This window comes from Triplophysa rosa, unplaced genomic scaffold, assembly GCF_024868665.1.
Source record: "Triplophysa rosa unplaced genomic scaffold, Trosa_1v2 scaffold361_ERROPOS137439, whole genome shotgun sequence".
Taxonomy (NCBI): Eukaryota; Metazoa; Chordata; class Actinopteri; order Cypriniformes; family Nemacheilidae; genus Triplophysa; species Triplophysa rosa.
This window is the reverse complement of record NW_026634366.1, coordinates 85845-137439: the sequence shown is the minus strand read 5'-3', so window position 1 is coordinate 137439 and position 51595 is coordinate 85845. Positions and strand designations below refer to the sequence as shown.

The following is a 51595-nucleotide window of genomic DNA, read 5'->3' as shown; positions in this document are numbered from 1 at the left end:
GGGGGGCGCGAGACCCGCACGCGGCCTCCCCCGGAGGGTTCTCGACAGTAAAGAAGCAGTCCTCCGTGCCGCTACTCGGCCGCCTCGGCCGTCTGCTTCGTCTGCTTCCCAGCAGCCCTGGCCCTCTTTGACGCCCTCCAGCTCTGGCGCCCCCCACTCAGGCGGCCCCCCCTGGAGGAGACAGCAAAGAGGAGACCATCGCCCCATCAGCAGCCTCGGCGAAGCGGCCCTCATGTGAAGACCTCAGGGGGATCGAGGCTACCATTGGGCCCGACCCCAGCCACATCGCTGGGAAGTAAAATAGGGACGGATCCTGCCCCGTCTCTCCATCTGTTGGCCCCCTCCGGGGGGCTAGCACCCACTTACTCTCAAAAAAGGAGAGTTTCCTCTCTCTCTGGGTTACCACAGCCGCTCCCACCCTCTGCACGACGGTGAACGGCAAACTCGACTTTGCGTCATGGCGAAGCGCAATGTCGAGTATAAACACCAGCCCTCAGCACTCTCAGTCAGATGCCAGGCAGGAAAAACAGCAGAGCCGGACCTCCCCCGGCAAGGAATCCGTACTGCTAGCCATCGAACCACCCCCCGGGGGGATGATGAAAAAGATCGTACCTTTAGTCCCCGTCTCATTTCTGGGAGCCTGTCCGGCTTCCCAGGCTGTCAGGCTGGCTAGGGAAGACGATCCGTCTCGGCTATGCGATCCAGTCGCCTCACTCCTGCCAAGTTTCAGGGCATCCGATATACCTCAGTCAGAGGCTAGGATGTTCCCGTACTTCGGGCCGAGGTCGCCACCCTTCTGGTGAAGGGAGTGATCGAGCCCATCTCTCCAGCCGAGATGTTCAACGGGTTTTACAGCCTGTACTTCATTGTCTCCAAGAAAGGCGGGGGGTTGCGCCCTATCTTGTGTCTGTGTGTTCTGAACAGGCACCTACACAATAGCTGCCTTTCAGGTTGATCACGCAGAAGCGCATCCTGACGTCCGTCAGGTGTCAGGACTGGTTCATGGCAATCTACCTGAAGGACGCGTACTTCATTTCTCGATCCTCCCTTGACATCGGCCGTTCCGACGGTTCGCGTTCGAGGGATGGGCATATCAGTACAGGGTTCTCCCCTTCGGTCTGTCCCTGTCTCCACGAGTCTTTACGAAGGTCGTGGAAGCCACCCTCCTTCCCCTCAGGGAAGGAGTTGTGCGGGTACTAAACTGTCTCGACGACTGGCTCAGTTTGGCGCACTCTCGAGATCTGTTGTGTACACACAGGGACCTGGTGCTCCGGCACCTAGATCGGTGGGGCTACAGGTCAACTGAGAAGAGCAAGCTCTCTCCGGTGCAGAGCGTCCTCTTTCTCTGTATGGAACTCGACTCTGTCTTCATGAGCGGCCCCACTCACCGCCCGCGGGGGGCGCGAGACCCGCGACGAGGAAGCCCGCACCCACGCGCCCTCCCAGAGGCAGTGCGACTGACTACAGAGCGCGCCCGATCAGTGTTGAACTGCCTGAAGCTCTCAGACAGTCAGCGGTCCCCCTGAAACAATTTCAGAGGCTCCTGGGATACATGGCATCCTCGGCGGGGGTGGTCCCCCTCGGGTCGATGCACATACGACCGCTCCAACACTGGCTATAGAGTCAAGTTCCTTGGAGAGCGGCACACCGGCAGCAGGCGTATGGTCATCACGCTTTTCTGCCGACACACCCTAACCCCCTGGTCTCCATGACCTTCTTGCGGACAGGAGTCCCCTTTGGGATGCCTCCCTGCAGGGTTGGGGTGCCGTGTGCAACGGGCAAGCAATGTCGGGGTGGTGTCTCGCCATTTAGAGAACTAGGCCTCCGCCCGTGATGGCCGGTGACAGGGGCTTCCCAACTTTGCGTAAAGCTCTGGGTCCCCCTTCCTCTCCACTGGAGGGTTATAAGTCTCGTTCCCTCCATCAGGGAACCAAGGTTACATCCGTAACCAAGACGTTCCCTTTCTGTCGGTCTCTCGACGTTGTGTCGAACCGACAGAATGGGGTATCTATGGAAAACGCCACAGCACTGAGCCGCGTCACAATCTCTGCGGAGCGACGTTGACTGGCCTGGGCGAGTCAGACGAACACGCTAGCGTGAAATTATGACCTTCCAGTGGAGAGGAAGGGGGACCCAGAGCTTTCCACAAAAAGTTGGGAAGCTCCCTAACGCCGGCCGGCACCGTACGGGCCACTGGGTAAGCATTATTCCCCCTAACTGTGACAGGGGGACTAGAGGTTGATCTGCTTCATCGCCCCCGCGGAGGGTGGTTCGATGGCTAGCAGTACGGATTCCTTGCCGGGGGAGGCCCCCCGGGGAGGAGATCGGCTCTGCCATATTTCCTGCCTGGCGACTGCACAGCTCAACGCACTGTCTGACTGAGAGTGCTGAGGGCTGGTGTTTATACTTGACATTGCGCTTTGCCATGACGCAACGTCGAGTTTGCCGTTTACCGTTGTGCAGAGGGTGAGAGCGGCTGAGGTAACCCAGAGAGAGAGGAAACTCTCCTTTTTGAGAGTAAGTGGGCGCCAGCCCCCCAGAGGGGGCCAGCAGATGGAGGGACGGGGCAGGAACCGTCCCTATCCGACCTCCCAGCGTTGTGGCTGGGGTCGGGCCCAATGGTAGCCTCGATCCCCCTGAGGTGATCCCACGACAGCCGCTGCCCGCGGCTGCTGATGGGGCGATGGTCTCCTCTTCGCTGTCTCCTCCAGGTCACTGGAGGGCGTTGAAGAGGACCAGGGCTGCTGGGAAGCAGACAGTGCACGTGACTCGACGGCCGAGGCGGCCGAGTTGCGGCACGGAGGACTGCTTTTTACTGTCGAGAACCCTCCACAGTAACACCAACCAGCCCCCCCTTGCGAGACGGGTACGTCGAGAAAGCGGACCTTCTCAGCGTTACTCATCTGCGCAAGTATCGGCCAGAGGAGTTTCTCATGGACCACAAGTGTGGACATCGTCCGACCCAGGGCCCCCGTGGTCACCTTGGTCACCCGTAGAGCGAGGTCGGTGATGGCACGGAGTTCCTGCATAAGCGCTGGGTCGGTCTTACCCTCGTGGAGCTCTCTCAACGTCCTGGCCTGGCAGGAGCCATAGCGTGGAGAGAGGAGGCAGCTTGGTCCGCCGCAATGTAAGCTCTCGACACCAGATATGCCGAGACCCCAAATGCTTTGGACGGGAGTCTAGGTCGAGCCCCCCCTCCACCTGGGGGACACTGACGCATCCTCCAGCTGTCTCAACCTCGAGGGAAGAGAGGGTGACAGAACTTTGTTTGACGTGAAACGTGCCGGAAGGGGCGTTCCAGGTCTTACAAAGTTCCTCATGCACTTCCGGTAAACACGGCACTGGGGGCGGGCGCGGCTTGGAGCCGCGCTCAAACCCGAGGCGCCATGTAGCCAACCGCGAACGCCGGGAGAGGCAGTGCGGGCACTGCAACCCAACACTCACGGCGGCCCGGGAAAGCATGGCCGACATCTCGACATCCGCTTTTTCCTGGGCTCGACCCCCCGAGGGAGGGAGCCCGAAGAATCGTCGGAGTCGGATGGCAGTACGTCACCCCCCGATGCTGCAAGAGACCTCTCATCATCACGCATCGTGTCCGAATACGTGATTGAGGAATAAGACGGCGGACCGTCTTTTTTGGGGAACGGTCAGACGAGCGAAACGAGGTGTGAACGGTCCGTGAGCCGTGGCTGGCGGATTATCGCTCACAGTAATCCTCTTCTCACCCTCGCTGCTTGCCATAGCGGACGGCAGGGCCGTAGTCCTGCCGCCACGGAACGGGGAGCAAACGAGGTGGTGGCTGAGTCCCGTGGGAACACAGCCACCTGTGACGCAACGTCTGAATCGTCACCGCCCGCAGTGCGGGCAGGACGTATCCACAACGTCTGCCCCAGCGTACTGGAAGCAGGCATTGTGTCCGTCCCCCTCCTCGATGAGTGTGTTGCACCCATGAGAACAGCGGGACAAGCCACGCTGGAGAAATTTGCTCTTTTAGAAAAGGAAATTTGCTCGAACACCTCCGGAACTGCCGAGACGCCCAGGGGAGAGTCACTGCAGGAAGGGACCGTCCGCTGTCCACGTCGTAGATTCCAGCAGAAAGAAAGATCATCCAGATCGTAGAGAAGCTCACCAGATGCGTAGGCTCTGAAGAACAAAAGGTGAATGAATGAGCACGCCGGCTTCCCTCTTATACCCGGACATCCGGGGAGGAGCCCGGCATGCAAATTTCATTCGCCAATTTTCATTGGCCTTTTCTAAATACTCAGAAGATGATAGGTTCTCAAGACAAACCCCATTCTGTCGGTTCGACACAACGTCGAGAGACCGACAGAAAGGGAACTACATATGCATGACTTTGAAAATGATAAATCAGCATTTTACTCCAGGTAATATTCTGATTGGTATAATTATTTTTCTTCTTACAGAGAGTGAACTGCGATATGCTCGTTGGAAGAAAGCTGTTCAGAGGGCAATGAACTGGGAAACCACTGAACCAGTCAACAATGGAAATGGTGTGTGTGTGTTTTCATTGCCTGAATTTACCAATGGATTAACTAATAAGAAATAAATATGATTTAAAATAATAGCGTTATTAATTCAGACTAATTAAATATGTTAATTATGTAATTGAGTAATGACATATATATATATGCCAGATTTGCAGATAATATGGAAAATAATTTAAAAATATATATTTACAAGCAGTCCCAATTGTCAACAATAGTCAAAATATATTTATTTTGTATTTGTATTAATCAATAATTGATACAAAACTTTTGCATGCACGTTTTATTTTGTAGGAACATACATTTGCTGTACTGCGATTTTAGAAAGGGTGCAAAGTCCTCCTCCTGCAGATATTTGTATGCAGTTTTGTTCCAACATGTGCTGGTACCCAGTACACATAAAAGCTAATTCACCATGATTCAACAGATTTTACCATGATCACGAAACCATGAATTTACATAAACCCTGCCCACAGGAACATGCAACAAAAGATTAAACTAAGGTTAAGGTTAAATTGCTTTAGATAAGATGAGAAGATATGTAGTGGTATTTTGTTACCATGTCAAGAAAATGCTTGACTGAGCTGTGCACTCACTTTCACTCCTGTAAGCTTTTGTTTACTGCTGTTAGTTCTGGTAATATAATAAATATACAGCTAAACCCATTTTAAAATAACTAACAGTCACTGATATGTCATAAAAATTCCTTCCAAAACTTTAATTTCCACTGTGATAGCTGTTCTTTATAATGCACGGATATTGTGTCTGTGCATATACCTCTTAAAACATAATGCTACATAACATCCTTTGATATACATGTGTGGTCCTGGTCGATCCACTCGTTTAATTATCTGACTCAGGCTTAAAAAACCCTTAGCTGTCAGTGTCCCACCTGTGGTACATCTCAACCTTTTTATTCCTTTCACTGATCATTTTCTATGCCAAAACATAAAAGAACCCTGACATCCTACATATCCTTGGAAAGCTGGAAGTCTCTAGTTTTCAAATCCTTTGTCAGTTTTGCGATAGGACAAACAAAGTAAAATGATTAATTTAAATGTCACCTGTACCACCGGTGGACCAAAAGTGTTATTAATAAGAATTCCCTTCAAAAACTAAATAAATATTGACAAACTATATATCACTAGAAAGCTCTCGGACTTAAGTTTTGTGATAGATTAAAGGTAGTGAGAGTTACTTTAGAAAATGTTAAAGACTCACAGGCGGGCTAAAGTGATGTATTGTATATCGTAATAACCCTCTATCATATTCAAAACAAAATCTTGACAATCTATATATCGTTGGAAAGCTGTATGTCTCTAGTCTTCAAATCCGTTGTCCAATTTGCAATAGGACAAAGGTAGAAAAAGTGTTAATTAAAATGTCACCTGTACCACCGGTGGGCCAAAAGTGTTATTACAGAGAAAAAAACACTAATTCTCGACAAAAACTATAAAACTTGACAAACTATATATCACTAAAAATGTAAAAGAATCCTGACAACCTATATACCATTGGAAAACTCTAAGTCTCCAGTTTTCAAATCCTTTGTCCAATTTGCGATAGGATAAACATTGCAAAAGTGTGCATTTAAATGTCACCTGTACCATCGGTGGGCCAAACGTGTTATTACAAAGAAAAAAATTCTAATATTCCCATCTAAAACTAAAGAAATATTGACAATCTATATATCATTGGGAAGCTGTAAGTCTCCATTTCCCTTTCTGTCGGTCTCTCGACGTTGTGTCGAGCTGACAGATGGGGGTTCGTCCTTGAGAACCTATCGCTTCCGACTTCTTTAGAAAAGGCCAATGAAATTGGCGAATGAAATTTGCATGCTGGATTCCGCCCCCGGATATCTGGGTATAAAAGGGAGACGGCGTGCTGCATTCATTAACCTTTTTTTCTTAGGAGCCTTCACACTGATCGACTTTGAGATTTAAACTCTACGCCGAATTACTGCTGGAATCTTACGACGTGGTGCAGCGGACTGTCCCTTCCTGCAGCGACTTCCCCTGGGCGTCTCGGCAGTTCCAGAAGTGTTTGAGTTTTTTTTCTCTAAAAGAGCAAATTTCTCCAGTGTGGCATGTCCCGATGTTCTCATGGGGGCAACACACTCATCGAGGAGGGGGACGGACACGAGGTCTGCTTCCAGTATGCTGGGGCAGCCCTTGTGGATACGTCCTGCCCACACTGTGGGCGGTTGACAATTCAGACGTTGCGTCATGGGTGGCTGTGTTCCCACGGGACTCAGCCACGACCTCGTCTGCTTCCCGATCCGTGACAGCAGTGGCTACGGCGAGCAGCGAGGGTGATATGAGGATTACTGTGAGCGCTAATCCGTCAGCCACCGGCTCGTGGACCGTTCGCACCTCGACTCGCTCGTCCGACCAATCCCCATGAGACGGTCCTCCACCGTCTTATTCCTCAACCACGTATTCGGAAACGTTGCGTGATGATGAGATGTCCGTTGCAGCATCGGAGGGTGACTTACTGGCATCTAACTCCGATGATTCCTTCGAGCTCCCTCCCTCGGGGGGTCGAGCACAGGAAGAATCGGACGTCGAAATGTCAGCCATGCTTTCCCGGGCCGCCGGCATTGGGTTGCAGTGCACCGCACTGCCTCTCCCAGTGCTCGTGGCTGGATACTTGCTACCGCGGGTTTGAGAGCGGCTCCAAGCCGCACTCGCATCAGTGCCGTGTTTTCCCGGAAGTGCATGACAAACTTAGTACGACCTGGAACGCCCTCTTTCAGCGCGTGCACGTCAACTAGTTCCATCGCCCTTTCTTCCCTCGATGGTGGGGAAGCTAGAGGATACATCGATGTCCCCAGGGGCTCGACCTAGACTCCCGTCCAAAGCATGTAGGTTTTTTCGGCATCTTAGGTGTCGAGAGCTTACTCTGCTGCGAGATGTTCAACGGGTTTTACACCCCATACTTCATGTAGTGGTTTTAGCTAACGTGATTATATTGATGAGCAAAGCTCACCAAATATGGTTCTCCACCAGATCTTTCAAGATCATATTCATGAAATTAGTTTTTTAAAACATCAATTTCAGTCAAGGAATTAGTTTAGTTTAGTTTAGTTTAGTTTAGTTTAGTGATCAAATATACATATTTTACAGTCACTGATTAGTAATATAAAGCATAACAATATTTGTATGCATTCGTCCAGCAAATGCCTCAGTGATATTATATACTTTACATTATCTCATGGCCATAAGTAACGTGACTTTACCAAACACGATTTAGAGCAAAGGTAGCGTAAATGGAGGGCAGTCTCCGAAGAGACTGGAGGAAGGGACGAAGCCGGAAGAGAAGAGAGGACAACAAGACAAGAGAGGGTTTTAAGAGCAGGCTCGATATTTAACCTCATGAGAGGGCATGCCCACCTGAGTTTGAATCGACCAATCAGAGTTGAGCAGGGAAGAGGTTCTTTGTCCACTCAACAGCTAATTTGCATCTTTATGACCTCCTGGCAACTTTACAAAATATCATTCCCAATTATAACATAATGAAAATAAAGTGTTCTATGGTCACACAATGTATATATACAAGGAGGAATTGTAAATACCAACATTTAGATATCAAAAATAGACAGGTTTGAATTGCAACAAGTCATGATTCATTCAGATGGAACGCATACAAACAAAGCCTGAATTAAACTTGTATATCTAACTGTGACAGACTATTTAAAATGGCACGAGCGCCAACACACAACCTAGATGGTTAGATATATCTACAGAAAAGGACAGTCTAATCACATAAGTTCCTATTGTCAGGGACATTTCTCTGTTTAGCCTCAGATGTTAAGTTAGAGATGAGACGGAGACTTCTCACCAACGCTTTGAAGCATAGGGGTCGTAAATATCCAACAGAGAGACAAAATGTTATCAAAACTCTAAAACCAGACCCTTGGAGCCAGGTTTTTGCTATGGTCTTTTGATGATGATAGCAAAAGAAACCAGGACAAAAGGGAGTGGGGGTTGATGGCTCTTCTTTCAATGACTCCGACCATTTGGCTTATGCTAAATTCTCTACATATTCCCCCTTTTCGGGAGCTGAAGTTCGAGTGTAAACTTCAGCTGACGATGGACAGTTGGATCATGATGGCGAGATGACTGGTGGTTCCTATTGGTCCCCAGCATCTCGACATACAGGCAGAGAATGTTCCCCAGTGGTCGGGCATTGTCTCAACTTGGGTACCTTTTTATCTTTTCCATCCTGCTTGGACATCAAGGGAGAGCAGCCCTGCACCTGTTTGCTGGTTCTTGCAACAGGTTACTTCGGGTGTTTCCTGTCTCCATCGAGATGCACTGCAGCAGTCCTGGATGAAACAGCAGGTGGGATGGCATGATTGGCTTCCATGCAAATGCCTGTAGTGCTGTGTCATGTGGAGTGGCGTTGTCTAGCTACCCTCCCCCCCACGTCTCCCGTAGCTGGGCAAAGTTATGATACACAGTCTTGTCACTCACATCATGTTCCTCTTGTGAAGCTTGCCGGGTGCAGCATGCTCTCTGGCCTTCACATTTTCTGCAGTGATTGCTGGGCAAAAGCAGGTGTCACGCTACAGAGTTTTTCATTGAAGTATTGGTGAGTGGTGTAGGGCGTGACAAGGTTGGAGTCTCTTGGAGTTGGAGTTGTGGTGGTGCCGTCTGACCTCGGGCGGTGGTAAGAGCCGTTTTCTGCTGGTGCTCGGCTACCCCCCTTTCGTTCTGGTCACGTTGTCAGTGTAGACCAGTGTTAAGGCAGTGTTTGGCAAGTCCAGCTTTCAGATGTAACTCCATTCCGCAAGGGTAGATCAGGCATGTGGTGAAGCACAGGTGCCATTTGGTGTGTACATGGCACCGTCTTGAGCGCTCATTTACATGAGTGGGCAGTTCTTTTCACAGTTCACGAACCTTGTAGGTGGTGTTCTGTGTAGCCCAGGATGCAGCTAGCTTGGGATGTAATGTCATGTGGTTCTGTGAGTGGGGCCACATAGTTGACATTAGTTCTGCATCATTGTCTTTTGTGAAGAGCAGCTCTAGCACTGGCCGTTGATGGCAGGTGCAAGGCATGGTCCATCTCCTTGGAGTGGTAACCCGCTGCCATTCTCTTCATAAAGACGTTGTTCAAAGTCTTTGGTAAATGTACTCACTTGTACAGTATGCACGCTGCAAAAGATGAAGTATTCAGTAAAAAGGGGGTGTGGCTTCCAGAGTGGGCCATACTCCACGTATTCCATTGAATATGTGTGGTTGAAGGCTTGGTCCCACTGTGTGTTGAGCTGAACAATGACCCCCTTTGGTGAATGCAGGTGCTACAGTCTCATTTATTCACCAGAGTGCAAAGCTCTGGGCTGTTCTAGTCTAGTAGAAAGTTCTCGCACTTGACAGGGCCCCCCATGGGGCTGTGAGATTCACGAGAACCAGGAAGTAGCAGTTACAGCATTGGTTATTCCATTTCAAGTTCAAAGCACGGGTGTCCTAGGCCATGGCCGTGGTTGACAGGCATGAGTCCAATGGAAACTGCGCGCACTTGACAGAAGAGGAAATGTCTGATGCTGGTGTTGTTGTGGAGAGCGTGGGAACAGTGCAAAGCTGATGTCTGAGATAACTGCCCCTAGTTCCTTTATGGTGCCTGCTATCATCATGTCACTTGGTGATGTGCCTTTGGCATGTAAGGGCAGGAAACGTTTGGGTCGTCGGCTGGTTCGACCTTGAGTCTGAGTTCTCGCGACCAGCTGAGATGCATTGCCAGGTCACAACAGTCAGGCAGGACATTTCAGATGAGTTGGCTGGCTGGAAAGCTGAAGTTCCCGTACTTGAGCCCAATTCTTTTGTAATGGTTAAAGTCTCTTAGAGGCTCAAAACAATTCAGCAGGTCTTTGCTGGTGAAGAGAGGGCGTGTGTCCATCTGTGATATGTACATGGAGTTTACATGTTTGTCGGGCTGTTGGTCAGGTTTTTGGGAACTTCTTGTTTCAGTCATACCTCAGTTGATGGCCACATGTGTGTGTCTCGGCTTGTTCTGGGTAGTCAGCCATCTGCTGAGATGCGGTCTGGGTGCCATGCTCATCTTGTGTTATGATGACTGTCTCTGTGGTCGACAAGCAGGTTGCAGAGATCTGGACGTTTTCTCAGTAGGAGGGCATTCATGAGGGTGATTCGTTTCTCATGCCACTCGTGGTTGAGACGAGTCTGATTTGGATTTTTACATCCTCCTGTTGAGGTTTCTTGTGGAATCAGCTCCTTTGATGTTCTCAGGATCTCTGCTGGCTCAGACGTATTTGCACGGTTTTGCTCGCTGGACAGGTGTCGTCCATGGTGTTGAGATGAATTCCTTGATGACTGTTGGGCCGGAACAGGTCAGTGGCTCCTAGGTTGCCAGCTGGGTTTCCACGGGGCGCCATCTTTCGTGTCCGACGAAAGTAGTCAGCTCCATGTTGTCGCAGGGCATCCTGTCTGGTGCTTGGCTGTTCCCGGCAGGCTGTAACATATGCTGAGTCTCTGCTGAAGATCTGCTGCTGTGGTGCACCCTCCAGAGTCATTTCTTTGTGATGTGCAGAGATAGGCAAGATTTAAACAGTCTTTATGGAGACAGCGCTATGTTCTCTGTAGGTCTTACGGGCTGAGTTCCGCAGATATCAGGTGATCTTGGCAGAAGAAGGCCTTAGCGCTTAAGTGATGACTCACAGTGTGATGCGGATTTCTGAGGCAGGAGAGTTTTGCGTTGAAGTCTTCTTCCCTTTCGGCCTGTTCCGTCCTCTCATGTAGGCTCGGATGCTGGCTGTAGCAGAGGTGTTGTAGCTGCTGTAATCCGCTTTGACAGTTTCTAACTGCTGGCATAGGATGCTGTGGTCCTCTAGGCTGGAGGTGATCCTAAGCAGGTGATCTGTCTTGTGTGGTCACACTGGGCAGTGTTCCTGCCTAAGAGTTAATGTTTTGCAGGTAGGAGTTTGTTGTGGCCTCCTGCAGTGTTCAGGGTGACAGCATCTAGTGGTGACAGCTGTCATTTTTCTGGCCAGCTTGCTGGGGTCTGTGGGGACACGCAGGGTATGTGTCTGCAGGTTCTTTTGAATGGTTCCTGCCCCACCCCTCTGTGTTTGCTGGCTAGTAAGGTCTGAACAGTGGGCTTTCGCCCCACCCCACCCCCCTTTCGCAGCTTTGGGCTTTTAGCTGGGGGGCTGGACAGGAGAGATTCTGTTGCATTCTCCTGTCTGTTCACCTTGTAGTCTGCAAGCTATGTTCAGTTCATTTTGGTTCCATTGCTGAGTCATGGCTTGGACTTCAGCGTGGACTGCTTGCAGATGGCCTTTAAGAGGCCTTGGCCGTGGCATTGTATTGTTGTCTGCCGGGGCCATTATGAAGAGAGCTTCTGCATGTTGGAGTTTTCCTACCAGCTCCTCTCTGGTGTCTGCTCCAACTGCTCTCTTGGCTCAGTCGGTGTTGCAAAAGACTCTTGTAGCTTTCATCTTCTCCTGTAGCTCCTGGTCCTCTTCATCCGCTGTCATTTGCAGGTCCAGCTGGTCTAGGCGGTTCTGCACGTGCTCCTGGCTGTAGTAGGACGATCTGGTCGTGGTCACTGATGATCTTGGCTGTGCACTTCAGATGAGTTTGTTGTCTCTCTGTAGTTGTAGCTCTGGTTTAGAACGTGGTCCCTTCGCCAGGATAGGTCGTCCGACCAACTGCTCTCAGCCCAATTGCTGTGTGCAGTTGTTGGTCTTAGGCAGGAGTCCATCGCAGTGCTTACCTGGACTCTAGCTAGTCTGGCAGGTGACAGGACTGGATGGTCTGGACATATTGAGACAACAAGGGAAGAGAGAAAGGCACAAAGAGCAAGATGCAAGTCCGTACAGATCTGCTTATCTAAATATGTGGGCTATGTGTTGAATGCTTAACTGAGTTGGTCAGTTAGTGACGCAAATTAAACGCTCATTATCCTAGCCGTGAAGGCGGGGGCGGATAAGTGGTCTGGGTGAACACAGGAAAAACTATGAATAATGTTGCTGAAGAGTGTTACCTACAAGGTCATTCTGTGACTTAGGCTATTTGGTTCATCAACATAATTACCAAGAATTTTTCTGATGTTCAGACAGGTTCAGTCCCTGATAGGAAGAAGAAAAACCAAAACCACATAAGTGAAGAGAGAGAGAGATTAGGATAGAGAAGGAGGGTTTCCTTGTTCGGCGGTGAACTGTCTCCAAACTAAGGTCTATGACATGGCCCGTAGGTAGGGGGCGCTATGGAGTCATAGTAAAGTAAAGTCAGTTAAATCATTAAATGAATAACTGAAATACAAAAATTAGGCGATTGAGAGTTAATCCTAAACACTTTAAAGAATGCAATCTGATTGTTTTGATCAAAGCTCAAATTCAACTAAATTGATTTAATTAAAATTGAAGTATCATCAAATACAATTCTACCTGCAAGGGAGAAATCCCGAGAAGTAATTAAAATCAAAATCAAATTAAAATTAAATCATCAAAACAATAATGGAATAATATAAATTATCATTATAGTTTGTATATAATAACAAATAATAAATATTCTGAAATAAAGTAAACGGTGAAATAGCAGAATAATGAAATCATAAAATCAAACAAAAGGAGAGACTGCCTGAGACTTCACACTAGATGGCGTTGCCCGAGCAAAGGGGGGAAGTCGGGCAGAGATGAGACAGTAGAAGTGTTAGACACTTTAAGACGAACTGACCTCTAGTGTTAGTAGACGGTAATATGTCTTCTGCCGGACTTCCAGTTCCACATTCTATGTGGAATCACATTTACATTAACGCGCATTTGCTATGGCGACAAGTGTAATTTGATCGCAGTTCTAATGGCTCGTGTCAGTTTACCTGAACATGTGTACATGGCTTTTCAACATGCACACACAATAGACACACAATACTACACTATAACGGACCAACGGGATTTCTTCGCAGTCCTGAAAGTTATTTGTGTAACTTGGTTGGAATTCTTTGCCGACCGTAACAAAAACAAACATAACACTTGATCAAGATTTTTATCACACTCCCCTTTAAATGGTCGTCATCTGCTGTTTAACTATACAATATACAGTAAAGTACATATACAGTACACAGTATCCTTTCACCTCGTCTACTCAAGAGAAAATGAGAAAGCACGCATTAGTTAGCTAGTTTAATGGTTAAACTTCGGGAAGCGGTGTGTCTTAGATGAAAACATTGTAACACGCAATGCTTCAAAATCTAATTTACACATAATTCGGCCGTACACGAACTAGGGAGGAAATTCGCTCCACTATTTCCTTCGTGCTAACAAGAGGATTTCTTGGCTCAGATTAGGGCGGTCAATCGATATTGGGACTCTCTATAAAAGTTTTCTTCGTTTTATAGGGTCACATTCAATTGCAGTTAACTTAACCATCATTAACAGTACCTTGGGCTTTTCCTAAATAGGTCACAGAGGCTTGTTTCGGTGCAGTAATTTAAGGGAGCGAGTCTTGCTCTACCTTCTTCACGCTAAAAGAGGATTTCTTCGCTCAATTTAGGGCAGTTAAATAATATCGGGACTCTCTATAAAAGATTTCTTTGTTTTATAGGGTCGCATTAAACGTCTCGATTACGGATGTAACCTCGGTTTCCTTTCTGTCGGTCTCTCGACGTTGTGTCGAACCGACAGATGGGGTTCGTCCCTGAGAACCAATCGCTTCCGACTTCTTAGAAAAGGCCAATGAAAATTGGCGAATGAAATTTGCATGCCGGACTCCGCCCCCGGATATCCGGGTATAAAAGCGAGACGGCGTGCCTCATTCATTCACCTTAGTTCTGAGGAGCCTGAGACCTCTCACGACTGCTGCAGTGGACAGCACGTGTTGTGGCAAGGAGGACACAACGTCACGTTCCCTTCATCAGGGAACCGAGGTTACATCCGTAACCGAGACGTTCCCTTTCTGTCGGTCTCTCGACGTTGTGTCGAACCGACAGATGGGGTTCCTATGGAAAATGCCATAACACTGTGCCCTGTCACAATCTCTAGCGAAGCGACGGTGACTGGCCTGGGTGTGTCAGCCGTGAGAGCTACCGCGAAACTGTAACCTACCAGTGGGTAGGTAGGGGGTCCCAGAGCTTTCTTGAAAGGTGGGAAGGCCCCTGCCTTCGGCCTCACAGGCGGCGGCCTTGTTTCTCTAAAAGCGAGAAGCCGCCCGGTACCGTAAGGCCACTGGGTAAGCGCTACTTCCTCAAGTGGGGGATGCGCTACAGAGACCACTTCCTACCGCAGGGAGGAGTCTAGTGTAGATACCAACATGGTCTCACCGATAGGGGAGAGCTCATGGGAAGAAGTGCAGACTGAAGGAGTTAACCGCGAGGTGGAGGTCCACCTAAGGAGGTCATGGGTTACCAAGGTGGGTACCAGCATGAGGATACATCAGAGGGAACCGCCCAACTGGGGGGTTGCAACGTCTGGTAGCACTAGGTCCGGTTAGAGCTATGTTGCGAATAACTCCGGAGATACCCGGCCTAAGGGGCAGGGCTGCCCTGCCCAGCCCGCCTGCCCGCAGGAGGTGCTTGCTAGTGATGGATGGAGTGCCTGTTCTCCACCCAGTGGTAGAAAGGGGGAGGTACTGTCATAGGCGTACACCCTACCGGCCGCCAGTCTTGACTGATACCTGCAAGACTCGAGCCGATACCAGTTTTACGCGGAGGCTGTAGGACCTCGCGAAGGTGATGGGTGTAGCCCAACCCGCAGCTCTGCAGATGTCTGCCAGAGAGGCACCTCGATCCAGTGCCCACGAGGAGGCTGTACTCCGTGTGGAGAGAGCTCTCACCCAGTGGGCTTAGGCGATCTTAGGACAGGTACGCCATAGTGACGGCGTCCATGATCCAGTGCACCAATCTCTGTTTGAGACAGCCCTCCCTGCTGATCTCCAAAACAGACAAAGAGCTGCTCAGAGCTTCTGCGGCTCTGCGTGCGGTCCAAGCAGAGGCGTAATGCGTGTACTGGACACAACATGGATGGGGTTGGGTCTTCCTCCCTGGTGGGCAGCGCCTGTAAGTTCACCACCTGGTGTCTCTGGGGAGTGGTGGGAACTTTGGGCACGTAGCCGGGCCGGGGTCTCAGGATAGCGTGAGAATCACCGGGCCCGAGTTCTAGGCAATCTCTGGACACGGAGAATGCTTGTAGGTCCGCTACCCTTTTGAGCGTCCTCCTGAGAGCCGTCTTCATCGTGAAGTGAGAAAGAGCGGCATCTCCGAGGGGCTCCAGGACCACATCAAGGTCTTAAGAGGGTACGGAGCATGGGTGAGGCGGTAGACTTCCCGTGCCCCTTAGGAACCAAATGATCAGGTTGTGCTGTCCTAGAGACTACCAGCAACTGGGTCGTGATGAGTGGCAACAGCGGCTACATACACGTTCAGTGTGGAAGGGGAGAGATTATTCTCGAGTCTCTGGAAGGACCGCACCCACTTGATCAAGCAACTCCGCGGGTCTTCTCTTCGAGAAGAGCACCAGGATGAGAAGAGGCACCACTATAGGCGTATAGTCGCCTTGTGGCCAGGGCCCTAGCCTGAGTAGTGGTCTTAACCGCCGCAGGGGTCCAGGGGCCAGACATGGAGGTTCCAGAGGTCTAGCCCTTGATGTCATAATGTGCCCTTCCCCTGGGAAAGCAGGTCCTTTGTCAGGGGAATCAGCCAGGGGGGAGCTGTCGTCAAGAGCATTAGCTCTGAGAACAAAGTCCGGTTGGGCCAGTATGGCGCAACTAGTACGCTTGATGCTCCTCTTCCCTGACCTTGCACAGGGTCTGTGCAATGAGGCTCACTGGGGGAAAGACGTAATTCCGCCTGACCCATGGCCAGCTGTTCCCTAGAGCATCCGTGCCAAGGCAGGGAGTACCTTAGCGGGCAATGGGTGGTGTCCAGGGAGGCGAAGGGGACTACCTGAGCCTGCCCGGACTGTACCCAATGAGCTGGCTGCGTGGGGGTGGAGTTGCCACTCTCTGCGAGGCGTCAACTGACGAGAGAGCCCATCGGCTGTCTGGTTCAGGTCGCCTGGGATATGTGTGGCTCGCAGGGATCTGCTCACCTGCGGACTCCACAGGAGGAGGCGTCGGGTGAGTCGTGTTAGCTGCCGTAAGCGAACGCCACCCTGGCGGTTAAATACGCTACGGCAATTGTGCTGTCCGAGCGGACAAGCACCTGCTTGTTCTACACGAGAGGTTGTAACGCATTCAGTGCGGGTAGCACATCCAACAACTCTAGGCAATTTGATATGCTTGCGCAGGCGGGGGCCCGTCCATCGCCCCGACACTGCGTGCCCGTTGCACACGGCACCCCAACTCTGCAGGGAGGCGTCTGTCGACCCTGACGTGTCTCGACCTGCCCGAGAGGGACCCCCATCTGTAGAAAGGTCATTGAAGACCAAGGGGTTAGGGTGCGTCGGCAGAAAAGCGTAATCTCCATCCGCCTGCTGCCGGTGTACCACGCTCTGTAGGGAACTCAACTCTGTAGACAGTGTTGGAGCGGTCTCATGTGCATCAACCTGAGGGGTATCACCACCGTCGAGGATGCCATGCCCAGGAGCCTCTTCCCGCTGACTACTTGAAATATTCCAGGCAGTTCAACACTGACTGAACGCAGTCGCGCTGTAATGGAGACAGAGTTGAGTTCCATACCAAAAAAGAGGATGCTCTGCACAGACGAGAGCTTGTTCTTTTTCGGTTGACCTGAGGTCCCAATCGATCTAGGTGCCGAAGCACTAGGTCCCTGTGTGTACATAACAGATTTCACTGAGCCAGTCGTCGAGATAGTTTAGTACCCGCACACCTCTCTCCCAGAGGGGAGTGAGGGCGGCTTCCACGATCTTCGTGAAGACTCGTGGGGACAGGGACAGACCGAAGGGGAGGACTCTGTACTAATATGCCTGACCCTCGAAAGCGAACCGTAGGAACGGGAGATGATGAGGGAGAATGAGACATGAGAGTAAGCGTCCTTCAGGTCGATTGCCATGAATCCATCTTGACATCTGATAGATGCCAGGATGCGCTTCTGCGTGAGCATCCTGAACGGCAGCTTGAGTAGGTGCCTGTTCAGGGTACGCAGATCTAGCGACCCCCGCTCTTTTGGGGACGATGAAGTACGGGCTGTAAAACCCGTTGAACATCTCGGCTAGAGGGACGAGCACGATCGCTTCCTCACCAGAGGGGTGGCGACCTCGGCCCGAAGCACGGGGCATCCTTGCCTCTGCTGAGGTTAAGAGGATGCCCCGAAACTTGGGCGGGCGTCCGGGGAGTTGGATCGCGTAGCCGAGACGGACCGTATCCCGTAGTCACCGTGACGGTTTGGGAAGCTCTTGTCAGGCTCCCAGGGACCGACAGGGAGGCTAGGGGTACGTTCTGCTTCATCGACCTCCCGGGGGTGGTTCGATGGCTGGCAGTGCGGATCCCTCGCCGTGGGGGGGCCCCCGGAGAGGAGATCGGCTCTGCAGTTTTACCTGCCTGGCGATGATGTAGCACAACGCACCATCGAATGAGAGTGCTTAGGCTGATGATTATCCTCGACATTGGGTCTTGCCGCAACGTCGAGTTGCCGAACACCGTCGTGTAGAGGGTGAGAGCGGCTGTGATAATACCCAGACGATGATGTGGCACAAAGCACCGTCGATTGAGAGTGCTTAGGCTGCTGATTATCCTCGACATTGGGTCTCGCCGTGACGCAACGTCGAGTTGCCGAACACCGTCGTGTAGAGGGTGAGAGCGGCTGTGATAAACGCCCAGAGAGGGAGAAAACTTTTAGAAAGGTATTCTCGAACTCCCTGGGGTCTTCCCATGAGGGCCGCATTGGCTTTCGCCGCGGCTGCTGATGGGGTGGTGGTCTCCTCTTCGATGTCTCGAAGAGGACCAGGGCTGCTGGGAAGCAGACGGTGCACGGGATCTCGGCGGCCAGAGGGCGGTCGAGTCGCGGCTGGGGAGGACATACGTGATATCCTCTGTCTGCTCCCTAACTGTCGAACTCGACAGTATCACCAAACAGCCCCCCCTTGCGAGATGGGTGCATCGAGAAAGCGGACTTTCTCAGAGTTACTCACCTGTGCAAGGTTCAGCCAGAGGTGTCTCTCCTGGACCACAAGTGTGGACATCGCCCGACCCAGGGCCCGCGCGATCACCTTGGTCGCCCGAGAGCGAGGTCGGTGAAGCCGCGGAGTTCCTGCATAAGCGCTGGGTCGGTCTTACCCTCGTGGAGCTCTCTCCGCGCATTGGCCTGCAGGAAGGCCATAGCGTGGAGAGAGGGGACAGCTTGGCCCGCAGCAGAGTAAGCTCTCGACACCTCAGATGCCGAAAAGCCTACGTGCTTTGGACGGGAGTCTAGGTCGAGCCCCTGGGGGACATCGACGTATCCTCTAGCTGCCCCACCATCGAGGGAAGAAAGGGTGATGGAACTAGTTGACGTGTACGCGCCGAAGGGGGCGTTCCAGGTCGTACTAGGTTCCTCATGCACTTCCGGGGGAACACGGCACTGGGGGCGAGTGCGGCTTGGAGCCGCTCTCAAGCCCGATGTACCGTGTATCCAGCCGCGAGCGTTGGGAGAGGCAGTGCGGTGCACCGCAACCCAATGCCGGCGGCCCGGGAAAGCATGGCTGACATTTCGACATCCGCTTCTTCCTGATCTCGACCCCCCGAGGGAGGGAGCTTCAAGGAATCGTCGGAGTCTGATGCCAGTAAGTCACCCTCCGATGCTGCAACAGACATCTCATCATCACGTACCGTGTCCGATACGTGATTGAGGAATAAGACGGCGGACCGTCTCATGGGGAACGGTCAGACGAGCAAGACGAGGTGCGAACGGTCCGCGAGCCAGTGGCTGACGGATTAGCGCTCACAGTAATCCTCATATCACCCTCGCTGCTCGCCGTAGCGGGCGGCAGGGCCGTAGTCCTGCCGTCACGGAACGGGAAGCAGACGAGGTGGTGGCTGAGTCCCGTGGGAACACAGCCACCCGTGACGCAACGTCTGAATCGTCAACCGCCCGCAGTGCGGGCAGGACGTATCCACAACATCTGCCCCAGCGTACTGGAAGCAGACATCGTGTCCGTCCCCCTCCTCGATGAGTGTGTCGCACCCACGAGAACAGCGGGACATTAGAGAAAAAACTCGAACACTTATGGAACCGCCGAGACGCCCAGGGGAAGTCGCTGCAGGAAGGGACAGTCCGCTGCACCACGTTGTAGAGCCGGCAGTCTTGTAGCGAAGTCTGTTGATCATGAGTGAAGGCTCCGAAGAACAAAAGGTGAATGAATGAGGCACGCCGTCTCCCTTTTATACCCGGATATCCGGGGGCGGAGTCAAATTTCATTAGCCAATTTTCATTGGCCTTTTCTAAGAAGTCGGAAGCGATTGGTTCTCAGGGACGAACCCCATCTGTTGGTTCGACACAACGTCGAGAGACCGACAGAAAGGGAATTGCAGTTAACTTCACCATCATTAACAGTACCTTGGGCTTTTCCTAAATAGATCACAGAGGCTTGTTTCGGCGCAGAAATTTAAGGGAGCGAGTCTCGCTCTACCTTCTTCGCGCTAAAAGAGGATTTCTTCGCTCAATTTAGGGCGGTTAAATAATAGTATAGTGCGCTATAAAGAGATTTCTTTGTCTTTATATTGTCACTAAATCTTTGACAGAGGCTGAGGTTTTCTCTGCGAGAAGCTCAAGAGTCTGCCGAGGATAGGTGGGTGGGTCCACACCTTCATTCATACATAAAGTGCCATTTAAGAGAGTATTCGGTTTCAATAAACACCCATAGAAACACATATGAATAGTCACTGAGTTCTGCTCACAAAACAAGGTTTAATACTGCGCCCGCATTCCCTCCACCAATTATGTAGCGGTTTTAGCTAATGTTATTATATTGATGAGCAAAGCTCACCAAATATGGTTCTCCACCAGATCTTTTAAGATCATATCCATGAAATGAGTTATTTAAAACATCAATTTCAGTCAAGGAATTAGTTTAGTTTAGTTTAGTTTAGTGATCAAATATACATATTTTATGGTCTCTGATTAGTAATATAAAGCTTAAAAATACTTGTATGCATTCGTCCAGCAAATGCCTCAATGATATTATATACTTTACATTATCTCATGGCCATAAGTAACGTGACTTTACCAAACAGGATTTAGAGCAAAGGTAGTGTAAATCGAAACACAGTAAAAGGGACCAAGTCTGTGAGCGTGAATACAGAAAACCCATCACAAATGAATATATATGGTTGTTTATTAAACTCTACTCTACATGATAACAAAAACAATGACGATCGCATAAAACAAACAAATACATGAAACACAAATGTGCTAGGAAGCGCGGAGAGAGAAAGAGAGAGCGAGAGAGGGCATGGCAGCGATTTCTGAACACCAATAAAAATCATCTTTAACAAAGAGGCACAGACTTAACGCAGCTATTCTATAAATTGAAACGGATACTTGCAAGCTCTGTGCTGGACCGATATCCGTATGCGCGTGTAGAGATGGAATTGTTCAAAAGGTTTCAGAAGGCAAATCCTGCCGAAAGTTGCAGGCCTCGTCATCGGCCCACATGGCTTAACCACGTGGCAGTAGAAGTCCATTGTTCCATCCCTTTCCCCAGGGGCGGACAGGCAGTCTCCGAAGAGACCGGAGGAAGGGACGAAGCCGGAGGAGAAGAGAGGACGACAAGACAAGAGAGGGTTTTCAGAACAGGCTCGATATTTAACCTCATGAGAGGGCATGCCCACCTGAGTTTTAATCGACCAATCAGAGTTGAGCAGGGAAGAGGTTCTTTGTCCACTCAACAGCTAATTTGCATCTTTATGACCTCCTGGCAACTTTACAAAATATCATTCCCAATTATAACATAATGAAAATAAAGTGTTCTATGGTCACACAATGTATATATACAAGGAGGAATTGTAAATACAAACATTTAGATATCAAAAATGGACAGGTTTGAATTGCAACAAGTCATGATTCATTCAGATGGAACGCATACAAACAAAGCCTGAATTAAATCAGAATCAGAAAGAGCTTTATTGCCAAGTATGTTTGCACATACAAGGAATTTGTTTTGGTGACAGGAGCATCCAGAACACAGAAACAGCAACAACAGTACACAGAGACCATAACACAATAGAATACAGTACACAATGATTTAAATAAGGGCCTATGAGTATAAAAAAATTAAGAAATACAATACAATAAACATAAGATAAAGATATAGAGAGTGTAAAGCTATGCATGTATGTAAATATGTACAAGTAAAAAATAAGAATAGACTATTGTAGTACAAGGTATGTGCTATATACAGCAGTATGAATGAAATAAAATTTACAGAAAAAGTTGTATAAAAATAGATAGTGTATTATCTGGAGGATATAATTAATATTGCACTTAATTATTAATGCACAGAGTTATTAATTGCATGGTGTGTAAAAACATTTAACTGTTCAAGAGGTAGATGGCCTGAGGGAAGAAGCTGTTTTTGTGTATGGTTGTTTTGGTGCTCAGTGCTCTGTAGCGCCGACCAGACGGCAGCATTGTGAAGAGATGATGGCTTGGATGTGAGAGGTCCAGGGTGATTTTTTGAGCCCTTTTCCTCTCTCTGGATGTATACAGTTCTTGGAGGGTGGGCAGGGGAGCACCAATGATCTTCTCAGCAGTCCGAACCATCCTCTGTAGTCTTCTGATGTCTGATTTTGTGGCTGAGCCAAACCAGACAGTGATGGATGTGCAGAGGACAGACTCTATGACAGCTGAGTAAAACTGTTGGAGCCAATGTGATTGTCCCACTTCAGGTTTTGAGAGATGGTGGTGCCCAGGAACCTGAATGACTCCACTGCTGCCACAGTGCTGTTCATGATGGTGAGAGGGGGGAGTGCAGGGTGGTTTCTCCTGAAGTCCACAATCGTCTCCACTGTTTTAAGCGTGTTCAGCTCCAAGTTGTTATGACTGCACCGGATAGCCAGCTGCTCAGCCTCCTGTCTGTATGCAGAATCATCACCATCCTGGATGAGGCCAATGAGTGTGGTGTCGTCTGCGAACTTCAGAAGTCTGACAGAAGGGTCCTGGGCAGTGCAGTTCTTCTTCTGATTAAACTTGTATATCTAACTGTGACAGACTATTTAAAATGGCATGAGCGCCAACACACAACCTCGATAGTTAGATATATGTATAGAAAAGGACAGTCTAATCACATAAGTTCCTATTGTCAGGGACATTTCTCTGGTTAGCCTCATATGTTAAGTTAGAGATGAGACAGAGACTTCTCACCAATGCTTTGAAGCATAGGGGTCGTAAATATCCAACAGAGAGACAAAACGTTATCAAAACTCTAAAACCAGACCCCTGGAGCCAGGTTTTTGCTATGGTCTTTTGATGATGATAGCAAAAGAAACCAGGACGAAAGGGAGTGGGGGTTGATGGCTCTTCTTTTAATGACTCCGACCATTTGGCTTATGCTAGATTCTCTACATTCATCGTCCCCAAAAGGGGGTTCCTAGATCTGCGTACCCTGAACATGCACCTACTCAAGCAGCCCTTCAAGATGCTCATGAAGAAGCGCATCCTGGCGTCTATCAGATGTCAAGATTGGTTCATGGCAATCGACCTGAAGGATGCTTACTTTCATGTCTCGTTTCTCCCTCGTCATCGCCCGTTCCTACGGTTCGCTTTCGAGGGTCGGGCATATTAGTACAGAGTCCTCCCTTTTGGTCTGTCCCTGTCCCCACGAGTCTTCACGAAGATCATGGAAGCCGCCCTCACTCCTCTCAGGTAGAGAGGTGTGTGGGTACTAAACTATCTCGACGACTGGCTCATTTTGACACACTCGCGAGATCTGTTATGTACACACAGGGACCATGCGCTTTGGCACCTAGATCGATTGGGACCACAGGTCAACCGAGAAAAGAGCAAGCTCTCCCCTGTGCAGAGCATCCTCTTTCTTGTTATGGAACTCAACTCTGTCTCCATTACAGCGCGACTGACTACAGAGCGCAGTCAGTGTTGAATTGCCTGGAATATTTCAAGCAGTCAGCAGGCCCCCTGAAACAAGAGGCTCCTGGGCACATGGCATCCTCAGCGGTGGTAATACCCCTCGGGTTGATGCACATGAGACCGCTCCAACACTGGCTACAGAGTCGAGTTCCCTGGAGAGCGTGGCACACTGGCAGCAGGCGGATGGTGATTATGCCTCTCTGCCGATGCACCCTAACCCCTTGGTCTTCAATGACCTTTCTACGGACGGGGGTCCCTCTCGGGTAGGTCACAAGGAGCGTCATGGTGACGACATATGCCTCCCTGCAGGGTTGGGGTCCGTGTGCAACGGTCACGCAATGTCGGAGCGATGGACGGGCCCCCGCCTGCGTTGGCATAACAACTGCCTAGAGTTGTTGGATGTGCTTCCCACACTGAAGGGGCTACAACCTCTTGTGCAGGACAAGCACGTGCTGGTCCGGTCGGACAGCACAATTGCCGTAGCGTATTTCAACTGCCAGGGTAGCGTTCGCTCACGGCAGCTAAAACGACTCGCCCGATGCCTCCTCCTGTGGAGTCCACAGGTGAGCAGATCCCTGCAAGCCACAGATAAGACAGCCGATGCGCTCTCTCGTCATTTGACGCCTCGCGGAGAGTGGCGACTCCACCCCCGCGCAGTCCAGCTCATTGTGTACAGTTCGGGCGGGCTCAAGTAGACCTGTTCGCCTACCTGGACACCACCCATTGCCCGCTAGGGTACTTCCAGTCCGAGGCTCCCCTCGGCACGGATGCTCTAGCGCACAGCTGGCCATGGGACAAGTGGAAGTATGCCTTCCCCCCAGTGAGCCTCATTGCACAGACCCCGTTGCAAGGTCAGGGAAGAGGAGCATCAAGTTTACTAGTTGCACCATACTGGCCCAACCGGACTTGGTTCTCGGAGCTAATGCTCTTGACGACAGCTCCCCCTGGCCGATTCCCCTGACGAAGGACCTGCTTTCCCAGGGGAAGGGCAGGTTATGGCATCCCAGGCCAGACCTCTGGAACCTCCATGTCTGGCACCTGGATGGAACGAGGAGATCCTGAGTGGCCTACCCCCTGCGGAAGTTAAGACCATCACTCAGGCTAGGGCCCTGGCCACTAGGCGGCTATACTCCTGTAAGTGGTGCCTCTTCTCATCCTGGTGCTCTTCTCGAAGAGAAGACCCGCGGAGTTGCTCGATCGGGAACGTGCTGTCCTTCCAGAGACTCGAGAGTAATCTCTCCCCTTCCACACTGAACATGTATGTAGCTGTTATTGCCGCTCATCACGACCCAGTTGCTGGTAAGTCTCTAGGACAGCACAACCTGATCATTTGGTTCCTAAGGGGCGCGGGAAGGCTACCGCCTCACAAATGCTCCGTACCCTCTTGCGACCTTGATGCGGTCCTGGAGCCCCTCGCAGAAGCCGCTCTTTCTCACCTCACGATGAAGACAGCTCTCCGGATGGCGCTCAAGAGGGTAGCGGACCTACAAGCATTCTCTGTGTCTACAGATTGCCTAGAACTCGGGCCCGGTGATTCTCACACTATCCTGAGACCCCGCCCCTGCTCCCCACCGGGGAGGAAGACCCAACCCCATCCATGTTGTGTCCAGTACGCGCATTGCGCCTCTACTTGGACCGCACGCAGAGCTGCAGGAGCTCTGAGCAGCTCTTTGTCTGTTTTGGAGATCAGCAGAAGGGGAGGGATGTCTCAAACAGAGATTGGCGCACTGGATCATGGACGCCGTCACTACAGACCCCAGGGAGATTGACATCATCGGGCCCGATCTCAGCTATGACATCGCTGGTCGGTCGATCCGGGACGGTTCCTGCCCCATCTCAACATCAGCTAGGTCCCTCCGGGGGCCTAGCGCCCACTTTCTCACAAAATGAGTTTCTAATCTCTCTATGTGTTTCTCACAGCCGCTCTCACCCTCTGCCTAATGGTGTTCAGCAACCCGACGTTGCATCATGGCGAGATGCAATGTTAAACATACACTGCAGCCCTCAGCAATCTGAAATCGACGGTGCGTTGAGCTGCATCGCCAGGCAGGAAAACCAGCAGAGCCACCCCCCGGGGGATCGATGAAGCAGACAGGGGGACACACTTAGTCCCCCTGTCTCGGTCCCTGGGAGCTTGGCTCAAGCTTCCCACACCGTCACGGTGGTCACGTTTCGGGGATCCTCTCAACCTCAGTCAGAGGCAAGGATGCTCCCATGCTTTGGGCCGAGGTCGCCACCCTTCTGGCGAAGGAAGCGATTGAGCTCGTCCCTCTAGCCGAGATATCCAATGGGTTTTACAGCTCGTACTTCATCGTCCCCATAAGGACAGGGGTTGCGCCCCATTCTAGATCTGCATACCCTGAACAGGCACCTGCACAAGCTGCCGTTCAGGATGCTCACGCAGAAGCGCATCCTGGCTCACGCAGAAGCGCATTTGGTCGAGTTTCCAAACACTATCGTGTAGAGGGTGAGAGCGGCTGTGATAAACACCAGTGTTGAAGTCTCGAGACTCAGACTCGGTTTTGAACTCGGTCTCGAGACCCTATTTTAATGGTCTTGGTCTTGTCATGGACTTGTGTGCATTTTGACTCGGTCTCGACTCGTACTCGAACATGTTCGGAATTGGACTTATGCCCGAGTCCACTCGAGTCCCAGCAAAAATATTAAACACATGAAAAAGACATCCCTTTATGGGCCAAAAATGAAAGTTGTTTCTATAGCTTTTCATGGCGTCTCCTGGTTGTCTAATATTGATGTCCAGTCTGTACAAAGTATAAACTGGTTGAAATTTTGAGTTTACACATGGAAATAAATTAAGTGAGACTCTTTGAAATAAACTGAGCTGAATGATTTGAGTGCAGTAAGATAGCAGGCAACCATTGAATCAAGGTTAAAAATGGATGATTTGTCAATGTTCATTGCATTGAATCAGTATCACTTTTGTACCTGCAAAAATCACCATTATTCTGATCTTTTTTAGCTTTAGTTGAGCTCTTGGCTCTTCTATTTTAATGTTAAATTAGGTTTCCTTCAGCCACAACTGTGTGTTAAAATAAATTAGTTGTAGCAAAGAGATGATTACTTCTGAATGGTAATGCATGCATTTTGAAATTGTTTAGATTACTGTTAATAATTGGGTTTGTTTCATTAATGTGTCAGCTCTGTGGATCTGTAGTTTGATATACTGTGATTTTTTGGGGGTATTAACATATTCACAATCTGTTAAACCACTTTAACACACAACGACATCAAGAATCTGCATATGAAACTCAACAATGGTTACAATCAACAAAAGAAAGCTTCATGCTGCAATGCATGCTGGGTGATCTGTTTATCTGAATTATTTTGACGATTGTCATCATTGTTGAGGGTTGTATGATGAGGGTTGATGTCAGTGAAATATGTTTGTTTATTTTCTCTCAATACCTGTGCATTGACTAGCCAGAGCACTCAGACCAGTCATCAATTGATCAATAATGTTTAAAACTAATACATTTTATTACAGCATGACTATTTCCATGAGAACAACCCTAACTTTTGTAAAAGCATGTCTGTCTTTCACAGTGCACAAGTGTTTTTATAACGCTACTACATGACCTGAACGAATTCATTTAACAAAAGTCAAGGATCAAGAGCCCAACTAAAGCAAACACTGATCACAATAATGGTTATTATTGTGGGTACAAAACTCATTTCACAGAGTCTCATTTCATTTATTTCGATGTGAAAACTGAATGTAGTCTGATAAACTCCAGATTTGAACCAGTTTTTACATTGTACCAAGGTCCCCTGTACGTCAATATCAGACGTTCAGAAAACGTAATAATGGGCCAATAAAGGGACGTCTTTTCAACATCGAAAGATGCAGAAAAGACGTCTTTTTGACATATCTTTGGTCAGGGGGGAGTCATAATTGTAATAAAATTACCTTTACAACACTTACTATGTGGCCTTTTTTACCCTCAGCTAATAATATTTTTAAACTAATATCAGTCTAAGTAAATAAAACACAGTGTACATGCCATGGTATATTTAATGCACTGAGCACTCTATGAGCTCGGTGCCAGTTTTATTGTTTCCACCAAACATTTAACATATTCTTGAAGATTTCTATAGGTCTCGTCTCAGATCTCTTGTCCTAGGACTCGGACTTGACTCGGGATCGACCACCCAGCGATGGAATGGCTGGGGTCGGGCCCGATGGTATTTTTGATCTCCCTGGGGTCTTCCTATGAGGGCCGCTTCTGCTTTTGCCATGGCTGCTGATGGGGTAGTGGTCTCCTCTTCGACGTCTTCTTCCGGGGGTCCGCCTGAGTAGGGGGCGCAGGAGCCGGAGGGGGACGAAGAGGACCAGGGCTGCTGGGAAGCAGATGGTGCACGGGACTCGACGGCCAGAGGGCGGCAAAGTCGCGGCGGGGGAGGATATGCTTGATAGCCTCTGTCTGCTTCTTTACTGTTGAGAACCCCTGCAAGATGGGTGCGTCGTGAAAGCGGACCTTCTCGGCGCAACTCATCTGTGCAAGGTTCGGCCAGAGGTGTCTCTCCTGGACATCGCCCGACCCAGGGCCCGCGCGGTCACCTTGGTCGCCCGTAGAGTGAGGTCAGTGGCGTTGCGGAGTTCCTGCATAAGTGCTGGGTCGGTCTTACCCTCGTGGAACTCTCTCAATGCCTTGGCCTGATGGCCATAGCGTGGAGAGAGGAGGCAGCTTGGCCCGCAGCCATGTAAGCTATCGACACCAGAGATGCCGAAAACCTACATGCTTTGGACGGGAGTCTAGGTCGAGCACCATCGACGTATCCTCTAGCTGCCTCACAATCGAGGGAAGAGAGGGTGGCAGAACTAGTTTGACGTGGACGCACCGAAAAGGGGGCTTTCCAGGTCTTACTAAGTTCCTCATGCACTTCCAGTAAACTCTGCGTGCGGTCCAAGTAGAGGCGCAGTGCGCGTACTGGACACAACACGGATGGGGTTGGGTCTTCCTCCCCGGTGGGGAGCGCCTGCAGGTTCACCACCTGGTCTCTCGGGAGAGTGGTCCCCTACCTTCTTGGAGGTGAGAGCCGTCTTTATCGAGAGGTGAGAAAGAGCGGCAGCTCCGAGGGGCTCAAAGGGGGCGGGGCCTCTTGAGGCCCGCCACCTAGGTCGCAAGAGGGTACAGGGCGCGGATGATGTGGTCGCCTTCTCGCGCCCCTTAGGAACCTAATGACCAGGTCGTGCTGTCCCAGAGGCTTACCAGCAACTGGGTCGTGATGAGCGGCCGTAGCGGCTACATACAAGCCCAGTGTGGGGGGGAGAGGTTACTCCCCAGTCTCTCTTGAGGAAGGGACAGCCCGTTCCCAATCGAGCAACTCCGCAGGTCTTCTCCTCGAGAAGAGCACCAGGATGAGAAGAGGCGCCACTTATGGGCGTATAGCCGCCTAGTGGCCGAGGCCCTAGCCTGAGTGATGTCCCAACCAGACAGGGGGTGGGCCACTCAGGATCCCCTCGTCCCGTCCAGACATGGAGGTTCCAGGGTTCATGCCGTAACGTGCCCCTTCCCCTGGGAAAGCAGGTCCTTCGCCAGGGGAGCTGCCAGGGGGGTGTTGTTGTCAAGAGCCTTAGCTCTGAGAACCAAGTCCTGGTTTGGCCAATGGGGCGTAACTAGTACCACATGATGCTCCTCTTCCCTGGCCTTGCACAAGACCTGTGCAATGAGGCTCACTGGGGGGAAGGCGTACTTCCGCTTGTCCTGCGGCCAGCTGTGTGCAAGGGCATCCGTGCCGAGGGGTGCCTCGGTCAGGGAGTACCAAAGCGGACAATGGGTGGAGTCCGGGGAGGCAAACAGGTCCTGGCCGAACTGCTCCCAAATGAGCCGGACTGCACGGGGATGGAGTCGCCACTCTCCGCGAGGTGTCGACTGATGAGAGAGCGCATTGGCTGTCTGCTTCAGGACGCCTGGGATGTGTGTGGCTTGCAGGGAACTGATCACCTGCTGACTCCAGAGGAGGAGGCGCCGGGCGAGTCGTGTTAGCTGCCGTGAGCGAATGCCACCCTGACGATTGACATACGTCACGGCAGCTGTGCTGTCCGACCGGACCAGCACGTGCTTGTCCTGCAGTAGAGGTTGTAGCCTCCTCAGTGCAAGTAGCACAGCCAACAACTCTAGGCAGTTGATATGCCAACGCAGGCGGGGGCCCGTCCACTGCCCCGACACTGCGTGCCCGTTGCACACAGCACCCCAACCCTGCAGGGAGGCATCCGTCATCACCACGACGTGCCTGACCCCTGCCCTAAGGGGACCCTTGTCCGCAAGAAGGTCCCTTGTTCGCAAGAAGGTCATGGGAGACCAGGGGATTAGGGTGCGTCGGCAGAAAAGCGGGATGACCATACGCCTGCTGCCGGTGTGCCACGCTCTCCAAGGAACTGACTCTGTAGCCAGTGTTGGAGCGGTCGCATGTGCATCGACCCAAGGGGGACCACCCCTGCCGAGGATGCCATGTATCCCATGAGCCTCTGAAATTGTTTCAGGGGGACCGCTGACTGCCTGAAAGCTTCAAGCAGTTCAACACTGACTGGGCGCGCTCTGTAGTCAGTCGCGCTGTCATGGGGACAGAGTCGAGTTCCATACCAAGAAAGAGGATGCTCTGCACCGGGGAGAGCTTGCTCTTTTCTCAGTTGACCTGTAGCCCCAACCGATCTAGGTGCCGGAGCACCAGGTCTCTGCTTGTACACAACAGATCTCGAGAGTGAGCCAAGATGAGCCAGTCGTCGAGATAGTTTAGTACCCGTGCACCTCCTTCCCTGAGGGGAAGGACGGCGGCTTCCACGACCTTCGTAAAGACCCGTTGAGATAGGGACAGACCAAAGGGGAGGACCCTGTAATGATATGCCCGTCCCTCGAACGCGAACCGTAGGAACGGCCGATGTCGAGGGAGGATCGAGACATGAAAGTACGCATCCTTCAGGTCGATTGCCATGAACCAGTCCTGACACCTGACGGACGTCAGGATGTGCTTCTGCGTGATCATCCTGAACGGCAGCTTGTGTAGGTGCCTGTTCAGAACACACAGATCCAAGATAGGGCGCAGCCCCCCGCCTTTCTTGGGGACAATGAAGTACGGGCTGTAAAACCTGATGAACATCTCGGCTGGTGGGACGGGCTCGATCGCTCCCTTCGCCAGAAGGGTAGCGACCTTGGCCCGAAGTACGGGAGCATCCTTGCCTCTGACTGAGGTATATAGGATGCCCTGAAACTTGGGCGGGCGTGTGGCGAACTGGAATGCGTTGCCGAGACGGATCGTCTTCTCTAGCCAGCCTGACAGTCTGGGAAGCCGGAGCTAGGCTTCCCAGACGGGTGCCGTGCACCGTCGTGCCGAGGGTGGGAGCGGCTGATATAACCCAGAGAGAGAGGAAACTCTCTTTTTTGAGAGTAAGTGGGTGTTAGCCACCCGGAGGGGGCCAGCAGATGGTGAGACGGGGCAGGATCCGTCTTTATCCGATTCCCCAGCGATGTGGCTGGGGTCGGGCCCAATGGTAGCCTCGATCCCCCCGAGGTCTTCCCATGAGGGCCGCTTCTGCCTTCGCTGCGGCTGCTGATGGGGCAATGGTCTCCTCTTCGCTGTCTCTTCCAGGGGAGCCGCCTGAGTGGGGGGCGCCAGAGCTGGAGGGCATCGAAGAGGACCAGGGCTGCTGGGAAGCAGACAGTGCACGGGACTCGACGGCCGAGGCGGCACGGGAGGACTGTTTCTTTACTGTCGAGAACTGCGGCTCGACAGTATCACCAACCAGCCCCCCCCTTGCGAGACGGGTGCGTCAAGAAAGTGGACCTTCTCGGCATTACTCATCTGCGCAAGGTTCGGGTAGAGGAGTTTCTCATGGACCATAAGTGTGGACATCGTCCGACCCAGGGCCTGCGTGGTCACCTTGGTCGCCCGTAGAGCGAGGTCGTTGGCGGCGCGGAGTTCCTGCGTAAGCGCTGGGTCGGTCTTACAACCGTGGAGCTCTCTGGCCTGGCAGGAGCCATAGCGTGGAGAGAGGAGGCAGCTTGGTCCGCCGCAATGTAAGCTCTCGACACCAGAGATGCCAAGACCCCACATGCTTTGGACGAGAGTCTAGGTCTAGCCCCCCCAGGTGGCTGCCGCCTACGGGCACGAGTGCACCGCGGCGGCACACTCCACCTGGGGGACATTGACATATCTTCTAGCTGTCTCAACCTCAAGGGAAGAGAGGGTGACAGAACTTTGTTTGACGTGAAACATGCCGGAAAGGGGGCGTTCCAGGTCTTACTAAGTTCCTCATACACTTCCGGTAAACACGACGACACTGGGGGCGGGCTCGGCTTGGAGCCGCGCTCAAACCGGAGGCGCCATGTAGCCAGCTGCGAACGCTGGGAGAAGCAGTGTGGGCACTGCAACCCAACACTCACGGCGGCCCGGGAAAGCATGGCTGACATTTCGACGTCCGCTTCTTCCTTTGCTCGACCCCCTGAGGGAGGGAGCCCGAGGAATCATCAGAGTCGGATGGCAGTACGTCACCCCCCGATGCTGCAAGAGACATCTCATCATCACGCATCATGTCCGAATACGTGATTGAGGAATAAGAGGGTGGGTCCGTCTCCTGGGGAACGGTCAGATGAGCGAGACGAGGTGAGAGCGGTCAGTGAGCAAGTGGCTGGCGGATTATCGCTCACAGTAATCCTCATATCACCCTCGCTGCTTGCCGTAGCGGACGGCAGGGCCGTAGTCCTGCCGCCACGGAACGGGGAGCAAACGAGGTGGTGGATGAGTCCCGTGGGAACACAGCCACCCGTGACGCAACATCTGAATCATCAACCGCCCGCAGTGCAGGCAGGACGTATCCACAACGTCTGCCCCAGCGTACTGGAACAGGCATCGTGTCCGTCCCCTCTTTGATGAGTGCGTTGCACTCATGAGAACAGCAGGACAAGCCACGCTGGAGAAATTTGCCCTTTTAGAAAAGGAAATTTGCTCGAAGACCTCCGGAACTGCCGAGACGCCCAGGGAAGAGTCACTGCAGGAAGGGACCATCCGCTACACCATGTTGTAGATTCCAGCAGGAAAATGATCACTAATGATCGCTGTGTAGCTCATCGATGCGAAGGCTCCGAAGAACAAAAGGTGAATGAATGAGCATGCTGGCTTCCCTTTTATACCCGGACATCCGGGGAGGAGTCCGGCATGCAAATTTCATTCGCCAATTTTCATTGGCCTTTTCAAAATACTCAGAAGATGATAGGTTCTCAAGACAAACCCCAATCTGTCGGTTCGACACAAAGTCGAGAGACAGACAGAAACGGAACTCTGAGTATATTAACCCTGAAATGAGGGAAAGTCTGGGTTTTCCGTTTCAGAATGTGAAGTATGTCAAACCTGAGAAAGCGGGTAAGTCAAGCCCATTTCTAAAATAGAGGTAATTTATACTCAAGAGTCAGTAACCATAGTAACTTACTCTGTGAACCTAACCTGGTTGGGAGCAGGTTTTCTTTGGTAAACCCAGAGTTTCTTTCGATCTCCTCCCCCTTTTTAAAGCGCAAGTGGTGTACCTCATTGATTCATTCATTTTATACAGTCATTCATGGCACACTAGGGATGGGAATTTTTATTCATTTGAGTGATTCATTCATTCACCAAAATGATTCATTCAGTGAACATTTCGTAATATATTACATACGCTACTTGCTGGCCAAAATTACTGTCTTTTATGCATTATAAGTCTTTTTTATAACGTGTTTGAGTAATTGTAATGTATATTATGCTACAATATATCATATTCTGTTGTTTTTGCGAACTAGAGTGACTCAAGTGCTGTATTGAGCGATTGTATTCTTCACGAACAAGATGTCTGATTCGCATGTCAGATGACTGACTAGTTCAGTGAAGAGGCAGATTCGTTCAGTAGCTCAAACCAACGATAGTTAACATCCAGAACTCAGAGACTATTGGCTCATGCTCAGTCAACCTTTCACAGCAGGAGATCTCAGAATGGGGTGCAGATTAAAAAGTGCCTGACGTGACTGATTTCTCAAATTTGATTAAAGCATCACATTTGATTAAACAACAGCAGTTTTAGCAACAACAAACTGCTCTTTGTGCTCGAGTGAGAGATATCACTGAACGAGAAATATGAGTCAATGCATTTTGTGAACGAGAACAATTTGTTCATTTAAAGGATTCTTTCAAAAAATACGATTCGTTCACATACATAACATCACTATGGCTCATGTTTTGATCACGCAGAGACCATCTCAGTGACTAAAATTTCATATGTGCTTTTATAGAGGCTGCATTAATTAATAGGGATGTACTTTGATTCCAGGAGAGCAATTTAGGACCCGAGTGGAATTTTGTCTTTTCCCTGTGCATTTTTATTAAAACTGTGCCATTTTTCTTTAGAGTGAATTAGATATATCAAAACATATCTCATCCATCCTTACATCAATAACATCAGCTATCGTGGCCGTTTATTAAATCTGAGCAGATTCTTTCCTTTACATTTTCTCACAAATGGTAGTTTTCTATAGAGGATGAGAAATGACTTAATAAAGTGTATGAATAAAGTGCATGAATAAATTAATTAATAAATGCAAACAGAAATGCAGAAAAGAACAGATAAAAGTAATAAACAACCAACTTAGACATGTAGCCACTTCTATCCAAATCTGCTCTGAACAGGATTCGAACTGGCGACCAGTCTGATTTTGATGCGAGAGCCTGACACCCAATCAACTGTCCTATACACTATAACCTGTCACACTTATCACTGGAGCACAGATGGGGAGAACATAATATTTTTTGTACAATTTCAGTTTTTTGCATTCATTCATTCATTATTAATGTATTTGATTGCTGGCACATCTATTTATTAATTTAAACTTGAGTCATTTTCAGCACATTAGTAATTCCACTGCATGCATAGCGGTGAGGAAAGTTTGCCTTGCTCTCAAGTGCTTTCTGCAGCCATGTTGCTTTTTGGTGCCGTTGCCATGGTGAATCGTAATATTCTGTAGCCATCTTTAAGAATCGTCTGAAATAATAAAAATAATATTGAAAATAATTAGCTCTGTATACTGTGGTAGGCTATATGAGACCAGTTTTTGTATTGCGCTTATGCTTTTTGTTGTCCTTATGTTGTTCCAATTGCTTCCATTGTTTCCCTCATCTTTGGATAAAAGCGTCTGCTAAGTGACTAAATGTAAATGTAAAATGTAATATCGGAGCTCCATTCTACTCAACTCAACTCAACTTTATTTATAAAGCGCTTTTTACACTTTTCTTTGTTACAAAGCAGCTGTACATGACACATATTGACTATAAGCAAAACAAGTAAAGTTATACCTGTAAAAACAAGAAAAATGTAAAAACACAAAAGACAGACACACCCACATACAAAACACTCCACACACAATATGCACAAGTACTAACACACATAGACATAGACACACACACACAAATGCGCACACACACGTGCACGCACAGACAAGCACACACACAGACACAGACAAGCACACACACACAAACACAAGCACGCACACACAGTGAAAGCGCACATTTAAGATAAAGGAGAGCGAAAACAGGTCAAACATTAAACGGACTATAAATTCCAATATGCAATATTAATTAAGTAAAACTTTAAAATTCTAATTCTAAAGCAGCCCCGCCCCCCCTGGCCAGGCAAATAGTGCAAAACAGTATGCAAACGGTGGAGAGGAACCCAAAACTCCAATGGAGAAAAAAAAACTCAGTAGAACCTAGGCCCAACCAGGGGATTCCAGTTCCCCTCTGGCAAAAGCTGCTGCCTCTACACAAGCTCGACAGTGCTTGCACAACAAGGCTAAATAAAATAAATAAACTTACTAATAAGGTAAATTATATATTTAAGATTATCATTAATAATCTAATAGCATTCGAAATTTTGTAGTGAAGAAGTGTCAAGTCGCCGCGTCCTTCTTGGTCATCCATTGATCATGGCTTTGCATCGTTGTGGTGCACGCGCTTAACTCAAGGTAAGCCTACACACCGTTGATTGAACTAACTCAAATCAGCTGTTCTGACACCAAAAATTAAAGGTTTCGCTTCTTAGTGTAAATCAATTCAGCGTTTATATTTTAACTCTGTGTTGGTTGAACCTCCTTATTGAAACGGGCCCATGGTGACTCATAATTCATAATATTGTGAGAGCTTTCAGTCTTTCACATTGCAGTTGGGGGACTTTAGATGTCACTTTTGTCCCTGTACTACATGTTCAATGTGTACAGCAAGCCAAAGAGGACAATAAATGTATCAAGTCTTTCAGGTTTTCCAGCAGACCTAGCTCCAGCAGTGCTCACCATTTCCAGAAATCTCTCCTCCCCTTCCCGAAATACTCACCATAACTTGGAGATGGAAATGTGTATAAAAATGTCATCCTTCAGGATCGACTTCACACATTCTCCCGCGCACAAGCATCCACTCCACTTACTAAACCAACTTTTTTTCTCAGGCGCATGCGCAAGGCTGCAAGGCTTGTTTGGCCGACATGGATTTTTCACTTCTCCTGATAGATTGGCTGAGCACAACTTACTTGATATGTTCGGTGAATATATATACAGTATTTCATTTTAACCTCAGACCTGAAGTTATAATTACCTCGATGCATATTTTCATTTGAGGATTATCAATTGGTAGCTGTTTGTTGAGTCAATATTTATTTTTCAGTTTGTACAATTCTTCAAAATATATATTTTTTTACAGTGCAGTGAGTACTGGAAGCTGTAACTAGTAAATCATTTATTTTGATGATGCGAAAGCCAGTACAAAACACACTGCATGGGTAGCCACTGTTGTTTCTTGTCCACGACATGAAAATAATTTTGATGTCATAATCAAATAATCTGACACAGTGACAAAATATTTACACACCACAACACCTCAACTATGATGACGATCAAAACTAAACTAACCCTCAAGTAGATCTCGAGGAGGATTTATTCCCTATTGTGGTTTATGTTCGAAAAAAATAAGTAGTTGTTTAATTCTTCCACTTGTTTTCTCTTTCTTTTTACTATCTTGCTGTTCTGGGCAACCAAATGAAGAGACTAGTGTCTTCTGTAGTGTACCCTTGGGATTTTACATTCTGGGTAGCATGTTTATGCTAATTGGATCAAAGTACATTGCAGGTCAGTGTGTTCAGAGAAAGCTTGAGCGGGTGTGTGTGTCTAATGAAGAGAGAGTGTGATGAAAGTTATCTTGAAACTGTATTGTCAGCATACTAGAAGAGGTTTTAATTCTATTTATGTCTGTAAGTGTGATGGAATGCATGATAAATGCCATTTAACTTCATTTGTGTTCATCAGTGTGACATTGTATTAGCATTTGTGAGCAAGCCATAAAATGTAGTTCCCTTTCTGTCAGTATCTTGAAATTGTGTTGAGTAGACAGTATGGGTTTTAATTTGAGAATTATTTGACTGTAATTTCAAAAGGCCAGTGAACTTGGTAAATGGAATTTGCATGCCATTCTCCACCCTGTACTTACGGGTATAAAATTAAGATGCCGTGTACCATCGTTCTTTCGGGACCTAGCAAGGCTGCTTCAGTGCAGCCAGCTGGTGTGGCGAGCACAGTGAATGACAACCACATGAATTAGCTTTTCTGCATCTGAAACAGAATATTCATATTTCCAAGATGGAAGAAAGTCTTTACACCTTTAAGTGGTGCCTCTTCTTATCGTGGTGTTATTCCAAAGGGGAAGACCCACAGAGATCTGCAAGCGGAATAATGCTATTCTTCCTCCAGGAGAGACTTGAGATCAACCTCTCCCCTTCTAACCTGCTCATCAGGAAAAGCCTGTCTCTCGCATCTGATGATGAAGACAGCCCTCCTAGTGATGCTTGATTCTATTAAGAAGGTGGGGGACCTGTATGTGCTCTCTGTGTCCAATGAGTGCCTTGAGTTTGGGCTGGGTGGCTCTATCGTTATTTTAGAGATTTTTATCGTTATTTTTATCTGCACATTTTAGAGTGGCCTTTTATTGTGGACAGCCTAAGGCACACCTGTGCAATAATAATGCTGTCTAATCACCATCTTGATATGCCACACCTGTGAGGTGGATGGATTATCTCGGCAAAGGAGAAGTGCTCACTAACACAGATTTAGACAGATTTGAGAACAACATTTGAGACAAATAGGCCTTTTGTGTACATATAAAAAGTCTTAGATCTTTGAGTTCAGCTCATGAAAAATGGGGGCAAAAACAAAAATGTTGCGCTTATAATTTTGATCAGTGTATTTTGGTACACAGCTGAAATAACAAAAAGTGTGCCTCTGTTCAAATATTTATGGACCTAACTGTACACATTGGACACCGCCCCTTTGGTAGGATGTGGTCACCTCTGGAGTGCGCTTCCTCTGGAGAAGGTGAGGGGCTTCCCAGTGCTCCTCTATGGTGCCTGGCGGCTATCTCACTATACTTAGACAAAGGGAGACCACAGGCTGTGCCAGCCATTGGTAAGAACCTCTCATCTTCTGAAAAGTTCAAGATGATGCCTTACTACTCACATTTGAAGAATGTGATGTCGCAGAGTGCTCGCCTGTGACACACTCAGGACAGTCAGTGCTCACTCTGCTCGATGTCATGACGTGGTTCCGCATTTCATATAGGGACCCCATACTGTCTACTCACCAAAACATCGAGAAACAGACTAAAAGGGAACCTCTCAGATATGACTCTAACCTCTGTTCTCTGATGGAGACCTCATGCCTCGCTGCTCTTTATGCTGCTGCAACTGGGACACAACTCCCAGGTTCCTCAGCACAAAACCTGAATGAATGGTGCATGGCATATATCTTTTTTACCTGTATGTATGGGATGGAGAATGGCATGCACATTCAATTGGCCAAGTTCTTTGGCCTTTTAAAATTATGATCAGAGATCATATGTTCTCAAGTTCAAACTCATACTCTCTACTGAACACCACGTCACGTTCCCTTAATCAGGGAAGAGAGCTTACAGTCATAACCGAGACGATTTGTCTGCTCAATCGATAAGGAATTATAAAATGTTCTCTTTTTCTGTTTTACTTATTTATTTATTATGTTCTTCCAAAACAGGACAGAAATAGAATTGAATCTTTCTACATTTCAGAAGATGGGAGACAAAAGCTAAAAATCTTCTTCAGAAATATCTATGAGGATCTTCATGATTGTGGCGCAGGAAGTTTTACATTGTATGGGTGACACTTCAAAAATTTAATGAAACAATAATTATAGTGCACTTTGTAGTAAATTTAGCTGTTTTGAGTATTAACAGCAAGGAAATTGTGTCATATAGTGTACAGTATATGAATATAAAATAAAACTATCTCATACAGTAATTTTATGTTTCCCGTCCTCTTTTATAATTCCAAATGTATTTGCCTGCGGAGTACATTCACTGGATACACTGTGCATAGAAATGTGTGACATGTTAACAAATAACAAGTAAATTAAAACAATGTGATCCTTTGATGTGTGCCTGGAGTTGCATGTTGAGTCAAAAGTTGAGTTGGGTGGGGATCACTTGCCACATGCATTTACTCAGGTTCACTTATGTCCGGCATCTTTCAGCGCTGGGACTGAAACCTAATCGAATCTTGGGGGAGTGTATCGAGGACAGAAATATCACGTCATACGCCCAACTCGTTTTTTAACAAGTTGACCATGTTAAACATGAGAAGCCAGCATGTTTAACATGGTAAAGAAGTCAGAATGCATGAAACACTGTTGAATCCCCACTTTAAGTAAATTGTACAAAAAGTATTTTCTTTCAATTACAGCAACTTATTCAATTCAATTCAGTTTTATTTATATAGCTCTATTCACAATGTTCACTGTTCCAAAGCAGCTTTACAGGAGAAAATAAGAAAAACTGAAAAACACAAAAAAGGTAAAACACAGCACAGTGCATGGTGTTTATAGCACAAGCAAGATTCCAGAGTTTAGGTGCTACGTATGAGAAAGCTTTACCCCCTTTGGTGGATTTAGTTATTCTAGGTGTTATCAAAAGTCTGGAGTTTTGAGATCTTAGAGAGCATGATGGATTGTAGTGTGGTAGAAGCTCTGTTATGTAAGTAAGGGCTAAACAGTTTAAGGCTTTATAAGTGATTTAAAAAAGTCAATATGATACTTAATGGGTAACCGGTGAAGAGTTGATAACATTGGGGTTATGTGATCGTATTTTCTGGACCTGGTTAGAACTCTGGCAGCTGCATTCTGAACTAACTGTAGTTTGTTTATTGATGATGCAGGACAACCACTAAGTAGTGCATTACAGTAGTCAAGTCTTGAGGTCACAAATGCATGAATAAGCTTCTCTGCATCAGCAACACATAAAATATTTCTTAATTTGGCAACATTTCTAAGGTGGAAGAAGGCTGTTTTTGTGACATCTGCGATGTGATTTTTAAATGTCAGGTAGCTGTCTAATATAATGCCTAGGTCTTTAACTGCATTTGCTGGAGTAACTGTGCAGCCTTCAATTTGCAGGTTATAATCCGAAGTATTCTGCTCACGTGTCTTTGGTCCATTAAGTAATATTTCTGTTTTATTAGAATTTAATAATTTGAATAGCTGGAAGGAATCATCTGGTCTGGATGAGATATATAGCTGAGTATCATCTGCATAACAGTGGAAGCTAATTCCATGTTTTCTAATAATGTTTCCAAGGGGCAGCATGTATATGGAGAATAGCAAGGGTCCTAAAACCGATCCCTGAGGTAATCCATAATTTACTTGCGTTATAGATTTGATGATTCTCCATTTAAATGGACAAATTGATGTTTGTCTGATAAGTAAGATCTGAACCATTGTAGTGCCTGTCCCTGAATACCGGTATAATTGTGTAAGCGATCTAGAAGTATTTTATGGTCTACAGTATCAAACGCAGCACTAACGTCAAGCAGGACTAGGAGTGAGGTGTTACCTTTATCTGATGCTATAAGAAGGTCATTTGTCATTTTAACGAGCGCAGTTTCAGTACTATGATGCGGTCTAAAGCCTAACTGAAATTTTTCGTGTATGTCATTATTTTGTAAGAAAGAGCACAACTGAGTGGACACCACTTTTTCTAGTATTTTAGACAGGTAAGGGAGATTTGAAATCGGTCTATAGTTTCCTAGTTCATTGGGGTCTACGTTTGGTTTCTTGATAAGAGGCTTAATGACGAACAGTCCTGGGATAAAGGGTCCTGGGACATGGCCTAGATTAATTGACGAGTTGACAATAATATAAATGTGCTCAATTGCAACGGGTAATAACTCTTTTAATAATTTAGTTGGTATCGGGTGTAATAAGCAAGTTCTAGGTTTAGATGTTGCAATAAGTTTAATTAAATCTTCCTGTTTTATAGGTGAGAAACACTGTAGCCTTTCTTTTGCGATGGTTGGTACTAAATTCATAGGACAGACTTGGAGGTTGAGTTTTTACTATTTTGTCTCGTATGTTTTCGATTTTCGGTGACATCATCGCTTTGTAAAAAATCTGTGAGTTTCTGAGAGGCGGGGCAAAGATGAGATACAAACATGATCGGTATGTGAAAAATGCAGCATTTTTTAACCTTAAATCGTGTATACACATTGGATTACATCTAAAACAAACAATAACTTTCATGTTAGCCGTGTCACATCACCCCTTTAAGGATTATTCCTCTTATTCTTTAACATTTTTCAGCTTTTTGGGGCCCTTAACATGGCATGGAGCAGATGCTCTATAGCACCACCTTTGACAAAAGTGGGGGATTCACTTTTCTTACAGTCACCAAATTTGGTTCATATATTCTTGTCATCAAGCTGTGCAACTTTTTACTTTACAGTCATTAGCTACGACCAACATGAAGTCTGCTATTTTGGTTTGAAGGTGTATTTTTGGATGAAAACAAGCTCTGAATAAAGGCAAACTTCTCCTTGGAGAATTGTGCAACTAACACCAAGCTTCGTCAACATGATGCCAAGATACTGAAGATGCTTACTTGCAAATTGATTTTTTTAAAGTAACAGTAAGAAGGCTGTAATTCTAAGGTTATCCACCAGATGGCGTAAGGACAATACATTTTAATCCTAATCCTTTTTCTGATGTTTGCAATATTTAAATTGACAAACAAGCAAATACATAGATATCATAAATACCATCTAAAATGCATATAGAGCATTAAACGTTTTGGTAACACTTTACAATAAGGTATCATTTTTAACATTAGTTAATGCATTAACTAACAAAAACTAACAATGAACAATTTGCTTTTACAGTATTTATTATTATTATTATTTACTATATTTTAGTTAATAAAAAGGTTTATGTAAGTTCATGGTACAGTAACTAATATACATTAACCATACATTTAATTTAAAAACGTATTAGTAAATTTTGAACAATTTTAAGTAATATTCATAAGTGCTATATAAATATTTCTCATGTTAACTAATATAATTATTTCAAACGTTTAACTGCAGCCTCATTGTAAAGTGTGTGTGTCTGTTTCAACACTCTGATGTTCTAGAGCAGGGGTCTTCAACTAAAACTGCTTGAGGTCCAGTAAATGAACCCTCCTTACCAGCCGAGGTCCGGACAATTAAAGGGATACTTCATCCAAACAGATCTCAACACCATAGGCGTAATTTGCGGGTGGATGGGTGGGTCATGTCCCCACCACTTTTTGCCAAAGTCAATTTTGTCCCCACCACTTATTGTAAGAAATAAAAAATACGGAGTGTCTATTTACCGTGCAAGTAGCCCGCTTTGTAAGCAGAGTCTATTTATACTATCTTCGCCCATCAGTTTCAGATTGGAATAGACTAAATGTAAGAAAGGCACACGAAGTTTTACTGCTCCCGTGGCGTAGAGCGTAAAGCAAGTGTTACCTGCTTCATGTCGTCGTGGGTTCGCGAGTGCAGTTTGCTGAACTTTTCCCCTATCACATATCAGATTGTAAAGGTATTTATTTTTAATAAAATGATGAAAATATTTGAAAATGGCTGTTCAAGTCATACATGTACCAAACATTTTGCGCTTAATTGCACTTTGATGCTATATATTCGTCCTTATTGTTCTCGACATGCCGTTGCTATCGTCTATTGCAAAATTAATTACATTTTGATACTTGATAGAAAACTCCAATAAATGGAAAAAGTCACAACTTTGTAGTTTCATGAGTTCAAAACAAAATTTAGAAAGTTTGTTGTATATTTGTAGCCTATCAGGCAATGCCCGTAGTAATTAGTGAAAATAAGATTTTTTAAAGATATTATTTTCCATCTGTTTCCCCTGTATACTTGAATGTTTGTCCTTATTAGCAGGGGGTTGTCAAACACCAAATTTTTTAACATGGGGAAAACACACATTCGTTTAAGTAGTTTTTGTTTCATCACGAATTAATACGTTTAATTACGTACGGCAACAGCCATCCTTACATATAACAAAGCACAACATGCTTTAAATGATCTACTGATGAAAACATGATATAGTTTAAAAACAAATGGAAGCAGATCTGATATGTGAAAAATTAGAACAGTGAGATCAGCGGATTCGAACCTGCTTCACGGCGTGTCAATATTACTTGTTATGCGTCTTTCGCACTAACGTTACACCACTGAAGCAGTCGATAAAGCTGCGCAGTTTTTATACTGTTTTCTAGAGGAGTCACCTACATGTTTCGCGCTTGTGACGTCAATGAATATTCCCGACGAGTTCTTACAGAAACAATTTATTACAGTATTGTTTGTGTCGTCTTTGTCCCCACCACTTTTCAAAACAAAGTTACGCCACTGCTCAACACCCATTGACTCCCATAGTGGGAACATTTTCTTTATCATTATTTTGTTCTATTGAACACAAAAGAAGACATTTTGAAGACTGTAGGACAGCAAACAGTTCTGGGGCATTTTTTTGTCTACCATTGATTTTTCCTAGTGAATGGGTGTTGAGATCTGTTTCGTTATAAGCATTATTCCAAATATATATTTTTCTGTGTTCATAGAACAAAGAAATGTATACACATTTGGAACTACTCGAAGTTGAGTAAATGATGACAGAATTTTCTTTTTTTGGGTGAAGTATACCTTTAAATACCTAAAAACATGAATTGGTGGTTTTTGGCAGACCGAAGAAATGAGCGTAGAATTTTTGGTAACACTTTATATTAAGGTACAGAAATGATCTATTATCTAGTTGCTTATTAGCATGCAAATTAAAAGCCTATCGGCTGTTAATTAATACTTATGAAACACATACAAAGGCTTTATTCATGGTCATATTGTACAACTATTAGACCTTTAATTAAGAGTTCTCCCGTAATAAACTCCTAATTACTGCCTATGGATAGTTAGTAAGATAGTTGTTGTACATACAGTATATTACTATCTTAATATGCTTTGCTAAGTAAGGGCCTTATAAGGCAGTAACACCACAAAAATAGCCATTCTCTCTTAATAACAAGAAATTAATATAATATATTCTTAGGTAGCAACACAAAGAACTACAAGTGTTAATCAAGAGTTATTTGGGCATTATTAACTCTTTATAAATCTGAATATTTTCCCCATTCTAAAGTGATGTCTTGCTCATTACTAATTCACTAGTAGTTGGACACTGCGAACATGGCTGAAGGTTTTCAGGACTGTGTTGTATCTGCGGATGACCTCAGCTGGACCTTTCACTAAAAATTATAGTAAAATATGTTTACTTTATTTTACTATAGAAAATTACTTTAATGGGCATGAGGTGCAATTAATGTCATTCTTACCTCTCATATGTGACCCTGGACAACAAAACCAGTCTTATGGGTCAATTTTTCGAAATTGAGATTTTTACATAATGTGAAAGCTGAATAAATAAACGTTCTGTAGATATATGAGTTGTTAGAATAGGACAATATCTGGCTGAGATACAACCGTTTAAAATTGAGGAATCTGAGAGCGCAAAAAAATCAAAATATTGAGAAAATTGCCTTTGAAGTTGTTAATCAGGGGCACTGTGGCAGACCATCCACTCACAAAAATAAAGTTTTTATATATTTAAGGAAGGAAATTTACAAAATATCTTCATGGAACATGATCTTTACTTAATATCCTAATGATTTTTGGCATAAAAGAAAAATCGATAATTTTGACCCACACAATGTATTTTTGTCTTTTACAAAAAATGTTCCCGTGCTACTTAAGACTGGTTTGTGATCCAGGGTCACATATGAGTTCGACCAGGCACAGCTGCTGTTGCAGATGCAAGTGACTGTGTGACTTGGCTTTTGTCTTGATGTAAAATCACTGTCTGATGACTAACTGATATTTGGAGAAGAGCCATGTCATCGCCCATATCGCAATTCTCATCATCTTCTTCCAAAGTAATGACTTTTGATTGAGCTTTGATTAAATAGTAGATAAATAAATTGAATAACAAGCTAATCAATTTAATACAACTAAACAAAAAATTGGCAAATGCAATTACCTCCAAATTACTTGATCTCTTCTTCCCCTCCATGATTTGCTCACGCGAGAAATCACGTTCTTGCTCAAGATCCTTAATCATTTTTTCTTGCCACTGTATCTTGGCTTCTAGGAACTCAACTTTGGAGATTGATACTTAAAAAAAAGTCAAATTGAGACCATGTTATGATAAAGACTGTGATTTACAGGATTAAGGAGAGACGATGACTACATATTTTACAGATCATATTTAAACCCAGACCATTGCGATTTTTTGGTATACGATTATATGATCAACAATGTTTTTGAGAACTAATTCACCATTAAGCAGCACAAGATGGATACAAAAAAAAACGACTTCACCTGCCACACAGGAACAATCAACAACATTCCATATGCCACCATTCACAGCAACATTGCTAATCGGCTCTATAACCCAGTGCAGTAGTGACCAAAATCAACAAGTCTTTTACAGTAAGTGTTGGGTTCTCTCTTGAATCTGTATTTAACATAGATTATTTTGGACAACATTCACAACACACTTACAAAACCTACCTACCATGGCAACTTTATTGTCATGTATAAAAAAATCACAGGCAATTTTTCAAAACTACTCACACAAAACGCTGCTAAAAAATAATAAACCATTGCCTGATCCAAGACTGTTTACACTGCCGCTGCTCCAACTTGGGGTCAAGGATTCTTTACTTTCAAGAACTATACCATGAAAACAACAGACATATTAATATTTGAAAAGAGGCCTGTAAATTCTTGAATAAAAAAATAACAATTAGGATCATTCTGTGTCTTCTTTTTTGCTTTAGGCTGTAAAAAATAAATAATGACTAATAAACTGATTACCTTAATTAAGTTAATTAAATTCCAATCTGTAAAAAATAGGTGGTTAATTGTTGAACCTAGGCCATATTTTGAGACTCATTATGGTAAGCAAGTTAGCTTTGAAAATAATTGTAATAATATGTAAAGATATAAAAGATTTTAGATATAATTATATTTTTCACAATTATTGTAATTTTCGTTATTACAGTTTAGCAATGTTTCTCGAATCATTCAAAACAGATGATTCATTCCAAAACGAAGCAAAATCGTCTTTATGATTGACTCAATTAATCATTGACTCAGCATTTCTGTATTAAAACAATGACAACTGCTTTAATACAATGACAACTGTTTTAATAAGTTGTTAATTTAAAACAATGTCAGTATTTAAAATGAATTTAATTGTGTTTAAGATTAATTTAATATTAACTCTTTTATTGAACTCTTACAAATCAATCACACTGGCGAGACTAGGCCTACTGTTTAAAAAAAATTGATTACCATCGCCAGTATTTTTGAAGTAGCACTAGCACATTACGCAACCCAAATGGTGCTAAACAAACTAAACCACTTGACAAAAGGCTGATTGTCGTCTTGTGATGGCTTCACATGTGGCATGTTCAAGCTCAAACCAGTGTGCAACGTTTTGCTACGGTTTCCAGGTTGAACGACACGTTTCCTGGAAACGGTTTGCAACGGTGTGCAACAAGGTTTGAGATATGTTTTCTCTTGTTTGGTGGGTGTGTCAAGAACGTCAGCCCAATCAGCAACAACATGTATAAATACCACGTGGAATTAAAGAGACAGCTTGCACAATGTGTTCACGTAAAATCGTTTACAAGTGTGTCCGTTGCAGCTCGGTAAACTCAACAATTGAAGAAATTAGAAGACATGTTTGTTGTAAGTTTGTCGACTTTTATAGTAAAAATATAGCACATCAACATGGTGATGTAGTTGTTCATATTTTTAGATTCATTGCAAGGCATGTTATACCAAATGTGATACACAATGGGATATTAAGTGCTTACAAAATCTGAGAAAGAAAATACAAGTTATTAAAAAACTAAGAACTAGAAATAAAATAATTTACATTAGAATTTAGTACCAGGAGTTTAAAAAAGATAAGTAAACGGGGGCTGGGGGTTAGTCAGTAGTATGTGGAAAGATGTGTGCTTCCATTTCTGTTTCAGCAATCCCTTTGGAACAGGCTAGTGCATCGCATGGGCCTACTCAACTTCCATTAGGCATCCACATTCCCGCTGCACCACTGCATTTGCCTCTGGCTCCTGCACCACAGAAGTTGGCTCCTGCACCAGTGCATTTGCCTCCTGAGCCACTTCATTTGCCTCCTGCGCCACTGCATTTGACTCCTGCGCCACTGCATTTGCCTCCTGCACCACTTAATTTGTCCGTTGCTGGATCATCACCTGCCTGTGCTTCAAAGTGGGCACCAGTCTCAAACACCCCACAAATGCATAAAGGTACAGTTAGGTTAAGGTTAAGTTCACTCCTAGCACAATTTGTCCATTTATATATTTTCTGTGACTTTTTAAATGTGTGCTATAGATACAAAGCCATGGACACACAATGCAACATTGCTTCTAATTTCTCTGACCAAGCAAATGGCTGAAGACTTTCAATCTCCTGTATTAAAGAAAGTAGAAGTGTGGAAAAAGGTAGCTGCACAAATGCTGGCAAAAGGATATGACTTTGGAGCAGAGGCAAGTGACAATAAATTCAGGCAGTTAAAACACAGGTTTGTTTTGATACTGGCATTTACATTATTTTGGGATTAGGGCCACTTGAAGACATTTCGTCGCTGTCGGGCGGAATCCTCGTATCTCCAAAACCATTATTTTTCAGGAAATTAAAAAAACGGCATATTTTTTGAGTTATTAAACATTGTATCATTAAAGTTGGTATTATACCTTATATTGCTATCATATACTGTTGTGTACCAACATTAACACAACATTTCCCCAAAACCGCATGTTTAATCAGAGATACAAGGTTTATGACTTGGGAGCAGGGAGATACGAGATTACGTTGTCATTGATATGAATGGTACGGACACAGACGTCGCTGCTGCCAGCAGTGTTCATCAAAGTCTGCGGTCGCGTTGAGCCTTTTGACAAGAGACAAGGCTTTAAAAGCTAATGAAAGCTAATGATTGTGGTTACATACATCTTCCTAAACTCTATTTTAAACGTTAGAGCTATGAGTGATGCAATACCAAAATAAAACGTTAAACAGGCTGTCTAATATAGGCGGAAATTAATCTGCACACAAATAAAGTCGGCGGTCGCGTTGACAAGAGAAAAAGCTTCAATAGTTAACCAAAGCTAACGACTGTGGTTACATACATCTTCCTGAACTCTATTTTAAAGGTTTAAGAACTATGAGTGATGTAATACAAAAAACGATGAGCTGACTAGGCTGATAGGCGGAAATTATCCGAATCTGCTCGCAAATTTACCTTCGTGGCTCACGGTCTTCCTTCTGCACCGAAGCATTAAAGCTATCGATTTTTAACAAAACAGACCTACTCAAATGTATCTAACCTAACTATTTTCACTCGTTATTGTCTAAAAAACCTTCAATCAGGAGACGTAATGCCGAGAGGCTCCCGTGGAGTGAAGAAGAGGTGGAGTTACGAGACTTCTCAGACAGTTGAAGTGTCCAATGGAGTAAGAGATTTGCTCTCAAGCTATTTTCAACACTTTAGATTGGTTAATAATTTGTAAAAAAAAATAACAGACCCACATGGGGACTGACCGATAGCATCGATTTGTGAAAAAATATTAAATTGACCAAATTTGGACATAGGAGGTTTCCGCCCGACAGCGACAATTTGCTATTTCTGGTTTTCTATTATTAAATACAAAACAATAGTGGACAGTAAGAAGAAGACTGGGAGTGGTGCCAGCAGCTGGGTATTTTTCTCATCAATAGAGGACCTCCTGGCTAATGATCCCAGTGTGAAGCCGGTCCTGGTCGTGTCATCTTTTCGTGGTGATAATCTTTTCCATGTAAAATTTTTTGTGCCACATCAACATGAATTAGCGCATCAGATGAGTGCAGTTTACTCAAAGAAAATCTTATATTCATGCTTTTATAAAAATCTTATACATGATTCAATCTTGTAAGTTTTAATTCAATCACTTAATGATGTCATAAAGTGGCCTCACTTTAGCAGCCATGTTGGATACAAAGTCGCTCCAATTTTGTTATCTACTTTTACTGTGTAACTTGGTAATGTTGCTAATGATGTGGTAGAAGTCGATCTTGAAGTTCAAAAAATCTCTCAGACAAAGAAGGTTCAGGTGTCAAGGAGTTAACTTTATTTGATCAGGTCAAACAAAGGAGATGTCCCAAGTCATCTGAAAACCAAGTGTTTTCTAGCCTGTAGTTATAGTGAAACTTAGGAAAGGAGGTGCTTTCCTAAACCAATCAGGAAATTCCCTTTACCTTTTATTTTTTTATTATCCAATCATTCTCGTCTGCCACTATTATTTTCTAGGCAACAAGGTTTGTATCTAATTGTGGAATGTCAGCCTTCACTTGGTTTTTAAAAATAAGTTTTCCAGTTGGTACCAGTTTTCAGGCCACAAAGTGAACAACATGTTCAACCTTCTGAACTTTATCTAGGTCAGGCCTTAAAGAGATCTCAAAGACATCACTGAATTTTATATTGCTGAAATCTGTTCTATACTTGGTTAAAATGATTAAAATATACTTATATGTTCAAACAACACTCAATTAATGCTTAAGTATACTGATTATGTCATTAAATCATTAAATCATCTTCATATATTCACTTGTATAATAGTTATTGGTCTGATTATTAACACATCTATGGTAATATCATTCCTATGAATACTTCTTAATAGTGGGGTGTACAACAGAGCCCAAAAGTGCACATATGCACAAAATGACACAAAATGATCAGAATTATGCACAAAATGATCAGAATTATGCACAATAGTAAATGAACAGTTCCGATGTTACAGCAAATGTTACCAGATCGTTTTCGTGTATGAAATACTGTCCTCAATGAGATGCGTCTGGAAATATAACGACAAAATCCTGCATTTCAATCCTAACCCGACAAGACCCAAATAATTTACGCTCCTAGGGCCGAGCATCTGTGCACAAGCGCTACTGTCCTCACTTTACGATCTGGACCGAAGCACACTTACATTATTATGATGCGACTGTTTTGAGGTAAACGGTAAGAAAACACAAACTCTCTCATCACAACACAATGTTAAGTTTGTGATTTATTAAGTGTTCGACTTCATGCATGTGTTGCGGAGACCCATCTGCTTAAGTAACACGAGAGCTTTTCAAATAACTCTCATAATGTCCGACAAACCTAATATTTGAAGCAGTTTGAGACGCACAGTAAAACATGTCTGCATGTGATCGTGTCACACGTACCGGAAGTTTGTTTCCACGAAGGAGAGGAGCTTAAGGAGGAATTTAAACAATGTCATGAGTTCAAATAAAAAAATCTGCATGCCGGGCCTGAGTCACAAACAATCATACTCCAAACATTTTTCTAAATTAACTTTAAAAAGTATAAAATAAATAAATGTAATTTGCCATTAAAAACTAATCTAAACTATTTTAATGGCTGAAAACGGTCTCAAAATTTACATCCTGCATTCAAACTGTGCCACAGCCTGCCTGAGTAAACAAAAATACTCCTAACATTTTTCCTCAATAAATCATTTTATGAAAAAATGAAACGAAAAATTTGTTTGAATTATTTAAAAAACCTGTGTTGTTATTATTAGACTAAAACAAATGTGGCTGTGTGTTTTTGGCTTCATCTTCACTCTCTCACTTTCTGCTGACATGACAATGACGTAGTTTAGAGAGGCTTTAATGCGCCTTCATTTACACTAAACCTGAGCCGCATCAAAGTCGCCTTTGATACTACAATGTAAAAATTAAAGGTACTTTGAGGAACCATTTGGGGTTCTTCACATTGCCACGCTGGCGGAACCCTCAGGGGAAACTCAAGGCACCGCTTAATGAATGGCAGTTCTCTGAGGAACCCTCAAGGCTTCTTGAGGATCCCTTTTATTAAAATGGTCTGGAACCATCTTGGGTGCTTCAAGGCACCATTTCACAGTTTATATTTGCTATTCACAATATTTGAATAAGCAGAAATACTAAATCAAATACAACAGTTTATTGATAAACAACAACAATTTACATTGAATAAATATTTACAGAATGGTCAATATTGAACATTACCATTTTAAATTCATGAAATCACATGTATAATTAATATTGTGTTGGTGATATTGTTATAAATTTAAAGTCTTTATCTTAACAAAACTAACCAAATAATTTGCCTTAATTTTAAATATACTGTACATACAGAAATATTTCAGGTACTTTGTACAAATGTACAATTGTAAAAAAGTCCAGCAAAAAAGTAGTCTCTCATAGCAAGGCCTACACCCATGGTAAAGTTGTAATTTGCCAAAAAGCAAATCCTTGCGAGCTAGAGAAAACAATGCTGTTCTCTCCAAATGGGTTTCCTGCTATTACCAGGTGGTGTGAGGATCCATGTAGTCAAAGTAAAAATTATTTCTATAGTACATTTCACAATTTTGCATTGCTAAAGTAGATTTTATGGCAAAAAGAGAACAGGAGCTGTAGCTGTTGGCCTAGCGTCCCAGGTAGTACAAGGATGAGCATCAGGGTGGGCTGGAGCTGGGTGTCCCTGGGAATAAGACATGGAGACAAAAAGAGGGATTTAGATAAAGTCTCATAAAACGTTACATTTAATCATTTAGCACATCTCAAATTTGTTTACAAATGTAAAAATAAACAA

At 45.9% G+C, this 51595-nt stretch overlaps 1 long non-coding RNA gene across 2 annotated transcripts; it reads left to right on the top strand.

The window, feature by feature from the left end:
* The first annotated feature begins 4422 nt into the window (after window positions 1-4422).
* Window positions 4423-38813, top strand: LOC130550581 (uncharacterized). Of its 2 annotated transcripts, none has more exons than XR_008962452.1 (3): window positions 4423-4511; window positions 36548-36631; window positions 38564-38813. It is a non-coding gene; the product is annotated as an uncharacterized LOC130550581 (long non-coding RNA). The 2 variants fall into 2 exon arrangements; XR_008962451.1 differs by lacking the exon at window positions 4423-4511 and adding an exon at window positions 19678-19748 and having other exon boundaries at window positions 35956-36631.
* Window positions 38814-51595: the final 12782 nt, after the last annotated feature.